This window comes from Homalodisca vitripennis, chromosome 8 (assembly GCF_021130785.1).
Source record: "Homalodisca vitripennis isolate AUS2020 chromosome 8, UT_GWSS_2.1, whole genome shotgun sequence".
In the NCBI taxonomy this organism is placed as follows: domain Eukaryota; kingdom Metazoa; phylum Arthropoda; class Insecta; order Hemiptera; family Cicadellidae; genus Homalodisca; species Homalodisca vitripennis.
Window position 1 is genome coordinate 32,843,299 of NC_060214.1, and position 59,048 is coordinate 32,902,346.

The window sequence follows — 59,048 nt, forward strand, 5'->3', positions numbered from 1 at the left end:
ACCTCCGCGCTCAGCCATATCCCTCACTTCCTCCAGCTTTCCACCCTCAAAATAACAAAGCGGTATCGTCCGCATAAAGAAATATCTGTCCTTTAAAACAAAGTCAATCTTCCTAGATTGTTAATAAAAATTAAGAAAAGCAAGGGTCCAAGAGTACTGCCTTGCAAAACCCCATACTCAATTTTTTGAGGAACGCTTGTATGGCCAAAAACGGAAACAACTTGATACCGATCGGACAAATAACTTTTGAACCATCTCCAAGAGTTCCCTTGTATTCCAATATATTTTAATTTTTGTAGTAATAGTTGTCTATCAACTGTATCAAAAGCTTTTAGCTAAATCTATAAATAATCAATAATGGTTTTTTATTACGGCTAATCGTGTCATGAACACTTTTAGTTAGCAAATATAAATCGTCATTCAAATTCTTATCTTTTCTGAAACCGAATTGATTTTGTACAAGAATATTATTGATGTTTAAATATTTTTCGAGTTGAATTCTGACACATTTTTCCAATAATTTAGATAAAACACTAGTTAAAGTTATTGGTCTGAAGCTAACACATCGATTTTTTTGGGCTCATTCCCTTATAGATTGGGATTACTTTACCCATTTTAAAAGATGCTGGGAAAATTCCCTGTGATATACTATTGTTTATAATATGTAGAAGTGGAAGCTTTAAGAAATTAAAAAACATTTTGATAAGAGTAGCCGGGATTCCATCTTCTCCCGGAGCAGACCCGCCTCTAAGGTTTTGTACAACACGAGCAAGGACCATCCTCGGATATCGGCTCCAGCTGGAAGTAAGAATTCGCCCCGTAATCCTCGTCATTCATAACGACTTCAGTCACGGGAGCACAGCACTGGCTAAGTTGGCACCCACCCTAACATAGTATTCATTTAATGTGTTAGCTACATTATTTATATCATTTGTCTCAATATTAAGTTTGCCGTCCAGAAAATGTTCAATGGGAAAGGAATCTTTTTTTTTATTCAATGTCCATAATTTCAGCAATATTTTTCCACAAGAGCTTATTATTATTTTTTGATTCATTAATTTTATTTCTAAAATACATTTCTTTAGCCAATTTTAATAGTTTTATTTAAGAGATTTCTATATTGCTTGAAATGAGTTTTTTAACATTGTATTAAAGGGCTGGCCTTTGAGCTGCATTACTCATTTTATCTCTAACTCGAATTGATTTAATTAGTCCAACGGTAACCACGGCTTTAGCTTGACGTGCTTAGAAGAAATTTGGGTACTTATTAATTGAGGATTGTAATAGAATATCTTGCAAATATTCAACAAACTTAGATGCAGACAGATTAACATCCTCGATCTCTAAAATCGGTGTCCAATTTCTTTCAGAGACAAGACGGCAACAATATCAAAGTCAATATATGTGTTTTTTAACTAAAGATGATTGTTTTCTTTTACTTTTAATTAAACTCTGTTGAACTTTGCGAGACAGTAAAATAGTGATCCGTAATTTCGCTTTGATGACCGCCGACTTAACACCGTCCGTAGTTTTAATATCCGTAAAATATATGATCAATACAACTTTTGGAAAATCCAGTAACTCTGGTTGGCACATTAATGCTAACTAATGAAAACCAGCTCCATACATTACATCAAGATATCGTTGTGACAGTGGATCGTTGGTTTCAGGTAAAATACAACAATTTATATCACCAATCAGCCAGTGAACCCCGATCCCTGTGCTGGTCTCAAGATATACCTCGAGATCACTAATGAAAGAGTCAAGGTCACCGGACGGACTCCGGTAAATGGCGAGCAACGACATCCGCTCCCTGCCAAACGTTATATCTAGTTTCAAACATGTGGCCCCGCTCAGATTCACTTCCGCATGACATACTGAAAAACATTTATTAACGAAAACAATCACGCCATCATCTGATTCATACTTTCCTTATTTACGAATCTATCATACCCATCCATACTCACATTTACACTGCACTCATCCATCCAAGTCTCTGTTAAAATAATTATGTCAAATTTAAAAACTTATAGTTGTCAAAATGATAATTAGCTCATCAAAAATTCTTTTTACAGCTACGAATATTCAAGCTAAGGATTGTCACTCGATTTTTATTTACGTCTTCATTTTCTGAGAAAAAATCAAAAACTATCAACATAATCATAAACACATGCATTCACAGCTCTAGAATTGACAATTTCATCCATAATCTCGCCCATTGCGCAAAACTGTTCATTGTACACCATGCTCAGCCCACCCGCTCTCTATATATCTATACAGATATCACTACACTTGATAAAAACTACAACATCATCAAAATAAACTAAAACCAAATGTATAGCTACCTGTAAAAAAACAATATTAATATAACAAAAAACTTATATGTAGTTGAAACCAAATACCAATATCACATGATATAGTAATAAAATAAATATTTTTGTTTAATTTAATACATATGAAATAAAATAAACTATATTTATTACTATGCAAGATATTTAGATTGTACAATTTTTAAATTTAAATATTTCTTTAATCTCTTTGGGCATAGAATGGTAAAATATTACAACCACAAATCATAACTTGTGCCATGCATAGATTGCCAAATATCAGTTTGAAACTTTTCTACAGTTCTTAACTGCTCTACTTCAAGATAGGTGAGTGGTCTGAGGCACTAGCCTCCTGGACACGGAGCATGGAGACTGGTGGGCTGTTGTATCAAGGACAAACATGAAGGTGTGGTGCTAACTGTTAGAAGAATATATAAAAACTTAAGTCAGACCCGTCATCTTGGTTCCCAGTGTTAGAAAGTATGAAGGTTCAGGAATCATTTCCCCTGATTTCTACATGATATTTTAATACACTACATGTTGGTATATTCGAAAATTTAAAAACATTTTTTAATTTTAAAAGTTCAGTATATTCTGTAAATAGCTCCATTAAGTGCAAATAATTTCAAATAAGTGAGGAAATTCTCAATTTTTATTTACTTTTGTTTCAATTTTTATTTATTGCTCAGAATAATGTTACCAATAAAAAAATTGTAGGTAAAGAATTAAATAAACTTCCTAATTCTGACTACTTAATACTTATCATGCTTAGTTTTGACAAAATCTTGTATTATGATGCCTTTATAATCAGGATGGGCTTGCTATTTTATTATTGTGTGGTTCACTATTTTGATACGATCTTGAAAACAAATGTAATTTCAGAATCAAGTATATTGCAATTTTTACAATCAGGCATTTTTTGTTTCTTCAAACTCAAAGGCAAATCTTTTTAATAAATGAGACATGACCTTTTTTGTATTTTATAAATATATTATGTATTTTAACACAAAATAAACACAAGAATTGGAAATAATAGAACGCTCCATAAGACTATCACTAAGCTGACCAAGTTTCAGAAGTGACATCCGAAACTAAATACTCGGTTTTTAGTGTAAATATTATGAATGTAAATAAATAAACAAATGTACAAGATGGTATCAACTGTATATGTTCTACAAATCCTAAACTGCCCACAAAATTATCACTTTCAATTAACAAATTTTGAATGTTAGTAGAATGATGGTTTCTGAAATAAATAACGTAAACAATAATATTGTTATATTTACGAGACCACTATTTATGCTTATGTTGACAAGTAGTTTATTTAATTTTTAAAACCACAATGGTGGATAAAGGTATATCAAGTTTGCAAATCTTGAAGATAAAAACAGAAGAACATTAACTATTAAATTTGTTGGAATAAAATCAATTGTGTATAAATGTGAAAACATTCTTGTACTGTTTCTTTAAATATGATGAATCAAAATGAATATGAATGCTAATACAGACTTGTTATAATCTACACTAACTGTTACAATTTGCAGATTTTAAATTAAAAAAGAAAAAAAAATTCTTGCAGTACTTGACTTGTCTTTTAAAATAGAGGAAGATCAAAGTTACTAGTGCGTCAGATTGTTGAACTTTTGTACTATTTTCTGATTCCACTAAATAATTCTGTTTCTTTCTTATAAGGTTTTTCAATTGTGTCAGGTAATTTTTTATAACACTTGCGGGAGATTCATGCTAAGGGAAATTGTCTATTCTATACAATATAAAGTTCTGGAATGTTTAAAACATTAAGTTTACAAAAGAGGGGCTTATCACAAATTCCGAGGTCACTGCACGGTAGCTGCAGCAATGTTAGGAAGAACAGGCTCGACACAGTGTAGGTACAGGTTGGCGCAGGGAGTGTGGAACGTGTGTGCGCCGAATGTGACGGGAGAAGGTCCGGTGTCGCTACGGCACACCCCACAGACAGCGCCCACCGTCTCTGGTAACTGAGAACACAATAAGGGTTCAAATCTCCAATACTAATTTACTGTTAAGTATTATGTGTTGTGTGCGTGTGTGTGTGATACGTTCTAAGAGCTAAAATATTGTTGAACAATATTTGAGTTATAAACAGTATTAACCCTTCAAGTGTCAAAGTCTGGGTACCAGATGTGTTAAAAAAAGTATAAAATGCCAACAATCCCGGATGTTTCAAAAAAGAAACTAAAAATATAAAACTTTTATAACTTTACACGCATTTTATATTAATTCACATAAAAAATTAATGTTCTTTCTCAGTCCTGTTATACAGTATATGTCACAACAGACCTGACAATCAACAATTGGTCCTCAAATTTGTTGTAACAACAAATGCCATAGTATTTTTTATTTTTGGGATTTTTGGATAAAAATACATTAATATGTTGAAAATAACTTTTTTAATATTTATTTGAGTGTTGACTCTGAAAATTTCTAAACAAAATATTAAGATAAGATTTTATTTTTGATGTGTTTTATTTATCTACATTTAAACCTTTAACAGCTTTATCTGATTTAATTCATTGCCGACTTACGACAAAGAAGGTCTGCTGATGAGCATCCATCGTGCAACAATGACTCTTTATTTTGATCTGTGACAGTGGTTGATTCGACTAAAGGAAAGATAACAAAATAAATAGCTGAAGTTTATTGTTTTGCTGCTAGATGGTGTGGGCATGCTGGTTAGCTTACATTGAGACTGTTATGCAATATTAAACACTCAAATTATTCCTAGTTGTCTTCTTTGTAAACATGTGCGCGGCTCCTTGTTTCACGATTTTCCATGCCAATAAAACTAAAAAAAGAGTGTGTGTAAATAAGGTATATATTGAGTGAAAAAAGTGTTATACCTCAACTTTAATTCATGTAAAAACATATGTAAAATTTTAAATAAATAATCAAAAAAGGTGAGTATTTATGAAATTTCAAATTTTGCAAATTTAAAAAAGTGTTTTAAAATTCTTTTTTAAATAGAATTAAAGTAATACAAATATAATTAAAAATACATTGATTTTGTTCATTTTTTCACTTGTATAAACCGTTTAGAGATTAAAATATTGTTGAGTATATAAAATGTTTCTTGCACATTTTTGCACAAAAACAAAAAATTATAAAAATCCAATAAATAACAAAGTTATAACAATTTTTAATAACTATACATAAATAACAACTCTAAAAATACCCTAGCCACATTTGACTAATAGTCCACAAAAAGATGTAGACTGATAGAGTTAACAAAAGGTATGTCATACTGATTCAAAATCTTCTACAACACAGAAATAGCCATACAAAAAAGGTTCATGTGCAGACCTTTTTTTGGTTGGTAGAGTAAATATGATGAGTTTCTCTCCCTCCACCCTAACAATTGTACATGAATATCCTATTCCATTTTATACGAGTATAACAAAAATAAGAGCTAAATGTAACAAATAACAAAGTAAAATTTTCCAATACCACTTTTTGACAAGTCTTTTTTAAAATTAAATTAATTTGGAATAAATTGATAGTTTTAGGTCTGAGATAAATATTTTGTAGCAGGCAGTGATGGCAATAATCGTATCCTTCAGAAAAAAGAAAATGCATTGGTTCACTATCACTTGCACTCTTAATGTAATACTACTGGAAGGGTGACATACATGTATGTGTTCCGTGTGGGTGAAGAATGGAGCTAAATTGTCCCAGACGTTACGTAGTTCTGTAACTGTAGTTACGCAGCAATCAGAGTCCAAGTGACTGATGATACGTTCACTCACCTTGTGTACCTCTAATAGGCCTGTAACACAACATTGGACACACCCGCTATTAAAATTGCATGGTAACATATACAATAATGTGAAGTTAGCTTCACAGTTTTAAAGATTTATCTATAATTTACATTAATTTTAAAAAAATCAGATTCTATCAGGGTTTATCAGATGCCAATGAATTATATATCTTCTTTAGTTCTTGACATACATAGTGTTCATTTTGAAACTACAAACAGTGTTTGCAAAAATATTGTATTGTTATTAAGGATAAAAAAAGAACTAAAAATATAGTTTTAGAATCCAAAAACTCTCACTTCTAACTATCAAAACGTATTAGATTACAACCGATTCCTTGTTATAATCTATGTATATAACCTTATTTTCAAGCTCATACAAGATTTGAAAAGACCAGGCTCTGTTCAAAATATAAAAGTTGTTGCTGTCAAATATTTTCTTAACCATCTCATGAGCTGCACCAAAAGAGATTTTGATTGATAAGGTCAAAGTCAACTGAAAAATGGAACAAAATCTCATAATGAATTTTTAACACTCATTAGATACTACGTTTACCATATTTATTTGTTTTGATAATATCTTTTTCATATTCATGCAACATACAAATTTGTCAATTTTGAATATACAGAAAGTAGGTTTCACTTGTATGGGTTAAATATTTACCCCATTTTTTTATACCACGAAGAATTGTTTTATTTTACGTGATGTATTATTTTTAGTTTGTTGTTTATTTCTTATTGTTGTTTTTCAACAAGTGAAGCTTTTAGTTTATTTTCATCAGTTGTTGTCGTTATTTCATTAGGAGTTTAGTGGAGGTTAGGGAACCTCTCTGTTTGAGTTAGTGCAGGTAGCCGGAGCTCTGATGTGACCATTGCAGATGACTGACGAAAACATGTTTCTGTACATGACCGACTGGCAGTCTATTTATACAGTCGACCAAACATGAGACACACGGAGTTTGCTTTAGGGTTTCATCCCACACAATACCTGAAGAGATTATTACGCTGAGAAGTCTTCGAGAAGTGCACTGTCAGTCCGAGAGAAGTACACTGTTGGTAAAAGCGTGCATTGGTGAGTCACTTATGATTTATAACTATCAATAGAATTTGATGGGATTCTGACGAAGTTTTTAAAGTTAAATATCGAAATTCTTATTGGTTAATTTATTTTGAAATTTTCAGAACTTGCTAAATTTAGATAACATCACGTTTTGGGTATCATAGGTTGTATGCCTAAATTTTCACACTAACCAAATAATTTTGAATTAGAATTTCAGGTTCTGCACTACCTTATATTAAATCAAGATTTAAACCAATCTAGAAATACTTTTGTTTTGCATGGTGTGTACATCTGCTTTCTCTTGCTTAAATGCTCTAATATAAGTTTGTTATCTTATACCTAAAATTAATTATTCGGTATGTAAGATAGGTTAGGAGTGGTAAACATGTTATCTTGGTTAGTGACAGTGGCATATCTATACTAGATATCGGTTACACAACCTTTTACTACCTTTCCTAGTTTGCAAATGTATATTTTGCATCCTATAAGCCGTATAAGTTTTCTAGTCTAAACTTAAGTCTTGTTTGATGCATGGAATAGGTTAGGAACACAAATAGGCTATCGGGGGTAGTAATAGTGACATATCTATTAGAGATAGATTCTACAAACCTCTCATTATTCACTCTAGTTTGTAAACATACATTGCATGCCCTACAGGCTGTATAAGCTTTCTTTCCTATCCTCAAAACTGTACTTTGAAGTGAATATTGTGTTATAAGCTACAAGCTTTACATTCTTGGTGAGATCAATAGATATAATACAATGAGCCTGTGAAGAATGCAGCAGATATAGAATACTTGCAATACAGTAGAAATAGAATACTTGTATTGAATAACCTAAAGTTGATTTATAAGAACCTAGCTGTTTCGGGAAAAAAAAAACACAACTCAAGACTCACCCTAGACAATTTTCTTTCATTTAATTCAGTAACGTTAGTAATATTAGTAAAAAGGTTTGGTTTAATATATTTAATATTTCAATTCTGTATTTATTAAAGTCAAAACTTCAGATTATCACAACACAATAATATACACTAGAGAAACTCACAAACGATAGATGGACAAGTTAGTGTCAACGGCTTCAGAACAGAGGATATCACAGGCCACCGATATCGTTTGTTTTTCTATCACGACCAAATAATTGCTGTGCGATCGTTGTTATTATTTTATTTAGTTTTAAACATTAAATTTCGGAACGAGAATTTTTCGGTTTTAATTTAAAATTATTTACGTAGAAACACAAAATACAAAACAGAAAATGGTGATGACATTGTTCTATTGAAGAGAATAATTAATTGAGTTCACTCAAGAATAACAGTCTTGAGTTTTCTGTTAATTTTCGTATAACATTACATATAACTTCATTTTCCTATAGCGTATAGTGACGGCATTGGTGGATACCAGCAAATATTCCGGTGCCCCATGAAGAGGTTTAAGCGTTCGATTTTATATTACTTGCCCATTTATGCAACAACGTTTATACCTCTTCGTGGGACATTTCGTACAAGGCTATATTAAAAAAACCTAGAATAAAACACACAATTGCAACACTATCAGGGCAAATGAAATATTATTTCAAAAAAACCTTACACACTGACATACTAAATTATTCCCAAACTTTTCTTATCCCATTTTAAATTCTTTTAAAAATTAGCATGAGACGGACTTTTTATCACTCTACTGAATTGTACTAATTGTATAGCTTACAGTCTAAATAGTTGTTCGCTCTAGGGTCACCGAGGATTTCCGATACAACATCTTGTGACGAAGCTTGTGACAGCTTGGCTAGTCCTGCTTTCAGTAGATTTAGACAAGCTTCCAGGCAACGAATCTAGGAAAGGAAGAAAAACAGGTTAAATACAAATCTAGGAAAGGAAGAAACATAGGTTAAAATATAAATGTATGAAATGAAGAAAATAACAGAAAATACGTATAGGTTATAATTTTCTTCATATTTGATCCTTACTTCAATTTGGAATCTAATCTGCAAAACTGATTTCGACTGAAAACTTCAGAAAATGTATGAGCTCTGCGAAAAATTTAGGGTAAAGAGTAGTTCAAGAACTATGAAAAAAGACAGACTTAAGGAGATTTACAATTCCCACAAGATTATTAGTAAAAAGTGCCTGCAAGAAGCAAATATCTAACAGTAAAAAAAATGATTGCTGATAGAGCGCTACCAACATTTGTCAAAAGATGAGTTGAGATCAACAGACATATTTGCGTAAAACTACAATTGTGTATGATATAACAAAATAAAGCAATGCAAAAAGCAAAATAAACAACGTGTATGATATTAAAACCAACACAAGATACTGTCCTCCATTTGTGACCTGAATCCATGGTGAATGTACATTATTGTATAACAGGTAAAGCCATGCTGGAAACCATAGGGTTTTGTTTTGAAGTGTGTTTGAATGTGACAATCTGTTTATGAAATAAAGTAATGGTAGTTTCAAAAAATTGATGTCAGAAAAATTTTGTTTCGTACCAAGAACGGTTTCCAAATATTAAATTGTTTAAGACAAAATTTTGATACTGTTCAACAGTGAAAATAACTCATGAGGTCTTTATATTCGTATAAATTTCCCTGCACCATTTTGCACATATATCCCACTAGTATTATAAATGCGAAAGTTTGAATGTTTGGAGGTTTGTCCTCGAATCACGCTAAAACTGCTATACGGATTGTGCTCAATTTGGAACAGGTATAGCTTTTGGTCTGAATTAACATTTAGATTGCTTTTTACCACCCTTAACACATTCATTTCACCAAATAAAGTCGAATTCAAGTTGAAAAATTAGTTTGTTTACATTAGAATGTTATGATAAGAACGAAACGTATTTTGACAGCTGTTGACAGCTATAGTTCGACAAATTTTCTGAAACATCTGTTTACATTTGAATTTTATCAATAATAAGTAAACAGTGCTTGATTGGTAGTGTAATGCAGATAGTAAATAAAACATTAATATATAAATTTTACTCTAGATTGCGCCAGTGACGAATTAAAATCATCTAATGCATTAAATACTGTTATAAAACTAACCTTAATGAACAAAGTTATGAATGTTTTCACATAAGTTATTTTAAACTGGTGAGCTTCCTTGACATTATGATATTACATTTTAACAATGGCTTACGGAAAAACAGAGAAATGAATACTAACATACCTTAACGATTCATTCTTTCCCTGGCTATAGTCCAAAAAACAAGTATAACGCAAAACTTTAAGAACGATTATTTTGATCACGAACTTAATTAATATCTACCTGATGTATGCCTACTTACGTTTTAAAATGTTTGTAGGACTCCAATCATATTACATCATAATTGCTTTTTAAAAGGACTTTGGTTTTAAAAATTGTGTGCGAAGCGTTACATAATCCTTTAACCTATTAGAATACAAACTTTCAAGTCAATAATCTAAGATGCAAATTAATGAAAAATATATATGTTTAAAAAGTGTGCATGCACGTATATGATAGAGAAATTGATATTAAAAGAATCACAATTACTATACAAGGACTGATATATTTTAGCTACACAGAAATCATAAAATATAAGATTTAGGCTCCAGAAGATAAAAATTAACAAGCTTTCAAATGGAAGAATCACCACTTTTATATTCAAATCAAATCACTTTATTCCACATACTTAGTATATACAAGAAAACAAAGCTTATTCGTATGGAAAATTCCCAGCAAGACTACAGGGCCAAACTATTGAACTATTAGAAACTATTGAAGTGAGGGCAGTCCAGGACTGGAGACCTGGCATGGAGGGTTAAAATATTTGTATGTAGCCACAACTCTCCTTCACCACTGTAACCCCAAGGACTAGATCCTTTGCCCCTCAAATAAAATAAACCACCACTGAAACCTTATATGTGTGCCCCAGAATCTGGTTTAATTCTTCCATAGCAATTCAAATTCATTCAGGAAGAATTTATGAAATTTGCTGAAAGTATTTCTCTTTATAGTATATATTCTTTAAGAATGATCATATATACGTAATGGACATACCTCAGTTAATATATTATACATAAGTTATCATATATATCATTCATTAAACTCAGTTAATGGACCGTTATAATGATTGCCTCAAACTTCCTTTATTCAACAAATATTCTTCCTGTACTACACAATGCTTTTTACTTAAGTATTCGTAAATTAATTTGTTCCATGTATCTCTTCCTAAGATATTAATTTGTATGCACCACAGAAGCTAGAAAAATATTACTAAGCATTAATATGTTAAAAGTGCAAACAACTATACGATTACGAAAGTTACTTACTTGTATAGAAGGTTGTTCTGTGTCCTTTCGAGGCTGGTTCTCAGAATTGGGTAATTCTGCTCCAAAAAACTCGCCAAACTCATCGCCTTCAACTGTTTCTGTCTCAAGAAGTCTCAGGGCTTTGTATTTGTCTTCTGTAGGATCCGCAGCGAAAGATGGTTCTGGTTTAATATCTTTCTCTACAGTTTTTTCAGAAATGGCCAGAGAAGAAAACAAACTGTCAATATTAGAGTTATTACTTTCAGCCAGGACAGTTGCGTCTTGGAAATCACCAAATTTGACGTCATTAGATTGTGTCTCTGTAGGATTGTTGAACAAGTTAAATTCACTACTCTCTTGATGATGGTTATTTACATCATTAAAGACATCCATATCAGCTTGGAATGACTGGAAAGTCTTGTCAACTGGAACATCCATCTTAGTTGTTTGCCCCGAGTCAGAGTCTAAGGCATTATCTTCAAATACAATGGTACGGAATACATCATACTTGTCTACTTTTGCCTGAGGAGTTGGGTCTGGGAAATTCACTGGAAAATTTTGAAAGTTCGTAAATTCATCACTGTCTTTTGAACTATCATTTATCGAGTTGGTATCAGAATTAGGTTTCAGTTGCTCGAAATTTGTTGTTTGATAATCAACCTTAAAAAAGTCTAAAGATGCATCTGGATCTTCAAACAGTGAATGTGAAAACATTGACTTGGGCTCGGCCTGATTACTTTCACTGACAACACTCTGCCTGTCCTCGTCTTCTGGCAGAGGATTATGGAATATACTATACTTATCGTCTTCTACTTCCTGGAAAGCTAAATACTTGTCTTCAAAGTTATCTTTTTTGTTTTGAACAGGATCATTTCTAGTCGAATGTGCTAAATCATTTGTCGTGATTGGCTCTGGTAAATTGCTATTAATCGGTCCTCTTTTATTTACTTCTGTCCTGTTAAAACCCTTGAGTTCTGAAGACACAGAAGGACTGTCTGTCACCCAGAGCGTTTGTGCTGAGGGAATGTTCTTCCCTCCAACGACCAACACTGACAGATCATCGTTGTCATATTTGGGCGAGGCTTTCTGGAAATTTGTGAACTCGTCTTCGTCATCAATGGAAGAGTTCAAGTTATTTTCGACCCGCCCAGAAGTAGTAGCTGAAGTAAAATCGGCACTCTGGAAGTCTGTAAACTCGTCATCAAAAGGATCTGGCTCCCCACTTGCAACATGGCTCGGGGATTCATTTAAACTGGGGAAAGAAAAAGAGTAGGTATTACCAGAGTGTTTCATACTTGTATTACTTGTTAAGTCAAAGCCTAAACTACTAGAAGTGACACTTTTATTTCCAGCGATATTATTCTGAGAATTTAAATCGGCTACATTCACTGTGGGAGCTTTGGTGATTTGATCTGTAACCAAGGTGGGACTAACCATGGGCCCGCTGCTCACATAAGAGATACCGATTTTCTCTGAACCATCCGGATAGAGCTTATCGGCTGATGTCCAGTTGAAAGTGGGTATTGGGTCTGGTAGACTTGTGACGTTGAGGGGATTTGGGTAAACGTGAGGGACTGCCATGCGTGTTGGCAACAGTGTGAGATCCAGCGTTGGTACAGGAGCTTGTGGCAGTTGATGAAGGGCTGCTAGATTGTTGACAACATACCCATTCTGCAAATAATAATAATGTGTAAGAATTCATAACCAGGAGAACAGTGTAGAAATAAATTTATCTAAACTTTAAAGCACTACGGATAAGTCGTACCATAGGAATTGACGTGAACGTGGTATACAGGAATATCTGTATCGCCTTAGTTTGGTTTATTTTGTAAATTGTAATTCACAAGAATGCTGCGAATTTGTAAGAATGTGCAAATGTTTTGATTTATGATCTTAAAAAATCTAACAACGCATGATACACCATTTGGATAACAGTGGCCACCAGCACCGGTAGAACTTTTGTAAAAAAAGTGTTGTATGTTATTTCTTCTTTCAAGAAACAGAAAAAAATTAACTATGAGAAAAACAATTTTTTTATCTCTAAAATGTACACTAATTTAACAGAGGCAAAATTTTCTTCAGCGCATGTTTTGATCAAGATAAGAAATGTATGATTCAATTGTGTAGATCATAAATTTATATTATTACCCATGAACAACAACAAACTTCCATGCATGTGAAGAGAGAACTCTCTTCTTTTTATTCCATAAACCTAAGTGTTTATTGTAATTTACCAAATTTTCAAAAATAAAGTTAATTTCTATGAAATTTTCTGCTCCACAATACATTTGATCACCTCCACCGTTTCTGTATTTTGATTTAATTTATCTGCATAACTATACAAGTTCCACGAACAAAAATGTCTCGGACAACTACTGTGAGAACTTCATATGAAGGTTCTACAAAAAGAAGAAGTTGATGTATGAGGTGTGTTCAGAAAGTAAGTACCGCTTCATTATACTGCCGCCATAGCACTGCAATCGATGTTCCGCGCATGCGCACTAGTTGTCCTTGTTCCTGGCTATCGACTCACACCATTTTAGTTGTTCTAAGTTGTGTTTTCAGTTTTCTCTGAACATTTAAAATATTTAGGACAATTAGTGATTGTGCTGATTGTGTGATTCATTCATTCTGTAAAAAGATTTTTGAACGCATGAGATGTTTATGGGGAAGACATAATGAGTGAAGGTATGGTGAGAAAGTGGGTTAGAATGTTCAATGGCGGTCGAACAAATGTGCATGATGAGAATCGAAGCAGTTTGGCTTTCTCTCGTTACTGATGATTTGGTGAGGGCAGTTGATGAAAGAAACCAAGAGAACAGACGTTTCACTATGACAACGCTATCTGACAATTCCAACAAATTTCACACACTCTTTTGAACGAAAGTGTTACAGACCGCTTAGGTTATCGCAAGCTGCATTCCCGATGGGTTCCAAAAATGCTTACTGATGTGCACAAAACTAAGAGATTCGAAAATGCTTTGACTTTTTTCACATAGTATAGTGATGATGGTGAGGATTTTTTAAACAAAATTGTGACAGGTGATGAAACTTGGGTCCATCATGTCACACCAGAATCCAAACAGTCAATGGAGTGTCAACACACGCAATCCCCGAAGAAACAAAAATTTAAGATGATAATGTCTGCACAAAAAATAATGTGCACTGTGTTTTGGGATCGGAAAGATGTTTTGCTGATTGATTTTCTCCCAAGAGATAAAACGATTAATGCGGCAAGGTATTGCGAAACCTTAAGAAAACTAAGGCGGGCAATTCAAAACAAACAGAGAGGAATACTCAGTAACGGAATTTTGTTATTCCATGACAATGCTCGGCCCCATACCGCTGGTGACACTCAAACATTGGTTCGACAATATCTTTGGGAGCAGTTCGATCACCCGCCCTACAGCACGGACTTGGCACTGTATGACTACCACTTGTTCCTGCACATGAAGCGCGAGCTAAGTAGCCAATGCTTTGAAACTAACTATGAAGTGAAAAATGTTGACTCGTGGCTACATTCATTGGCGGGAACCTTCTACGAAGAAGGTATAGATAAATTGATCACCCACTACAATAAGTGTTTGAACATCAATGGAAACTATGTCGAAAAATAATTTAAAGTTTGGGCTTTCATGTAGAAATAAAATTGTGTTAAAACAAATTGTTTTACTTGTTTTTTTTTTAAAGGTACTTACTTTCTGAACATGTCTCGTATTTTCCGATAAAACAGTAACCAAATGAAAAGAGACACGACTTTAAATAGCAATGTTTGGCTTTGAGATGAAATAGCTGTTTAAGTACAGTTTATACTGACAATTTTGTGTCTATAAAAGAAGTGAGCATTCCTTACCTTGTACACCACATTACAACTGTCTGCTTAACCAAAGTATTCCACAATAAGTAGAGAGGAAGTTTATGTACTTTGTAAGTTGTAATTATAATTGTAACTTAAAAAAGATGAAATGTTAATGTTCTTATTGTAACAACAAACAACTCCAACTGTTAATATGACCATATGACTAGGTGGTGGTTAACCCTTTGGAGACCAACAGAGTAGGTGAAATATAAGAGATATACAACTTATGCTAGCAAAGTTTATCTATATAACCCTAAATATTCTGTGATGAAAAATTAAAGAACACAATCTTTTTGTGAAAACAAAATTTGATAGCATAATAATGAGGGGAAATTAAGAAAAAAAATATTAATTTGGCACAGTTTATAATATTTACAAATTGAAAAAGTATTGTTTGAGTAAAATCCTGTTAAAATTCAAATATTGAACTTAAATTTGGAAATAATATAGCTAAATAGTGGTAGAAAAGATATAAAAACCACAAATGATGTTCACTATGAATTAAAAAAAAAATACTTTCATATTTGTTTAGAAATACTTTTTTATACATTTTTATTTTATTTTCTACAACAACATGAAACTTTCAAAATTTTATAAATATTTTGTAATTATATGTCATGAAAGAGGACGTCATAAGAAATAAACTAACAAGAAAATTATCATTCTAGCTATAAGCATTACAAAGTTACAATCATATTATCAAAATGCCTTTAATAAGCCCAGTCTATTTGGCTAGTAAGTCTAATTTCTGGACGGTCTCGAAAGAGTTGAACTCCATCCTACCAAACAATGAAATGTACCTGTGCCAGGCCCACCAGAGCGAGCACCAAGTACAACTCCGACTGAGTGAGAGCCCCTGGTACGGTACGGTTGGCTAGCGACCAGATATAGCCCAACGTGTCCGTTGACAAACCACTCGACATGAGAAGAGTTGAGAGCAGAGGAGTATCTGCGAGACCTCCAGATGCCTGAACTCCCACCCATACTCTCTCGTAGAGTGGTGGAACGGATCCTGTCAGCCAGCTGGGGACGTCCTATAACACAACATTAAGGCCAGACGTGAATACAATGTTAGGTTCAAACCTTTTTTTAAATTTTTTCACTGTATCATTTTATTCCCTCTATATAAAAAGGTGGTTACTCCTCAAACTAGTCAAGTCAGGGTCTGAAAAGGATCAACTGGGAACATCTTGGAGTTAACATTTTGTTTTTTATTTCCTATAACAGTTTATCTACCTTATTTAAAATGTATTGTTTTTTTTTAATACAAGGATATATAATACTCCTGAGTACCAACAAATAATGTACTTTAAATAGTTTAAAATGTATTGCTTTGTTTTCGTTTTTTGTTTAATACAAAAAAGGATTTACTTTATCCATTACATTGTTCTATGGTGAGCCCACACATTTGTAACAATAAATTTAAACTTTAGTCAATAGTCAATAGTCAAATATTCTTTATTCAAAAACATATAGTACATTTCTTACATTAGAATAGTGTCAAGTTTCAATAATATAAAATAAAGACTACATCCAAAACTAAATCTAAAAATCAATTGTTATTATTAAAAAATACCCTTTTCAAATTCCTCTATAGAGTACAAAGCTAAACCTGTCAAAAATGCTTTTAACTTTTTCTTAAATATATTACAATTGTCCTCTTTTTTAATTTCTTCTGGTAACTTTTTCAAGAATTTATTTCCTGCAAATGTTGTTTTTTTTTTGTAGAACTCCAGACGGTAACTTGGAAAATTAGACTCATTTTTGTGTCGTGTATTGTACGAGTGAATAAAATAATGTTGATCCCTTAGTGGGTTGTATCTTAGGAACATTATGCACTCATAAATAAATAGCCCATAAACGGTCAATATTTTTAATTCTTTGAACTTTTCTTTGACAGAATCATTAAAATTCAGATGTAACATGACTCTGACTGCTCTTTTTTGGACTTTCAATATTTCCGTGAGGTTTTCCATTTTTGTTGTTCCATATACACAAATGCCATAGGCTATGTGAGACTGGATATGAGAATAATAAATCAATTTTAAAGTTTCCAAACTACACAAATTTAACATCTTTCGAATTGCAAATAGGCCTGAATTTATTTTGTTTAAAACCAATTTAGTATGTTTTAATATTGAAACAATTTACCTGTTTTTGTTGAGCTTCAGGAATGCGTTTCTGGAATGTCTCCTTCTTTGAGAGCAAATCTTCAATCATACTCTCAGCACTTAAGGTCTAGAAAAGACAGAGTTATAAAATGTACAATAAAAGATATAGTATTTTATCATTATTTTCCATTTTAAGAGTATTGGGCCAGGCCTACAGCAGGTGGTATAGTACTATCAAACAGCTAATTTAGAGGGAAAATATTATTCAGACTTCAAATTAGGTATAGACAACTTTGTGGTGGCTAAGAACAATCCCAACCTGTCAATCAGGATATTTTTTGAGAATTATAGAATGAATGAAAAATAATGTAAGAATTTGTTTTATTTATAGTTTTTTTCAGAAGGTACAGTCAAAAAGTGAGGAAGATAAACATTTCAGTTAGCTGACCCATATTAAACAGATTAATTTTTTCAATAAAATAAAATATTCTAGGAAATCTAGCAATCAGTGTTAGAAAATACTCATTAAATGTAGTATATTCTTGTAAATTAGCTAACATAATAAGGGTTACCAATCATTCTTTGAACGTTTCTGAATCTGGAAATACTCAACTCATATTATTAAAAATATTTATAAAAAGATGTACTGCGACTCAGTGCACACTGGGTGCATTAATGCGTTGTTGGTCAGCATTTTTAATAAAAAATCGAATGCTTAGTAGTTCCATTACACTTTACAAAGTTGGCTATTCTGTCAATTTACTCAGATTCCAGGCTTTTACAGATCCAGAATTGCTGGAAAAATGCTTGAACGGCAAATCCCAAAACCCCAACGAATACTTAAATAATGTAATATAGAATCACATGTACCTATATGAACATATTTTGTAACGCTTAACACATTAAGACTAAGAGTATATAGGGCTGTGCTACCATTTAATGATGGTTAATACTTATAAGTTAAAATGAGCAACATTAAGATCTGCTGAGATAAATCTAGAAAAGCCATGGAACGGCTCCAAAAAGAGTGTATCTGCAATACTACAAAATCTGCATTAAAACTAGAAAAGGCAAACCAGAAAATTTACCAAAAGGAAGATAGAAAACCGTTTTTAAGAACAGGAAAACATAAAATACCCGTCCTATAGTGCAGGGTTCTGTTGAAATAAAAGTTTGGCTGTTTTATATTACTCTTTCGCATTAATTTTTACCTACTTTAACACTTTTCATGCTTTAAAAGAAACATATGTTAGTATTAAACTTTTAACCTGTTTACGACGACGTGTACCCCATCGGATACACACGATCTTTCACAGCTGCTTTTGTTTACCCGATCGGGTAGACACCGGACTTTCATGAGGGCCATACCCCCGAGGAAGTAGCGAGTCACTGGATGTGTGTTAAATTAGTTTTTTGATGTCCAGTAATTCTGTACATATATATTTAACCGTCCTGGGACGTGTTGGAGACCTTATATAAGCACAGAAGAGGCCATTAAATCATTAAAAGTCTATGTGTTGTTAACATCCAAACACCATGGCCCCATTTTTAAGAGATGCCACAACCCCATTTTTCAGTTTTTGGATTTTCACAAATATGTAAGCATGGGCAGATTCAAACTACTTGTTACTTAACTTCATAATAATTAATTAAAATATATTTCTCTTTTCTTTGACTAAACTTGTTGTAAAGAGTTTAAGATCAATTTTAGACTGGTAGCCTATAAAACATTCAGAAATCTTACTTATGAACTGTATATTTAGACATTTTCATTTCAATTAATAATGAATACTTTATTGTTACCAACACATTACAGGTTATCAACAATTACATATAAATTATAATTCAATCATACACTTTATAAGTTTATTGTACAAAACTAGATTAAGTGTATATTGTAAAAGAAAAGTAATTTTGTTGGATAATATAGAAACTCATCAATAGAATAAAATGGATTAGAGGCAAGCCTTTATGAGATGTTTAAAAATATATCAGGGTCACTTATTGAGACAGCTTATTGTAACTCACAGGTGGTTGATCGGTGAGTGCAGACCTATTGTGACCTGCATTCTGTAGTTCAGTTTTAATAATTAGTGTTGTGTTTTGTTTTTATTAAGTTTGTGTTTTAGTGTTAGTGTGCATGGTTGACACACAGCACGATTGTTGTGAATCCTGACAAAAGTGTCACAACTCTTATATGATTTGTTTATTTTAACCAAGATTGTAGTTGTGTCAGGTTAGTTAGAGGTTAGAGGAAGAGATCAGATCGCTGAGCTTGAAACATATTGTTACTGTTGTTTGTATAATTGAGCAATGGCAAATGTCCATAAAAATCCTGTTTCCTTCACAATCCTTTTATCATCAAAGACAAACTTCAAACATAGGTAAGATAATTTGAAAACCATTAAAATGTTTCCACCATAAACATACACTGATCCTAGGTATCAGTGAAACAGTCAGAGTTTCCAATCATAATTTCAAAGTATTCTACTCATGCTCCTGTATAAAATTATATAGGGTTTTAGAGGGTAGAATTCACAAATAGTGGTGTTTTCTAGCTATTAAAATGGCCAGAGGCATTTGTGATCATTCCCTCTAGAATGTGATCTTTAAGTGATAGGTACTACGTCGGGGCATGTTTTTCATATGATGTAATCATTGTAGCCCGCACTGATAGCCGGAGGCACTTGTGTCAGGGGCATATGAACTTTTATTCTTAACCCTTTGAATGCCGCTGACATTTTCCCAAGTCATATCTATAAAGTGCCAGGCTTTTTTTCATATTTGCCAGTTTTTGGAAAAGAAGTTGTTGTAAAATAACTATCCTATAGATTTTGACAATTTTGTTGTTATTTTAGTCTAATTAAATGCAAAATATTAAACATATCATTACAAACAAAATTTGCTTTATAAAAATATAAAAACTTTAGCTTTTACAAAAAATGTATTTACTAATTTGAATGTATAAAATATTTTTTAAGATTTTTTCTATACACCATGTGAAAGGCCATGAAAATCTGAACAAATTTCATATATTATAGCATTTTTTTACTGAAAAAAATAACATTTAGGGTGACTGACTCAACATCAAATTACAAGCATTTAAGAAAAACACGATTGCAAAAAAGCTATTCATTTGATTTGGAAGATTTTAAAAATAAATTGTAAGAAATAAAATTAAGAATTGCGTACAATTACTTTCATGGAATTTTAGAATACAAAATTACAACATTTATTTATAAAAAAAATCCCCTACTTTTTATAAAACAAATTGTCTGAAGTAGGCCTAAATTTTTTTGTATACTTTTGTTATTTTGTACAGTTATTGCATGAGAAAGGCCATGAAATTCTAAATACAGTTAATGCTAAATATATTATCCTACAATAAAAACTAGCATAGCTTTATATTTATAAACCTAATGCTGCTTTATTGTCATTTTATTAATTGTTCTTCATTTGTCAAGAGTTTAGAAATTACATAGTAATAGTGTATCACAATACATCAAATAAAGCATCAAGTAACACAAAAAAATATGATTAGAGACAAATAACTTAATTAAATTTTCTTTTGTATAGTGTCAGCAACTTTGTAAAAACCAAAATAACCCTATAATATTTACACTGAAAACTCACGTTTTTCACTTGGACACAACTCAAATCACTATATTACTTTTATAACACCAAATCGGTAAAACACTATATAAGTAACTATTTTAGTTGCTTTACTTAATTGCTTGGTTACTAGGGGTAGACTTTAATCAGCGGTCTACGCTCGTTATTCGGTTGTTTTCATGGATTGGTTCAGTGGTTTTTATCCGAAGGAATAATTCAATATTACAATGTATTTATCTTGGCATATGGTTTCAAATTATTAGTTATAGTAATTTTATTCTAAACAATAAACAGCAAGAAGTAAGTAATATTTTGAGACTTTGAAAATGGCGATGAATATGAGGAAAATATGTGAGATATTTCTCACAAGCGACTGTTTAAGTGGCTTCAACATGTGGATTTGGCTCTTGGTAGCCCATGGGGAGAATTCTTTCCTCCATTTCACAAAAGCAGTTACTCATTGATATCAAGCTGGGCAAGTTATAAATATTGTAAGGTTTCTTTGATATCTAATTATACGCCATACTTGGTTTTGTTGTTTTGTAATGTTATTGTTAAATGTATGTTTTTAAAATTGTAATATACAAGATTCTTCTTGTTACGGTAATTTATTATAACTCTTATTGTGCATAATTTTTATATATCAAAGTTGGATAATATATCGAATTGTTTGATAACTGCAATCGAATAACGAGTGTAGGCCTCTTATTAAAGTATCCCTGTTACTAGCACAAAAACAACAAGAATGGTCGTTGCGCAACACAATACTCGTCCGCTATGACTGGAAGAAATAAATCATAGTAAACAACATGTTTCACAGATCAAAGAATAAGGAAAGCAACTTAAAATTTGTATTTATCGATAGTTTGGAACCTATCGAGTACAGTTATCTGGTTATTTAGCAAAAATAACCTTGTACTATATAAAATATTATCAAAATAAGAAACGTCAAAATTAGAGATGACGGCACTGTACGCACTTGTTGTAGTATTAAAATTTGCAATGCTGCTGCTCTCAAAGGGTTAAATAGTCTAAATTAAGACGTCTTTTATTTGGGTCAAATTTCCCTGATTTCAGCCTTATTGTTATTTTACATATTCAAAGATGTACATATCAGCAGCAACCAATACAAGATTGACTCACGATCATAACAAGACTACATAACGCTTGTAGAACAATGAAATATCACTCCACGTGAGAAAAGTAGTTTCACTTATTGGAAATTATTAGATTAAAGGTCGAGGTGGCAAATCACGAATTTGACGTTATCAACGTATTCTGCTCATCCTCCTGAACAAAAAATATATATTGTTTTAGGGGGTGCAAATGACAAATAACATGATTTTAGAGGGTATATACATAAATAGTTAAGTTCTTAATGTTTTAATGTTCTGTTTGTGTGCTGTGTCTGGATATCTGTAAATATTATCTGCGGGTGGGACTGACAGCGTATCTGTTATCTGAGCGCTCTGGGGCAGAAGTCAGAGATAACGTGTACTGTAGGTTGGATCGAGTGAGTGCGTGACAACCATGGATCAACCATCCACTAGTTCGACCGATCGTAGTAAACTGGTGTGTCGGAGTGTTTTGTCGGGCATGTTAAGAGTTTATGTTTCGACCAAAACGAGATTATTTAGTTTCTGTACATTCTGTGGAACACACTAATGGTAAGTGTTCTCTATTAATGTCCATTTATATACGTATCCATATTAGGAGTATTCATGATTTATTAAGTTTTTAACGCGGTACATAATTGCTTTCCCATTACAATTCAATTTATATTTCTGATCAGCCCTTTTAGAATTTGACATTTTACTGATACGTACTATCTTGAGGGATGTTTTTCTTTCGTTGGCGTTCGTTCTTCGCAGAAGCCCGCGCTGATGGCTGGAGGCACTTGTTTCAACTCGATAACAACTAATTAATTTGTAGCTCGAAATTTAAGAAAAACATTGTTCATTTGGATTAGAATTCTGCTCATTTCAGTATTATTTTTCATTTACGTTTGGAAAGATGGTGCCGCATCCGATGATGTCATCACGAGGTTGAATCATGGTCACAAAAGGTCACGTGATGCCCGATGTGGATGTAGAACATGGAAATATTGCTCCGCGCTTGAACAGTTGTTCCATTTTTGATTTTCTAGAACATCATTATTTCTCATTTCCACCCCATCAAACCTTATATTTTTGGTAGCTATAAGATAAAAGGCTGGAGCGGCAAATCACGAATTTGACGTTATCAACGTATTCTGTTCACCCTCCTGAACAAAAAAATATATAGCTATAGTACTAGGGGGTGCAAATGACAAATAACATGATTTTAGGGGGTATATTCATAAGTGGTTAAGTTTCTAATGTTTTAATGTTCAGTTTGTGTGCTGTGTCTGGATAATCTGTTTACTTGAATATTATCTGCGGCCGGGACTGATAGCAGCCTGACAACGTATCTGTTATCTGAGTTCTCCGGGGCAGAGTCAGTGCTTCACAAGATATCTTGTTCAGTAGATTGGATTGAGTGAGTGCGTTACAATCATGAATCAACCATCCACTAGTTCGACCAACCCTAGTGAATTGTGTGTGTCGGAGTGTTTAGTAGGGCACGTAAAGAGTTTACGTTTTAACCGAAACGAAATTATTTCCCTTTTAATTGAACATGGAATTTTTAATAATGAGTGTATTTGTTCGGCGTGCGGTCGCGTGTTGTTTTTAAACTGGGAGACTTTGTTGTTTCGTTGCGATAGGAAAATTAGAAAAATTAGTAAGAAAAGAAGTTTTAAATGTTGCAATTTTTTAAAATCCACTTTTTTTTTGCTGCTGCTCAGCTATATCCGCCAACACACTAATGGTAAGTGTTCTCTGTTAATATCCATCTATATATTTATATTTGAGTTTTTCATGATTTATTAAGTTTTTTAACTTTGCATAATTGCCTTTGCATTACATTTCAATTTATATTTCTGATCAGCCCCTCTAGAATTTGATATTTTACTGATAGGTACTATCTCGAGGGATGTTTTTCTTTAATTGACATCAGCGCGCGGGGCAGCTGCCGAAGCCCGTGCTGATGGCCGGAGGCACTCGTCTCATTTTGATAACAAGTAATTAATTTGTTGCTCGAAATTAAGAAAAACATTGTTCATTTTGATCAAAATTCTGCTCATTTCAGTATTATTTTTCATTTACGTTTGCAAAGATGGCGACCCATCCGATGACGTCATCACGAGGTTGAATCATGGTCACAAAAGGTCACGTGACGCTCAACGTCGATGTACAACATAGAAATATTAATGAAATGAAATATGTTTATTGTCCTTAATCAACAGTAGTTGCAATAGACATAGTCAAATGTACACAGCCTTAGTGTAATCTTAGATATTAAAGGTTACATGTCAAATTATATAGGTCAAATAGAATAGATTTGTAGTCAACAAAAGTGAATAAGATATGGTAAATCTACATTTAAAATGTATAACAATACGTGTAATAAGTTAAAAACATATAAATGAATAAAACCTATAAATAAATTAAACACACAAATAAATACAAAGATTCAAGTAAAAAACACATATTTACATAATATCTTGGATTACAATTTTATGGAATAGAAATTCCCATTTTCAAATTCAGCTGCACTATAAAATACTTGACTAATCAGCCAATTTTTCGGGTCAAATAAAATACATCTATAGTCAACAAAAGTGAATAAGATAAGGTAAATCTGCATTTAAAATGTATAACAATAAGTGTAATAAGTTAAAAATATATAAATGAATAAAACCTATAAATAAATTAAACACACAAATAAATACAAAGATTCAAGTAAAAAACACATATTTACATAATATCTTGGATTAAAATTTTATAGAATAGAAATTCCCATTTTCAAATTCAGCTACACTATAAAATGCTTGACTAATCAGCCAATTTTTAATTTTTGTTTTAAAAGCGTTAATTGGAAGATTTCTAATGTTCAAGGGCAATTTATTAAAAAGTTTTATACAAATAAAGCTAAAAGACTTTTGGGTTTTACTCAGTCTAGCATATCTTACATCCAATAGATCTTGACCTCTGGTATTGTAATAGTGGATTGAACCTCTTGAAACAAAACTATTTAAGTTTTCCTTGACATGGGTGAGACTGTAGAAGATAAATAGACTAGGTAATGTGAGTATTTTAAGCTCAGGAAATATAGTTCGACATGAATCTCTATCCCCCAGACCTTTTATACACCTGACCACTTTTTTTTGCCACATGAAAACTTCTTGAGCTCCACTGGAATTACCCCAAAGAGTAATACCATAAAGTAAACGTGAATGAAAAAATGCATAATAAGCTTGGGTCACTAAATCTAAATGAGTACACATTTTTAATTTACGGATCAGAAATAAAAACTCTAGAAAGGCAAGTACATAAATGCTTTGTATGAATGTCCCACATCAATTTAGAATCCAAATTAATTCCAAGAAGTTTAACTGTCTTATGATGAGTAGATTTACTTAAACTAAAGATGATTTCTTCAGTTTTATCATTATTTAAGATAAGCTTATTGGATGAAAACCAAAGATCACAACGCTCCTTCAAGTAATCAATGACCAATTCATTACGTTCTCGATCAGGACTAGATGTATAAAGTGTGGTGTCATCAGCATAAAGAAGGCACTTTTCTGGAAGAAAATTAGGTAAGTCATTTACAAAAATTATGAAAAGAAAGGGACCAAGGACAGAGCCCTGTGGAACCCCCCTCGTCACCATCCTCAGGTCCGATCTTTGGTCTCCAAGTTTTACAAATTGTGACCTGTATACCAAATAAGATTTCATAAAAGATAATTCAACATTCTCCAAGCCATAGAAATTAAGCTTTTCTAGAAGTTCTTTATGTGGAAACAAGGTCAAAAGCTTTACTAAGGTCTAAAAGTAATGTTCTAGTTTCTTCGTTGTGTTCAAAAACCCTCCATAACATTGAAAACCAGATTTTCTACCGCCTTAATGGTAGATAATCCTCTTCTAAATCCAAACTGAGCAGAAGTAAGAAAATGGTTTGTTTCAAAGTAGGTTTCTAACTGATCCTTAACAATGGATCATTACTCCGCGCGTGTGAACAGTTGTTCCATTTTTTATGTTCTAGAACTTCGTTATTTCTCATTTCCACCCCATGAAACCTTATATTTTTTTTGTTCTATAGGACGATTCCAATAAGTTAATAACGCGAAACTCGTATTTTGCCGCTCCAGCCGTTTATATGATAATTACCATATTTTTTTGCTCTGTAGGACGATTCCAATAAGTTAACCCTCTCCCGCTCCCATTGTTTCCAGGCGCTCACGGTGCTTCTAACCTCAATTAATTCGCTCTGCCGGTCGGGCTCGGTCAAAATATGCAGCGTCTCAACTTACATACGTTCTGTCATTGTAATTAACTATAATTATATATATTAATTATTTTACTATATATTGGTTCAATGAAGTTGATTGTACGAGACCAGGGAGGGGGCACACGGACAGCTGGGCGCCGGGTTGTTTGATGCGCAGTTACTTGGTGAAGGTCATTGTCTGACTCGCCGTCACTGCCGCTGCCACTGTGATCACTCCGAACTACATCCTCAATGCCACCAACCACTTCACAAAGTTCTGGTACATCACTACACTCACTTGAATCGTCGCAATCACTACTAATAACGAGATCGATTTCACTGTCACAAAGTGTACGACTACAACCTGCCATTGTTTCCGCACAACTAATATAAATAGCAAAATAATGGAATAAATTTACTGTAAAAGTAAAGTAAATGGTCTCCTGATAGCAAACAACCCGTAGTAATACAAACTATTGCTACTCGAGAGCAGCACTTATCGGCTCTAGTAGATAAAGCAGTGCGTGCCGATCTGTGCCGTTTAGGCTGCAGTGGCTATGTTGTAGCCGTGCCGATTCATGCCTTGCGAGCGGGAGAGGGTTAATAACGCGAAACTCGTATTTTGCTGCTCCGGCCGTTAATGTGGCAATTACCCACTTATTTTCTATAACTTCGTTATTTGTGATTTGCATCCCTTGAAATCTTATATTGTTTTGTTCAGAAGGACAATAGCAATAGGTCAATAATGCGAAACTCGTATTTTGCCACTAAGGCCGTTAAGTTTACAATTATCTAATTAATTTGGAACAATACTGTTACTCAATGCAATAACACGATCTGACAACAATTAATCGTAAATAACTATAATTGGAAGTTTTGGTATTGAATAGTTTAAGTATTTCTAATCAATACTTTGGTACACTGCTTCGGTTGTGGTGTTGTCCTATACTGCAGCCGCTATCATAATGCCCACAAACCCATATATGTTGAAAGAAAGTAAAATAAGACTCTCACCTTGAAACTTGAACCATTTCTAACATTGCCAAACTCTCGAAGTTGCTGTTGTTGTTTTACAAATTCTAGTTGCTTGGACACGTCTTTACTAGTATTCTGGGTGTTCATTTTAATTCAAGATAAATTCTTCACCACAAATGATTTATTTGAGTATAAGTAGGCTAGCTTTGTAACAAAGCAGTCAGATAATCCAAGGCAAATATCTACACAGATAAATGTTTTACGAAGTTTTTATACGACAATTTCAGAAATGTTAACCAACAAACTTCATTCTTACAATAATTTAGTCATAATGATCAATTATTACTGAGTAATTATTTATATAAATTGAAAGACAATCTGTTTACACTCATCGAACTCGTTAGCAACCACAAATCCTAAATAATACTAAATACACGGAATAGGAATTGGAATCTGTCACTCGTCTTCAGTTTGTCGTCTGTCAACTCGTCATACTAATACAGTAATGCACAGCTGACCAGCATCTGCCATCTAAATGTACAATTCACTCTTCAAAAAGTTTGACTGGAATACTTTGGTTCAAGAGTACTATGTCTTGTATATAACAATTGGGCTGAATTCGCACAAATTACAAACATAATGATATAATTAACAGTTATGTTATAGTGTTATCACATATATCTATATTCAATCATGAAAAAGGTAAAAATCCAAGTAAGTCGGCAGCGCAAGTTTCTAGTTGTTTGTTGATTAAAATATTAATTGTTTGTTATTTACCAACCCAAACATGTCAACTCAACATGTATGAATTCTGTGTTTGGGGTATCATGCGGCAAGATACTATAATCTGAACTGTATACGGTAAAATATTGTATAAAGGCTCTTTTTTGTAGGCATATTGATACAATAAAATTAAAGTTTGAATAAAATATGTGCGATTTATTATATAGATATAGACCAATAGTATAATAAAAATCAATTTATTATTATTAAGTTATAATCTAAAAAACATATTACATAAAGCAACATAACTGTATTTCAATTAACTGCAAAAAATTTATAACGTCACGATCTATGTTAGTTTTTGAGTATCCAGATAAGTAGAAGTAATTCTGGCTGCTGATTGATCGTAAACATATTGAAAACAAATACTGGTCCACAGCAAATGCACACCCGCAAATTACAATCACATTTTTGCACCTCTAATAATATTATACTCTGTGCTGCTTTGTAATGAAAGACATAATATTACCTACTGTAATTTTTAAATCACTGGGATGAGTACAAATGGTAACCAGAGCCAGGGCCGGACTTAGGCGTGAGCCACATGGACCCGGGCCCAGGATGGCAATTTTTTAGAACGACTACATCTTAGAGAACATAGATTTAATCTAAACAAAAAAATCAACTTTATTATTGTTTTTAGAGTTATTGTAATACCAATACAAAATATGTGTAGGAGTATTCCGAGAAACAACCAATAAATAATAATTATTAACTGTAACATATGTTACATAACGGGCAGCAGTTGGTGGTGCCGTCCTGACTGCTGCGTTACAGCTTTGTGATTCATCGGCTTTAGTCTGGAAGTGACACCCAGCGTCAAGCAGAAGCACACGGACATGACCAATAAAACATCAGTTTATACTGTTTACCTCTATCTCACTGCAATTTACATCCAATCTATAGTCAGTTATCTGTAGTGTTGTTTCGCTACTACTATTATTCTATTTATAGAAATTGTTTGATCGCGTTTCGTGAACATTTTTTGAACTGTAACATTTATATAGAAAGTGATTTCGTGTATAATTTTATTATTGTATAAAAATCTTATTATGTATCACAGCTCTTTCGAGTTGAGCCAAAAATATGACGGACGGTCTTAAGAGGCTACACAGTGCAGAGAACGGAAAAAGCGGAAGAAAATAGTTTATGTAATAGGTAAAACTGCAATACTTTATACGTTTTTTTAAAATCAGTCCACCTTCAGGAGAAACTTCTATCCATTCAAATACTAACTCTGTGATAGAGGGAGAAATTTCAGATGTTGGTGAAGAAATAGTTAATAGAGTGGTGCGGGTAGTAAGCAAGGAAAATGAAGTTATGCCTTCATACGAAATAGAAATAAATGAACAAGTATCTCAAAATGTCACTCAAACCTACTACATCTATCTCCAACGAAACAGACAATGTAAAGCCAAGTAATAATCCAATATTTTGGATAGTAGACAGTCCTACCACACTATTTTGTTAAAAATAGGTTCAGTCGTATCCCGAAAAGTAACAGATTTTTGAACAAATCCTTATTTGATCGGAAACTTGTTCATGAGGACGTGGTGAATAGAGACTATTTCATATATACACCTAACTGTGGATCTTTGCTCTGTGGACCGTGTAAAAGTGTTTTGCAAAAATTCAAGCCAATATACATATATATATATATATATATACGGATTTTCTAAAAGGAAACATGGTTCCCAGCGAGTTAGCGAACATGAAAACTCATCTGCACACCTTGACAGTATGATAACGTCCACGCAGAAGACCGCTGAATTGTGCCACTAAAGAAAAAATGTGCAATTCAAGTTGGAGAAGTGGTAAAATATTGGAGGGATGTGCTTCACAAAGTGGCTGTCGATATCAAGAAATTAGCATCGTGGAGCCTTACCTTGAGAGAACATGGTGAAAAGTTTATCTCCATTAGAAATGAAAACTTTGTGACTTGTCTAGACTTATAGATGAGTTTGACCCATTTAAAAAAATCTCATATTGATAAGTACGAAAACCTTGGTTTAGATAAGCCGTCCTTCCTTTAATCCTCCATTTTTGAAGAGTTAGTTGAACTTATGGATCAAATTTTTCTACAAACAATTGTAAAAGAAGCGAAAGAATCCAAATACTTTTAATTCATTATGGAATCCACACCTGATGTGACTCACAGTGACCAATTCTCATTCATTTTAGGATATGTTAATGAAAGTTGATATACTGTAGTACGGTTTGTTGGTTTAACAAAATCAAGGTCACAAAGAAATAGAACTAGCCAACTTAATTATATAATTTGTAAATGCTTATTGCTTGAATATTCAAATTTGCAGTGGGAAATCATTGGACAATGCATTAAACGGTATATTCCGTTTTACAAACTAAGCTTAAAGAAGTCAATCAATTATTATTTTACGTACTTTGCTCTGCCCATTCCATGAATTTGATAGGATATACTGCTGCAGAATGTTGTGCATAATCTAGACACTTTTTTAATTATTAGTCACTCAACAATTTCTTTTCTGACTGTACCCATCGATGGAATATTCTAGAATAGTTTTTCATATCTGATGATAAAAACCTAAATCACTGAGCATTACAAGATGGTCGCCAAGAGCAGAAGCTTGTTGCAGAAGTTTGAAAAAAGATTTTGAACCAATGACGAAGGTCCTTAAGAGTATTATCGAATGTGAAGAGGAAAATAAAATTACAAAAAAAAGAAAGCTAAAGGACTGTTGACTCAACTGTTACCTGAAGAAGCGACATTTATGGGAGTTTTTGTGGGAAAGGTTCTAAAAAAGTTTAATTATGTAATTGAAAAGGTTCAGCCTGACCAAATGAACCTGTATACAGTTGTAAACCTTTTCAATTCCCTCACTAAAGTTGTACATGAACTAAGAGTTGCCTTAAATTTAATTAAGGTAACTAGATAAAATTACAGATTATCCTAAATACTTAGTGATAGTGAGAATAGCATGATAGTGACACTGTCATTGAATATATTGGAGACAAACAGAACCCTAAACGATCAAGAAAAAGGAAGAAACTCTTTGACGATTCAGACTCATCTAAATTAGAGGAAGATGAAGAAAAAAAGAAACAATGAAGAAAGTTCAGATCATCGGTTTAAAAGCTATTATGCAGTTTATTGACACACTTCATTCTGAGTCAATTAAGGGGTAAAGACCTATAATGAGTTTCTCAACAGGTTCTCATTCTTATCAAACCTATGCAACTTAAATGCCGATGAAATCACTACAGCAGCGAACTCTTACACGAAATGTATGCAACTGATATGGAAATGTCTTCATGTTTTGTTGAGTTGCTTCACTTAAAAGGACTTTAACATAAAGAAAAGTCACAGGGTGCGGAAGAAATATCAACATTACAACTTACGGGGTCCTCTTGTCAATGACCTTCAGGATTGTACCCAATAATCAAAAGTGATAAAAGGTTTTTTATTACTTATTACAGAAGGGTGTTCATGGAAATTAATGTAAGTAACATAAAAACAACCAAATTGATCACTTTAAGATCTGAAGATGACGTCCTTTAAAATGATGTTCTTCTTTGGCCATGCACTCTCCCAGTCTTGAACTGAAGCTGTCGAACACCTTCTCTAATATTTCAGGGATGTTGTTGCGAGTTCTTGGCTTATGGACACTTTTAACTCATCCAGAGTGTGGGTTTTGTTTTTAAACCCTTCCTCCAAGGAATCATCAAAAAACAAATCACAAACGCTGAGGTCTGGAGAGCGAGCTGGAGCATTGAAGCTACTCATCCTGAGCACAATGGTGTTATGAGTAGGGACTCGGCTTCTTGGAACTGCCTCTGAACACCAACGCAGGAATCGCCACTTACAAAACAGCTCAATAACAAACGCGAGATGCTCAGCTGATCACTGTTCGATGGCTACTAAAATTTCCGCGTGTGGGCATTAGAACACGCCTATCCCCCCACCCATCATCGCCTACTCGCCACACATTATACGGTTTCAAGAAACGTCAGATAATTATGCCGCTCTCTGTTTAAGTATTTTGCCTGAAGTTGTTTTTATGTACACCAGCAACCAATTGTGTAGCTAAAAGATAGTTTTCTATACTGTCCAGAATATAATTTACTAAAGATCTATTGATTAGTTTTGACTATTGAAAGATCCTGACTGTTAAACTTAATTTTAATACCGTTGTTGATGACATTATTTAAAATGAACACAAGCAGTTTTGTTGAAGCTTAATATAATAATTTTTTCTTTGCACTCTTTGATTTGTAAAACTGGTTTCTTTATACAATGATTAACTACCAAATAGGTATTTTGTTGCCTGCTGCCTATGACGTTATTCTTGTGGTTGGAGTGAGGGGATGGCGACACCAATAGAGCCCATGGAAGTAAAACGTTTCAATCCAGCCCTAAGTACACTAATAATATGACATATATTTTAAAAGTTATAGCTGTTATTATATTTTATATAAGCCATTTTAATTTTTAAACCCAAAATTCCTATAACTTATTTGAAAAACAAAAAGTTGCTTTCTAATGACATGAAAATTTACCTTAGGTGAAGTGTGATCAGGACTGTATGACGTTAAAGCAATCCTTGCATGAGATCGGACACTAACGTAGGCTAAATTACATGGTTATTAACAAAATAATTGTAGCATGGTCTTTTTTCATAGAGGGAAGACTAAGATATACTGTTATTAACAATTAGGGAATTCCTTGCTGGTTAGATTTATGGATATCAGGGCGTGACAATTTCAGAGGATTTATCCATAAAATTGACACTTGAAGTAGAGCTAAAAGGATATTGGGGCTTGTGATTCGTTCTCTGAAGGGGATTAATAGTCCAGTGTTACTTAAGTTTACCTACTGCGCTTTGGTAAGACAGATGCTCGAATTTGTATCTGTAGTCTGGTCACCTTATCAGAGAAGCTTCGTTTATGATCTGAAAAGGATTCAAGACAGATTTATGAGAGTGGTGGGGATTCAGCTGGGTATGCCCTGTCGCGGCTTACGGGTAAGTGAGCAGGTCGAAACTTTGGGCCTTGAGGCGCCCGAGATAAGTCACAATGTCCACGGTATGCTTTGGCTCTATAAACTCTTGAACAAACTGAAGGATTACCCTGCACTTCTCCAACTCTCATCAGAATATCGAGAAACACTAGGTCACAGGAACTCTTTAGAAGTGGGCATCATTCTATTTCTTATCAGACAAACTCTACGACAAGTAGAGTCCAGGATTTAGTAATTTGGTCAGAAGAAATATAGAATTCTTCTCTGACTACCAGGAAGCCATTCAAAGAATCACCGCCAACTTTTTCTGCCGACCAACATGTTGACATTAAATTCTTGCTCCTTAAAAAACATACGTACGTACGCGCACACACGCATTTATATATGAGATACATATTGAGCCATCAATGATTCTGTGCTTCTTTAGTGGTCATTTTTGTTATTACTATTATTTTGTTTGTTTATTTATCTATTGATCCGTTGGAAATAAATAACAAAAATAATAATAATATTTTTTAGATATAATAACTCAATATCTTATCTGTAAATACATGAAAATAATATATTATTAATTAATAATAATATAATCTTAAATATATTATTGTTTAGTATAGTCTGTGAAAATTAGGTAGTTTATTAAATCCTTCGCATCGCTTTCGATTACGTTTAACGCCATTCTCCATTTTTGAACAAATTTTAAAGATTATTGGACGTTCTTTGTTGTAACTTGAATATCGCGATGAGTAGATTAAAGAAGAGTATCGTTGGTAAATACAGTAGTTTTTAAATTACTTGACGAAGGGCGATTAGAAGTGTAGATATATTATGTTGAATAGAAGTTGAGATAAAATTACATTTTTTAGTACCGGTACTGTATTCTAGTTCCGTACTGGCCTGGTTGGAGATAAAACACCATTAATTTACTGTCTTGAAGAAATATCCTTTTCATCTTAAATAAATAATACTGAGTTCTTTCGATTTAATGAAGAAAACAATCCTGTTAACATTATTCTATTTATGTCTGATTCTAGGATTCTATTCTGTTTCACACGGTTACGGATTGTGAAATGCACACTTCTATAAATAACAAAACACAATGAAGATCTACAGACACAAGCACTTAATACAGAGTAAATTTCAAGAGTGTACGCCTTCATAAACTAAGTATTTATTTAAGTCAATATTCTTTACATTTGTAAAAACAATGATCTCGAGCAACTGCTTAGTTGTAGATATAGCACAGCATGGTTTAAGATAGCTAGGGAAAATCTAAACATTTCTCTTTATTTTTCAATAAATATATACACTTGGCCTAATGTTGTTTTTACGATGTCTAAGGTATAAAAGCTGGACTGTACCTTATACATTGTTTAAAGTCGTACCAATCTAGTAGCTTATTACTTCTAAATTAGTTACTTGAGTAGAACGCAAAAATATAATAATTTCAATGTTATTATTGTAATAGTAATTTGGCTTATCAATGTAAATAATACAACTTATATAAATTCAGTATTTTATCTTCTGTAGCTTTTAGCTACTCTATGTTTTGACTATAGTATAATATTACTCTAAAACTTGTACTTGCTCGTACTCTATGTAGTATGCAACGGATCTGTCGTCTGATGCTTGTTTACATGCAATAAACGAGAGAAGTGTCATTGTCAATTTAAGTGACTGGTGTGTTGAATGTGGGCTACATTGTTATAACACGACTCAGCTAAATTGGTAATGATCCATTGAAATTTACGTCGAAACATAGGTGCCACTATTTTCATAACAAACCCAAAGATAATCTTTAGCTTTATAAATAACATTTTTGAATGTAGCATGTGGTAAATGGTTATATAGACAGTTAAAACGTTTAAATTATGTAATTATACTTTCTCTTAAACAATTATTTGTTGTAGGATAGCATGTTATTATAACAGAATTATTATTAATTACTATGAATTATAACAATTACAAGAATTACTTGTAGTTGTATTAAAGATTACCTATATTCTAAAATTTGGCCTTTCAGATAATGGTAACTTGTGAATTTGTAAAATAGATTTTGATATGATTGTAAGAAAAAATTCAGACATTATTTTTATTGATGTAACCTCCGAAAATGTTGATTACATAAATTACAAACAAACTTTTTATTTCAATGTGAGCTAAGATGGGAATTTAGGTTTTTGTGGACCTGGCCTGTTTCCGTTGTGTTGGACAAATAGATATATAACAACGAATAATTTAAATTAAATAGTTAGTTTGATCTTAGGGTAGAATACAATAAGCGAGGGACCCTGTTTTTATATTGAAATTATCAATTATATTTAATTACTGTATTATACCCATCGATATAATCAGCCAATAATTATTTATTTTGAACAATAATTAATTTAACTGAACACACACTTTCACATCCTAAACATAAATTGTTCTATACATAACTTCTTTTAAATAAATAAAGATACTTAACTTTAGAAAACTAAACAAAATAACACTAAAAGTACACCATAATTTTAATTGTTACTATACAATGGTTTCATCTAATTGAGTGATGAGTCAAAGAGGCGTAATTAGATCTTGTAATTAAAGATATTCTTTATTTCTTCCGTTTTCTGAATCCCCATCTGAGATTAAGCAAGATGAAACAATTATTTTTCATGTCACAGTAGTGATGTGTGATTGTAAGTGTAATAACTTCAAGTTCTCCAGGATTGTTTTTATTGCTTGATTAGACATTTTAAAATCAAAATTCTCTATATTTGCATGCTGCTTTTGCAGATTTGCCTCCCTTAATGCTTTAAGTGCAAACACCTCAAGAAGCAATTGAAAATGTATTCTGTAAATCTTTACAATAGATTAAATGATTTTGTTTTTTTTCTTTATATTTTATTCTGTTGTGGTGCAAGGTGTTACATTGATATCAATGTTATTAATATACTTTTATTGACATCACCTTTTTATTACATTGCGTAACCAATCATTACTCCAAAAAACTTTTTAACTTTGAGTTTTAGACAGTTTGATAATTATTAGGCTAAAATTTAAAATATAAATATGTGTATAACCTTGGACATTAACAAATAAATCATAATTTTTAATATTTTCAAATTTCACTTAGGTAGTTTTTTGTGTGTTCCATACATTTTGATCGGTCTAGTCTACTTCATATGTTTTAGATAGATATAGGCTACAGATTAATGGATATAAAATTTTTATTACATTTCTACTTTCTTTATTGTTTTAAAAGGATTGGCCAAATTACAGAAGTACTTCATCAGCTGCTGGGATATTGTGTAGTTCGGTTACAAGCGCCTTTTTACTGCCTAGTCATTTGTTTTTTTTTTTTTTTTCTAATTGAGAACGAGGTCGTTTTTCATTGTATATTCTTGAGCCATGTTGAAAGCTTTGTATGTGTTACTTTCAAGTTGTTCAGTATTTCTATTTGCTGCAAGCAAAACTTGGACAGTATGAAAGCCATTGAAATATCATAACCAGAAAGATATCCGATATATAGAACATCAGACTTATTTGCTAAATGACATCCAATATACCGGATGGAATAAAATAGAATCATCTATGGGATATCTTTTTTTATCATCAAATCGGATATTTTTGGGAGTATGGCCGATGGCCGAGCGGTCTAAGACGTCTGACTTTGAGTCAGAGTTAGAGATAGCGCAGGTTCGAATCCTGTCTGTGACCCTTGCACTTTTTATCAGTACCTTTGACCTTGTACTGTATCGACTCTCCCCCTTATTCTGTTTAATAAGATCCTCGCACAGGCCAGTGGCTCATGAGGACGGGCAGAATAAGGCTTAAAAGGGGATCGGCTTCTCTCATAGTCATGATAAGTCAAAACTAAATATAATGCATTATAAATAATCAGTTACAAAAATGTTCAGACATAATTAATACAGATTACATGTTTTTTTTTAGTAATTTCTTGCCATAAGCTCTTAAACTCTGTAAAAAGAAGTTTTTAATAACCAATCTTCATTTTAAAATGTTAGGCTCTCACTCAGATAACTACATTACTAGGTGGATGATAGATCCCAACTATATAGAGACATAAATTTGTATCAGTAATTTTAATTGCCGCTACTTGAAGCACTATTTCAACAATGAAGCCCTCCACCTCAACAGTATGTGTGTTTATTTCAGCCGTATAGGTCTTGAAAATTAATTTTTCCCATGTTCTGTTAACACAACAACGACTGGATGGGAAGTTTGAAGTAAATGGCTTATTGTCTCTAACTTATTTCTTAGCTTGTCCCCATTTAAATTTAATATAGTTTGTCTTTTTGTTCTATTATGGTGTGGTTGTTGATCAACCTCCCTGACAATTGCTTGAGGTGAGAATTAAAAATTTATCTGTCTTTCAAGGTGTGTTTCCCACTTGTCAAGATGCATTTGTTGATATTCTAAAAAATGTTTCTCTTTTCTGTATTCTTAGAAACCTGTAGAGAAATACTGAAACAGTTTTCGTCTTTTATAGAATAAAAGCTTTGATTGCTGTATCTTATTGGCGTGTCCTCTTGAGTTGATGATTGGTGTTCTTTTTCGTATTTGAAACTCTGCCCGAGGGAGGAGAGATGTGTATTCTTTTTGAAGATTTTGGTTTCAGACTGAGGAGGATTTTGCTTGTTGCCAACAAAACGCCAATCTTTTTGTGAACATTTAGTTGTGGTCTCTTGATGTTCTTTGTTCACTTTCATACAGAGTTAAATCGCATTGTTGAATATCATCCCAAGTTTCCCAGCACATTTTCGATTTAAGTGTAGTCTGTCACTAGCCAAATATAAATCATCTACACATTTTCTTTAAGTCCAGGAAAACAGCTCCAAGATTGTTACATAACCTCTGATATTTTGATTAGTACGGAATAATGTCATAAAATAAGATTCTCTCCTAAGCAGAATACTATTTACAAAAACACACAAATCTGAGAAAGCCCTTCTTGAATTCTGGATAACATTTTTTATTGCTCCCATTACATCTTCAGAACATCTAGTTTTGTCTTAATCATTTGTGTCAACATGCAGAAAAATAACTCTTGGTTTGCTCTTGATTGCTTCGACTGAAAGACTTTCTATCCTTTGAAGTAATTGACTAACAGTGGCTCCTCTGTAGGAAATGACATGCCCATTCTGTATCGTTACATGTTTTGTTATTGAATCTCCAAAAACAAGGGCGTAGATGACTTGTAATTTCCAGACTTTAGAGTAGGGTTTTCCCAAAAATATTTATTTTGTAAGTAGTAGATATACAATGTTTAGTAGATATGCGGATGTCATGCTTTCAATTTTCAAAAAACATTAATGATATCTAATATAATGAAGCTTGGTACTAAAAGGGTTAAACACAATATATAGCTTTGTTGGAAATAGTAAAATATTTTATTGGAAATAGGTATTTAGCTATGAGATTCACTAAGTAATTGGTACTGGTACAGTATTTTTTGCTACATAACAATACAGTAACAGTTTTTTTTGTAAAAAAAAAAAAAAATACAATTTTTGATTTGCTAACATTTTTAAAACAGATACCTATGGGGTGCTATTTTGAAGTTTTTTTATCATAATTTATATTATAAACAATACGTCCTTAACAGATAAGATGTTCAGAACTTATCTTGGTTACTTGACCTATGGCAAGGTTAGTGACGTTTCATGATATAAAAGTGAAATACAGTCGTACTTAATCAGTCAAAACTTGTAAGGAATGATCATAATTTCAATGATCAGAACTCAAAATGTTTATTCAGTGAGTGAGGTGTGAGGTGTTAAAACTTGACCTTAGAGAGACTTGTGTTAAAGACTTCAAAGGCTACAGTGGTATGGAATGTTTAGAATATTTAAGTATTGCAATAATTGTTGCTTATTATAGGTGTAAATGTTCCCATACATAAATTTTAGTATTGAAGTTTGGTAAAATGAATTTAATTGGTGTTGTGATTTCTTGACTGCTGAATGTTTTATCTGCTGCGTATTATAAATGATTTAGTGTTTAAGGAAGCTGAGGACTTGTAAAAACTGTCATCAAAGCATGCTATGATTAACTGTAGTACAATTAACATGAAAAGGAAATAAACAGTAAATAAGTGAACATTGGAATAATTCTAAATTTAATAACTAACATCAAATTGAGCAAATTTTTGTTTTTCTGCAAAAGGGCATGATGGTGCTTTTGTTGCTTAGGCCAGTTTTAATCATTCTTGTATTTTTAATTGTTGGAAATACATGTCCCAAACCTCTTTACAACATTGCTCTGTTTTAGCATCCATATTTAGTTCTTCTTGAGTGTAATCTTTCTACATAGAAAAGTGCTTGTTGCATAAGTTTGGTTAACTGCATCAAAACTTGTGAAGAGTTCTGCATAGTCATGATATATCATGAGGAAATATAGGAACAATTTTTTATATTGAGAAATCTGTTAGTTCGTATTTTGGTGTGATCCAGTTGAATAAAATGTACAACATTGCGATCAGTTTTAAAAATTTAGATTTTTTTTAACAACTTCGAGATTAAGACTTAAGATTTTATGATATGCGAAAGTTACATTTGAACATTGATCGTGTGAAATATTCTCGCATAACCTTTTTTTAGTAAAGTCATTTTTTTAAGTGTTGTTTGCCTAGACCTCTGGGTTATTCTGGAAACCTATTATCAATATCAGAGCATATCCAAGGGGAAAATGAGGAACCAATTTCCCTCCTCATTTAAATTTTGATGTTTTACCAGATTAATGTGTTTAATGAGTTTTGTTATAGATTTAAATTCATAACGGTTGCCAGTATATGGTTTATCAATGTAATAATAATAAATTACAATATATACTATGTACAGTAGTAATTGTATAGGCCTGTATTGTCTCTCCCTTCTCTGTCCCCCCCTGAAATGAGAATCTAGCTACACTCCTGATCAACATCAATAAGAATATTAACGTTTGCTGTGTGACATTAATAAAACATTAGTAAAATTTCCAGAGTAAATTTTATGACTAATCAATTACTCTAGAGTAGAGGATGTAGATTTCAATATGGAAAATATATTACAAGACCTACTTTGAATAGTAGGAAATTTCCTCCTGAAACCTAAATTTACAAAGGTTTGAATGTCCATTCTGCAATAGGTTCAAGTTAAAGCATGGGAGAGAGGAATATAAAAAGATTAATTTGTTGAGGAGTTTAATACGGTTAGAATTACCAAAGTACAACTGCCCTTTTTCAGATTCTGGTTAGTCTGAACCCTGGCATCTGGTTAGCTCACATGTTTTCTTTGTTATTCTTATTTCTTGTACCCGGAAGAATTAGGAATCCAGTGTTTAGATTTTATGATAAAATATTCCGCTTCTAATCTTAGTCGTTATAAAACTCAAGGTGAAGGCTCTCCTCATGGCTGTCTAGTCGTTGAACTTTGGCATTAATCTCATCTGACCAAGGTCAATCTGTTTACATCATTCATTGGGTCAACAATTGGAGTATATCTGTTAGCTAGTGTGACGTAACCAACCATTTTTTATTTTACTTCAGCAGCTATGGAGACAGTTACATCAAGTGGAATATTTCCTTATCAAATGTAATGACTTTAAACCAATATAGATTTATTTTTAGTTGATTAATGAACTGTATTACTTAAGTAAAAACTTATGATTATTTAGTAGCTTTTAAATGTAATTCTGCAATTGTAATTTGTAAAGTGATTTATGAAATAGGTTTTGATCCTAGAACTGGTAAAGTGGTAATTTACGACATATTTTTGTTTCTCGCCGTGAGTACGGACATTACATTATATTTGTACATGCAACATTAGTACATTGTACATTACAATTTTGGTGTTATTGTGGTATAAATGGTTTTTCTCTTAAAAGCTATCATTATTGTCATGATTTATTTTATTTTCAACGTTTTATCATTTTAAGCGATAAGTATAAATCCTTCGCAGAGCTTAAAGTAAACATAAATCAATTAGTTTTTTCATTTTTAAAATTTTTATTTTAATAGTAACCACTGACCAATGACTCATAAGTGGACCACTGACCCTTGACCTTCACTGCTGTGTATGGGAAAGGGTGCGGCTCTCTAACTGAGAGGTTATAAAATCGATTTCCGGGGAGGTCTATAAATATTTGTAAGTGGGTTTGGACTGTTTTCACTTAAAAACATTTAGTCTCCTCAATTAAAAATGCCATTGGCGTAGAAATAACCCCGTTGGAAAAAAATGTGTACATCAGACCACAAAAATCTGTAAGGTCAGGTCCAGGATTTGAACAAGTGACTTCAAGGCTAACTTCCACGCCTTAGAATAGCGCCTTAGTCCACACAGTCATCCTGACTAAATGTCTTGATTGTGCAGATAATTTACTTAGTATACCCACTATTGCTGTTTGAGGCAATTTGATTGCATGCCAGATCTAGGGTTAAGAATGGAAGAAATTTCAATATTTGAGCAATTCTAATTCTAGAGCTTCTAGAACCTTTTTCATGTACTTTATAAATATAATAAGCGTTTCCCAATTGACTTGTTGAACATGTATTAAATGTTGAATTCTCAACAGTATCTATCACAAAATATCCAAGACATTCTATGATATATTATATCATAGTTATAAGATAGCTCTAAAATATGGAGTTTGAACATTGTTATGATTATAACACATGCTGAAGTCAAATGATAACACTGACCCAATGCAATGTTGCTTTCCATTGCTTAGTGGACCAGTGAGCACTGTAACTTTCTTAGTCCGGTTACCAACTTGTACATGCAAGTTAAAAGTTTCAATAATCTTTTAAAAAATGTTTTGAAACCAGTAATCTCATAAATGAGCAAATTATAAACAAAATCAGTTTTGTTTTGAAACTAACATATAATTAACTATGTTTTATATTAATTGTTCTACCAAATTTCATGTAACTTAATCTTATATCATGTTTTTAAATGTTCACAACTATTTATGTTATAGTTTATTTTAATAAAACATTAGAATTAGTGAAATAAATCCAATGGTTTAAAAAACTTTTACACTTTTTGCATATTAAAGACAGTAGTGTATATAGTACACGTAAGCTTTATTTTGATCAAATTTCTGGTTAGTAGGACCAAGAGGTGCTCTCATCTCAAGAGCATAAAATATGAAAAATGTGCAAGTTAATAAAATTTAAATAATTAATTTCCTACAGATGCATTATGAAAGCAATCAAAAACAGTGTTAAAGAATCTGTTCAAACATAATACGATTAAAGGAAAACACATATCAGTTTATTTTATTGAAAGCTCACACTACTATAATCAATTGAAAATTTTAATAACAATTGAAATGTGTGTTATATATTGGCTTTTTTTGTACATTGAAAAGTAATAAATAATTCAGAAAGTAGAGTGTAACACATTTTAAAAGAAACCTATGAAAAATTGTTTAGTCAGATCATTTAATTTAATGTTCGGTTATTTTTTATACAACAATGAATTATTCTGTTGTATCGGTTATGTATCACATACTATAAACTTTGACTGGTACGCCTGAGCAGAGCACGTGAACATCCACATATATGTTCAATGTAGCTATTCATTCAGAAACATTAATATTGTAACCAATTGATCAGTGCACGCCACCTGCCAGGGTTATCAGGGATTAGCAGTTAAAGTAATCTCTAATGCCAAATGTTATCAGAGATAAGAGATGAGATGAGCAGCTGACGCTGATAACAAGTGATGTGACGCGAGGCAATTACTGGCGAGATATCTGTCGTTGACTGATTGACCTTAATTACGCGGCTTCTGGTCAGAACCAATTTAAATGAGTGTAGTCAAGCATTGCCCGCACATCTTGTCACGAAGTGACCAACTCTTCCGGCAGCTCTGTTCAACAAACGGTATTTCTATGCGGACCCTGCCAGTTTTACCGTGAGTTCATGTTTTATCATTTGATTGGACTAGATTTTCTTCATTTGCACTAATTAACTGTTATAGTTCGTTATGATTAATTTGTAGAAAGCTCTGTGTGGCATTACATCATTAATCATTTGTAATAAGCGTCTTGGCGTTATGTAACTTAATGAGTTTCTCAGCCTCTAGACTTTATTAGTGATTTTTCTAAAAGAGATTTGAACAAATTATGCATTGTTTGTTGGATATTTTAATAAACCTATCCATAATTTTCTTTTATTTCCTTCTCAATCATAAATTTAATTATTATTCAAGTAAATCATAATCTCTTTATGAAAAATACAACTGCAAAATGTAATAGACCAGATACAAAATTTGAAAAATTTAAAAGTCATGTCATAATATTTAAAATTTAGGTGAAATATACAGTAAAAAACTAACAAAAATGTATGTTAGCTCTAAATTAATTGACAACACAGAGCCCAGTGTTGAAATTGTCAATCTTTTAAAATCCCTTTTTTGACATTTGCTGGTAAGAGGTTATAAAACTTAGCTTTGAATGATATCATAATAAGACTTTTATAGGGGCTCTTTTGTGATCATGAGGTATAGCTGGTAATACTGTAATCCTTGTGGGCATGGTAATTGACATGTCTGGAGAGGGTTTCTGTGGAAGCATGAAGAACTATTTTGAGTACGTATACTGCAATCTCAATGAGAATTCTTAGATTCTAAAAGATTTTATCTGCAATTTACATGGGAATGCAGGCTCTCCATTATTCCCAAGGCACGCTTCTGCAAAACTGGAACTTTGTTAAGATTGCTACTAGAGAATTCTGCCAAAAGTACTATTCTGTACATGAAATGAGTTTCAAAGAGAGAATGGTATGCTGTTTTTGTAGCTGTAGTAGAGCATGTGATCTTAATTTTCTTCAGTACATTAATCTATTTTTAACCATATATTTATTTAAGTACTTGAAGTTTAATTTGAAACAGGATTCGTAAATTGTATAATTATCTGTGCATTTTTTAATGCTACTGTTTGCTTTTGTAAAGAAATTATTCATAGGTGACTAAAAGAAAAGTATTACATTTCATTTTTATAAAATGGGGAACAAAATGTTCAAAGCTATTTACTGCAGATTTTGATTGTTATTGTATCCCTTTGCATGTCAGGTAGAAATTTACTGTTTCTGAGAAGTAGCTAGTCTATGGAATACCCACATCATCACCATAGAAGGGTAACTCAGAAAAGTAATTTTTGGACAAATTTATAAAAACATCCTGCTGCCCAATTTAGTAAAATAAATTGCAAAAACTGTTTCATTACTTGTCAATATATTGCAATTACTAAAATTTGTACATGAAAATTACCAATCTCGATTGTCAATGAAAAGATTATAATCTGATCATCTCTATATCTCTATGTATTTGTTGTAGGGCCATGGATGAAGTCATCAACATTTGGAAAGAAGCAGATGCAGTTTGCTTTGATGTTGATTCGACGGTAATCCAGGAAGAGGGCATTGATGAGTTGGCTAAGTTCTGTGGTAAAGGCACAGAAGTACAAGCCATGTAAGTTGGTGTTATCTGTTTTCTTCATATTGTATGTTTCATCTTTTGTCTAGATATCAAGGTGGACGGGCTTATTATAAACCTTGGAATTGAAAGACAGACCATTTCTAATTCACAAAATTAGCTTCCCATAAACCTCTTAAGAAAATTAATTCACTGAATTTAGTGAAGTTTCACTTAATTGGCATATTGTCTTTTCTTTGTAAATCATATGATGACAATTCACATGATATGTCTCTCTGTTTGTCTGTATGACAGTATATTATTATGATAATATGCATGTTCCACAATGATGGCCTAATGCTTACAGGAAATATTGCCAACATTTTGTGTATAAATTTTCCTGTTCTGTAGATTGATATACTGATCTAAAAGTTGTATGGTCTGTCTATCTCCCATATTCTATTGGTCTGTCTGTGTGTATGTCTTATGTTTTGACTAAATCCACAATTTTTAGCATGTTTCCTTATGAATAAGTTAGCTGATGTATGTATGCCTGTTTGAAAGCGAGATTATATTTTGCACCAATGGAGAGCAAAGGAACAGTATCGTTTGTCATGACTGTTTCTATTTTTCTAGTAAAACCAGTTTTTTTGTTTAGTGATAACATTATGAATTTAATGAGAAGAAACTTATTTATATCAAGTTTTGGATGAATTTGGCATAACTATTACAGAAACTTTGCGGATGTTGCAAGAAACTTTTGAAAATGAATATCTGTACCGAATTCGATGCTATGAGTGGTCTAAAGATTCAAAATTTCATACCATCAAAAGACCTCTCTCTTTGACTGAGCTTCATCCATTACGCTAATCATCACTTGACGACGATCATGTTACCGGAATGAAATCTCTCTTGCAATCAAATTGCCAAACTAACTGTGAAATGGCAGTAAAACTTTTAATTTGGCTCACGCCAATAAATTTTAACTAAAAAACTGCAGATATAAGCAAGTAGGCCCAAAAGTTTTTGTCATATATGCTGACTGGAATTTAAAAACCACCAGGTTCAGCTTAATCAGGAATGTCTTGAATTGGCAAAATATGATGGAAATATTTTATTACTAGGGACAAAACTGGGTTTATGGCCACCATGTGGAAACAAAGAGCAAATCATCATATTAGAAAGTGGAAAATTCTCTAAGATCCAAAAGATACTGTCAAATCCAATCCAATAACAAGGTCATCATGAAATTCTTTTTACTGGAATGGTATTGTGGTTAATTAAACCTACAACGTGAGTATTTTTGTGAGCCTGCTTACTGCCGGCTGCAAAAGTTTTAGCCTACTACCAATCAACCAATAAGCCACTAAATTATTTGGTCATCAGCATTTGTAATTTTTACTAGTTTACTTTTTGAAAAATGTAAAAAATAGTTGAAATGTCTTATTTAGGAATACTTATCTATACTATTCACATTATACAAAATAATTCAAAAATTTCCACAGTTTAGGCTAGGCCTACTAACACATCCATGTACTATGACACTTTGCACTTATTTTACGTACAGTAAAATAATATTTTAAAACTGTGATATTTAACAAATAAAATGTAACTAAAATATGAAATACAATGTAGATATAGGCCTGATCAGTATAAGAAACATAAGCAGTTATCACGTTGGTTGCTAGATTATATAGGCATACAATCTGAATCATAACTCTCATGAACCGTTGCAGCACTGCCGGTTCATCAACCATGACTATCATGTGAAACCGCCTTGAAAATAACTGTTTTTGCTCACTTGAAACCTTGAGACGTTTTCACAAGATTGTGATATGGATGAGACCTAAGCTGTGGAAAAATATGGAATGGTTGCTTCATTATTATGACAATATTGTTAAAAAAAACTATAAATTTCATTTTCCAGCACCAGTACCTACTAATTCTGCATATCTTTTGCCATGTCCGAAACTAAAGAGATCCTTGAAAGCGTAAAGATAAGACTCATTTGGCAAAATTACAAAAAAATATCACTATAAAAACTGAACACCATTACAGAAGATGAGCTCTGTGAGTATGTCTAGCAGTAAAACGGAGATGGGATGATGTACAAATTTCCAAGGGGAGTACTCTGAAGGGGAAAATGTTTATATAGACTTATTTACTTTGTTATAAATCAAAGTATATAAGTGGAAGTATAAGAGTGGAACTATTAGGTCACACTTGAACATGTATATAAAGCTTAAGAGTAAAACAAGCAAGTGAGTTAGCTGTTTAGAGAATTATTGCTTCTAAGGAAAAACCCTTGTTCAGATTGTTTTAAAGCAATCTCTATGCAGAACTGGGCAAATAGACAACAGATGTTTAATAGTTTCCTGTTGATAGAATTCAGTCAGTACTGCTGAGTGTGTTTTCTGTAGAAATACAGTATCCTTTAAAAGATTTTTTGTTGAATAAGTGGTATCGTGTGATTAAGCTCAATACCCAAGAATATAGTAATCTACAAACGGGAGATCATGTGATATCTAAAAATGTGCAAGACGTTTAAAAAAAATTTTAACAAGATTTTGTTAGTTTGTACATTATGTAACACATAAATACAGTGTTCTACTACCACAACAACAACCTCAAGCCCTGTGATTAGATAAAGTGTTTGTGTATTGGTTACATTTCAGTTCTTCATGTAGGTAAAAAGCTGCCATCTATGTATACTTTAAAATACGAGGGCTGTCCAGAAAGTAAAGGACGTTTTGACATGGTGTGGCAGTGGGCAGGACTAGTGCCGCTGTATTGGCATCAGCATTGGTCATCGTACTTTGTAGACAGAAGAGTTTTGAAATGAACGCTGCAATTGAAAATCCCGCCAGTTGTGAAGTGTGATCTGTAGGAACACTTTTGACGCCAAGATGATGGTGCTAGTCCCGCCCATTGTCGCGCCATATCAAAACGTCCTTTACTTCTGGACAGCCCTTGTACAATACAAATATAACATATTGCTCAAAATTAAGTTTCAATTTCAGTACAAAAAATTAATTTGCAAAACGGAACTTTGCAATTTTCACACACAAATGGACACATATACTTATAGAAATATGTGTAAAATACCTTGTAATTAGAATATTTTAAAGTTTTTTATTTGAAACTTCTGTAAGACGGTCAATTATAAGGTGTCATTATACCATGTGTGAGGCAGTTTACTAAAAAAATTTAAATTAAAATACTCTTTGGTTTATAAAAGATGACAATTTCAGGACAAGGAACGCAATGGGAGGTTCCATGGGTTTCCGGGAGGCGTTGACAGCAAGGTTAAATATTATACGACCGACGATGACACAAGTGAGAGACTTCATCCGTACCAGGCCTCCGAGGTTGACACCGGGTATCAAGTGAGTATTGGTCATCATTCCTAAATTATCTTAATGCTAATCATGAATCTTTATTATACGACCGACAATGACACAAGTGAGAGGCTTCATTCGTACCAGGCCTCCGAGGTTGACACCGGGTATTAAGTGATTATTGGTTATCATTCCTAAACTATCTTAATGCTAATCATTTTGTCTTTTGTTTCGTCAAAACTTGATTGATTAGAAGCCCTTGTTATGAAAAGTAACCAATTTCATAAGGAAAAAAAAACTATTTCTTCCCTTCATTCAAGCATGTTTTTGAAATACACCTTGTTATAAAACAACATTAAATTTTAAATAATAATATTTAATTACTATTTTGCAGGAAACATTGACAAATTCATGCATACATAAAAAACAGAGTTAGAAGAATGTTAAAACACACTCCAATGTAAAAAGTAATGTTTTACCAAACATAAGATTAAAAAAAGTAAATATAAAGTACGAAAACAAACACTCTCAACATTTATATTTTGAATAGTAAAAAATTATGAAAGATCATAAAATGGACTTTTCAGCAATTTTGTCATACAGTTTAATTGTAAAAAGTTTTGTTGGATACTTCTGAATTACATATTGTAATTTGTTGTACATTTTTTTAGAAGTTAGCACATGTCTGTATTGTGTTTTGCTAAATTGCAATATTAAAAATAAACAAAATTTAAACGTAAAAAAAAACATTTTAATAACATTGCAGATGTTTGTAAGTGGTATAAAAAAGTACTATTACAGTGATTTTAATTATAAAAGTTTTGAAAGGCTTATACTTTATATCACGTTTAAAAATTATGCTAATCCCATGTTCGTTTTAACTCAACTATGAATGAAAAACTCATCTATTTGATCTACACGACAAGACTTAAACTACGCAGATTATCGAAGGCATTCTAAATATCCTATTAGTATGTAAATAGTGCTTACTAAGTGTTCTAGTTAGGTAATTATTGTAGGTTTAGTTGTTTCATTTGCATAACAGCAATAAATATGATAAAATTACTGTTTTTAAGGTAAACAAACATATGTACATGTCAAAAAATGAATTTCTATGCTCATGAGCAGGAAAACTACCTCAGCATGTAGTAGTACAGTTTAAAGAAACTGCCATGCTAAGTGAAGTGTTAATAAAGTAATATTTTATTAGAAGCTAAGTTATTTAATTCAGTTAATTATTTACTTATATCATGACTGTGGGCACCCTGGGTGAAGTACTGTATATGTTTATAAGTTGGTTTCTTCTTAGTTCACAAAGGATTTAGAACAAACATTTGTTGTTTTAACATATGTTTTTTTATTCTTAATTGCAAACTTTTATTTTTTTAATGTATATTATTGGTTTTTTGGTTGTTTGTCAGTTCAAATTGTAAATTTAACGGTAATATCAAAGATGAATTACACTACATTTTACTACTAATACACTAAAGATTTTATTGCATAATAAATTTTAAATTTTTCCAAAAGATTAGTTTTAATATGTGAATACAATTTTATGTAGTATTAAGAACATCTTAAAATATTTTATACCTATATGTAGGCTGTCAATTAAGTGCTAAAAGTTTGAGTAAAATAAATTCAATACACAAAATTCTCAGAAAGTGTGAGCATATTAAGATAACATTTTTAGCTACCAATTAGGGGCTAAATTTTCTCCGAATTTGCCACTTTTGGAGTAGTTACACTGCAATGGAAATGTGTCGACATTTCATCTGCGAACATATATCTATTGTAAAATGACAGCCTCAATTTTAAATGTTCACAACTTTTTTAGTGAGTTTGAATAAAAGCTCAGGTCATATATTTGTGCAAAATGAGATTTTTAATGTAAATTATTTTTAAACTAAGGAACTTATTTTTATAAAAAGAGTCAATACGAAACAGGTAATATTATGGCAGTCTGTGTGGCAGACTACATAAGATATGTCAGTATTTAAGCGTGTAAATATGAAAATGTACAGTAATTATGGTATTTGCTTATGGAGCACTGCTGACTGTAAGTTTTCAGTGACATATTACTTTTATCTACATCAATTATTATTATTATCTTTGTCACAGTGATATGGAGTCAAATATTGAATTGTTGTAAGACTTATTATTATAATTATATCTCCGGAAATAGATTGAGCTTGTAACATTTTTGTGCTGTTATTGTGTTGTGCCTTTAAATCAGTTGGAAACAACGAGTTAGTACATGAGTCCAAAGTGAAGGTAGGGTTCAGTAGTTCAATGGTTAGCCAACAGTGAAAATTACCAAGATTAACACCTTTATCATACAAGCTTGTTAGCTAAGTATGTTAAATTTGTACCAAGGTGGCTGTAATCAGCACTGATTCTTTTAGACCAACTTACTTGCTGAGAAAACAATATAATACATACAAAAATTTGTACTTATTTGTGATTTTTTTTAATGATTTGGAGCTCTAGTCTGGAATCGCTTAACACATTCTTCAGGTTAAGGTTATGGAAAGCCTTTTGGTAGGGCCAGAGCTAGGCTATGGCATCATACGGTAAAGCTTTATCTCTGTAAAGGTTGCACTGGATTCCTAGATTTAAGCAAGGAGGATATGCAACTAGTACTAGGAATTCTAACAGGACATGGCCCTCTTCGAGAACATCTGGTGAAGGTGGGTTTAAGCCAGACTCTGCAGAGAGGCAGAAGAGTCAGCAGAGCACATACGGCTGAACTGTCCTGCTGTTTATCTCGTGAGTCCAAAGGAAATTAAAGAACAGGAGCCTCCAAATATAATTGGCTTTTGCAGAAGACTTGAATTTGACAATTAAATACAAGTATTGCCAAGGGAGGCATAAAGGTCCTTCATGGCTATGTGCAGGATCCTAGATTCTTCCCTCTTAAATATAAAATCATCTCAGCTACCCGAAACTACAAACATTTGAGATGAGTTGAGTTCCATTAAAAACCACAATATGACCACCTAGTGGTAAACAACACAATGCTAAACTTCAACATTCTGAGAAAATATTTTGGTGAGTGTGCTCACTCCAAAACTATACAACTTCGGTTTTTTTTTTTTTTTTTTACATGAACATTAAGAACAGTAATTTGTCAAGTTACAATAAGTAGAATTAAGGAGATGTGTTCATTAATTCCAGGAACTCTTCTATCTTGTACACAGGATTCTTCAACAGGAATTCTTTAAGCAACATGTCCGTTGAAATGTAAAAAAAAAAAAAAAATAAAAAAAAAAAAAAAAAAAACAATAGAGAGATAGATTGACAGACAGACATAAATTAAATTTGTTCAGCCCCTTGAGTGATAGACTTTAATAATGCTCAATTAATTACAATAGTAGAGGGGATGAGGAAATACTCTTAAGCGTAGAGTACTGTTTCTCATTGAACATAAACTGAATTTATGTTTATTTGTTTCAGAAAACTAGTGGAGTGTTTGCACCAGAGAAGTATACCTGTCTATTTGGTGTCGGGAGGATTCCGTGGTTTGATAGGGCCCATAGCAATAGAACTCAATATTCCACTACAGAACATTCATGCCAATAAATTGAAATTTTATTTTAACGGTGAGTTTTGTAATATGTTTTTAATTGATTCAATTATAACTCAATATTTTCTAGGACTAGTTATTGTGTGGTGATGTAAAACTAATACAATTTTATCTCTCACCTTTAGGAGAATATGCAGGGTTTGACGAAAACGAGCCAACTTCCCGGAATGGGGGGAAAGGAGAAGTGATAGGCTTACTGAAGAAGGAGCATGGCTACAGTAAAATTGTTCTAATTGGAGATGGAGCAACGGATTTGGAGGCCTGTCCACCAGCAGATGCTTTTATTGGTGAGCTTAAAAATAGAGCTTTATAACAGATATAAGGTATATAAAATACTGAATGCAAGTTGTTCAAATAAGACTTTCAGTATATATTGTCTGATAATTTCATTAATTAATTATATTGTGGCATTATGGAAATAATGTAACATTGTTAATCTCATGCAAAACGTCTAATACGGTTTGAAATTTCAGTAAATATTACTGATCCACAGATTTGTAAAGCAAGAAACAATAAGATAACTTTGGTATTTTTTGATGCCATTTACATTTCTTGACGTAATTTTAAATACAGTATTTTGATTGATTGATGTGTTTGGAAGATAGATAGATACCTATCTCTATGTGTATATGAGTCACTTTTCTTTCCACTATGTTCAATTATTATTGAGTTTGTTATCATCATAAATTTGTTTTAGAACATTTGAGTTACAGAAAGATTCTGTGTTGTAAAAATATGCATTTAATAATATGATTAATCAGATATATTTTTCCATCCAGAAAATAAATTATCCTTGAACTACACAATCAGTGAAATTATTAATTGTATAAAACACGTTAATTGCTTGAATTTTACTGTGTGACAAAGACTAACTTAATGCTAGAAGTGAAAAAAATTGGTTTAAAAATGGTAGCCTTTATAAAGTGTCATAAATTTTATTACTTTTTCCAAACTTTGGGTAGTAAATAGACGAGTTTAAATTGTTTTATTAGTAGCTTCATTAGTATGGAATGAGAAATCCAGAATTCCCAGTCTCTACAGTTCAGCTGTGACTGTAACACCTGTTGTTGTGACATTCTTACTTTAATGATGCCCTAATTGGTCTTGCTTCAGAAAACGTTTCCACTCATGTTTAATTTGTAGTTCCATTCATAGCAAGCAAATGCCTGCTATATTCTAACCCTTTTGTCCAAGTGAACTGTTTAATTTTCCAAATGCCACTTATAAAATATTTAAAACTGTTCTGTAAGATGTTTTTTACTTTTTGTTCCTCTATGTAATTCATATCTTCCTAGCCGTTGCAAAATTTTTGTAATGTGTTTGGATACAACTTTGTCTTTGAAACATAAACATTTGAAATGTCAATAATGTTTTAAGTTTGTTGTCAAGAGAAACAACTTGATTTGTTCACATTTTATCCCGTATTATGTAAATGAGGTGTATTTAATTGAATTGCTTGAGATGGCTGATATAGCTAGTAAATTATGAGGATGACGGACCAACTACTCAACATTTTTGTTGCTGGATTCTATTTTACACGTTTACTGCAGTAAACGTCTTACGGTGTAGTGGCTAAATGAGGGTCCTCTGAATCTCGTAGTATAGCTTAGTAGTGAAGATTTTAAATCATAAATCTCAATATTGTGCCAAATATGAACATGCTTAGGTGTGAAACGAATGTTAACAAAACCATAAAAATGTATCATGTTATATCACTAGATTGGATACTAAATTCCATTATAAAATAATAGGTATTGTGCCAATATAAGTTATCAGTTTTTTTTTTTTTGTAATAATAACTGTTTTAATAGGTTGAATAATAAATTTGAAGAAATAATGTAATAAGTTACACTTTCAGGCTCCAAGTTGGTGTCTGCATTGTTGAGAATTGTCGAATTCCATGTTGGCTGTGAAAAATATTGTAGGTTGTGATTTATTTCATGAAGAAAGGTCTTAAATGTTCATTGTCTCGTCTGTTGTACCTAAGATATTAATTTTGAAAATCTTGGGTCGATTCCCAATAAATTCCATCAAAGGTCACCAATTATCAAGTTGGTGTTACATTCAAAGTAAAGTAATCACACATGTTATAAACAATCATCTGTAAACAACAAAGTTGCATACATACACACATACAGAGTTTCATACAAACTTTTTAATTTCATGATCCCAAAACAGTATATTTGTGTAAAACTAAAACGGTTTCTATGATCATCAAAATACTTTCTTTATAGCTATATATGGAAAAGAAAGTCAAAAGTTCCTAAAACATTTATATTTGTTTTTCAGACTGCAAGACCTTTAACGTCTACATAAGAATGTGTAGTCTGGCTAGATGTATTGCCCTTATATAAATGTTTCAGACTATGGTAGGAATGTCCTTCGAGAAGTCAAGAGCAAGAGCAAGTGAAATGTTACGAATTTCCAGGAACTGATTGACATTTTATTGTAAATGTTTCAGGCTATGGTGGGAATGTCATTCGAGAAGAAGTCAAGAACAGGAGCAAGTGGTACGTTACAGATTTCCAGGAACTGATTGACATTTTATTGTAAATGTTTCAGGCTATGGTGGGAATTTTATTCGAGAAGAAGTCAAGAACAGGAGCAAGTGGTACGTTACAGATTTCCAGGAACTGATTGACATTTTATTGTAAATGTTTCAGACTATGGTGGGAATGTCCTTCGAGAAGTCAAGAGCAAGAGCAAGTGAAATGTTACGAATTTCCAGGAACTGATTGACATTTTATTGTAAATGTTTCAGGCTATGGTGGGAATGTCATTCGAGAAGAAGTCAAGAACAGGAGCAAGTGGTACGTTACAGATTTCCAGGAACTGATTGACATTTTATTGTAAATGTTTCAGGCTATGGTGGGAATGTCATTCGAAAAAGAAGTCAAGAACAGGAGCAAGTGGTACGTTACAGATTTCCAGGAACTGATTGACATTTTATTGTAAATGTTTCAGGCTATGGTGGGAATGTCATTCGAGAAGAAGTCAAGAACAGGAGCAAGTGGTACGTTACAGATTTCCAGGAACTGATTGACATTTTATTGTAAATGTTTCAGGCTATGGTGGAAATGTCATTCGAGAAGAAGTCAAGAACAGGAGCAAGTGGTACGTTACAGATTTCCAGGAACTGATTGACATTTTATTGTAAATGTTTCAGGCTATGGTGGGAATGTCATTTGAGAAGAAGTCAAGAACAGGAGCAAATGGTACGTTATAGATTTCCAGGAATTGATTGACATTTTATTGTAAATGTTTCAGGCTATGGTGGGAATGTCATTCGAGAAGAAGTCAAGAACAGGAGCAAGTGGTACGTTACAGATTTCCAGGAACTGATTGACATTTTATTGTAAATGTTTCAGGCTATGGTGGGAATGTCATTCGAGAAGAAGTCAAGAACTGGAGCAAGTGGTACGTTACAGATTTCCAGGAACTGATTGACATTTTATTGTAAATGTTTCAGGCTATGGTGAATGTCATTTGTCATGTACAGGGGGGACGAATGTCATTCGAGAAGAAGTCAAGAACAGGAGCAAATGGTACGTTACAGATTTCCAGGAACTGATTGACGTTTTATGACCCCAGCCTAAAACTTAGGTTTTTTGTCTTCCGGTTGTTATTCTGTTACGTTTTAATTCTTTCTGTCTCATAGGATCTTATTATATTTACAAAAAGCATCTGTACATTTCTCTGTTGTATGTAATGTGTTGTCACTGTCACGATGTTAAAATTGTCGTAGCACGTATCTTTTTTGAAAATAATGTATTTTTTGTCAGTGGTTAACAAAATTATACCATGAAATAAGAACATGATTGGGATTACTAATTTTATTTTTGATTGTGAACATTTGTATTTACATTCCTGTATTCTTCAAAGATACAAGTTTGTCTTAGTGTTGACTTGACATGTTAAAATTTCTGACACTCTGTTAACGTAAAAGTTATTAGAATGTTTATTTTTATGTATCCATGTATAAGTGAGGTTTTATCAAGGTACATATTAACAATTTTGTTTTTAATAATGTAGCTGTATTGATTTAGTTCTAAACAATCAAATGTAAGCTTGACTGTTTATAAATCAGTGATATCAGGAAAGCTGTGAATGTTATATTTTTGTACAAACGTCCTCTACTTAAAATGTTGTTATTTATTAATGTGTACATTTTGTATTATTTTCGTAACATCATCAATAATGGAAATACAATCAAATTTTTACAAGATGATTTGCATTTTTTATTGCAAGTGTGTACTTATTCCCTTATAATTAGTACTCAAAATTAAATACTGGTTATAATATTCTATTTACTTTATTTTTTAATTAAAGTAAAAATATAGGATTATGATAAGGTTTTAACTATGTAAATACTCTTGTAAGCTTAATTTTTTACTAAAAACCTATCATCAAATTTAGTAGCACAACTACCGTTAAAAAGTGAATACAGAATTAAATAGTGTGTTATTTTTTAAGTTCTCCTATTTAAAAGGCTGCATGTGAAAATTTATGCAATGCTTGCACAAATCCATATAGTGGTTTTATTTATAATCCTACATGATTGGGAGTTTATCACATTATTTTCAGTTTTAGTTTAAGGGGAATGAAAGCCCTACATGTTTTTATTTTAAATCAAACTGCAATGGAGATATAAGTCCGTAACTCTCTGGACAAAGGTATATCACGTTATTGATCAGGTCAAGACAAACATATTTCACCAGATGAATATGGACTTCTGATGCTTACTTTCCCATCTGTTAGTTGTAAGTTTTTTTTTTATAAAAAAGTTAATATCTTAAAAACTAAAAATTAAATCATACCCAATTTGGCTTAAATGTTTATGACAAGGCCAGTTACTGAAAAAATTATCATGAAATTATGTTTGGTATTTTCAAAATGGCGGTTCATACAACGGTTGAGGTTCTCAGTGAATAGCCAACAATACAAACACTGAATAAACAGCAGCTGTCAATGTGGACAGTTACTTGTCACAGTAAATCTGCTCAAAATAAGCTATTTATTATTCAATTTAAATAATTTTTGTGTCATTAGAATTTTGATAAAATCCTCTAAAAGCTGTTTTCTTGCAATTCTTGAGAAAGATTTCAGGTTTTTAAGATATTGAAACCGTACATCGCCGCTCGCACACCCACAGCAAACCATCAGGGAAGCGCGCGCCCATGGTGGCGAACGGGATGCCGGATCAAAACTAAACTAGGTAAAAAAAGGAACACCGTGGTCAGCATACTCAGGTTCATTTACTAAGACACAATATAGATATATAAGTATATATACTATAAATAAAAAAAAATAAAAAAAAAAAAAATAAAAAGTGCCTGCAGTAGTATATACCTCAAACAATCCTTATCAGGTGCACCTGCATACAAAAATTAGAAACGCCATAATTTGAAACAAGAAATGCCAATTCCACCCGGTATCCTTCGGCTAAGGGCGGGTTCCTAATGAAATCCAAGAAATAACTAAATAATATCTAAAACTAACTTAAAATTAAATAACAAAATATAAACTATATAAATGGCAACAATAACAATAACAAATAAATAAAGAATATGAGCAGGGTATCACAGATGTTGACTAGTAGAAATGTCCATCATGGTGGCCGTCCTTCAGCAGAGCGCAAAATCGAAGGTTCTCTGCGACCACGCATGATGGAGAGATGACAGCAGAAAATCAATTCATCTCCTGGACCTCATCAGTGAGGGGCCGTAAACTTAGCCGCACATGTTAGAAGGAGAACAGCTCAGCAAAACTAAATAAAACACTTAGTTAAACAAAAATTTTAACTTGGAGCTACTCCTAACTTGTACACCACGGCTCGGAGTCTTTGCCACTCTACCGGAAAGGCCAAATGCCTTCAAATGGTCAGTGGCCTCTGCAGCCAATAAACCACACACACATACACTATATAAAACACACATGAGCCGGGGAGATATAGGTATTGAACCGGCTCAATATTCAAAGTGTAAAAGTTTTAATGGCCGCCATTTTGCTAGTACTAAAGAGAATTTCATATGTTTTAGTAAAGATATTTCAACTAAAAATTAACATATCTATAAATACAGGTTTATTGTTCTATCCTTGGCACTTGGAAATAAAAAACTGTAGCTAGTCATGGTGATATGGAAGGTGAAGAGACTGATTTACAAGCTGGATACAGACTGCTGGTGGAGTAGCAGATGTAGAACTAACATTCTTTATTACTTTAATGGACGCAACACGCAGTTGATATTTTGAATGGAGATCAAAGTCTACCTAGTTGTTATCACAACTCCTAGTTACATAGGGAATTAATGTAGCTACTTTCTTTAACCCTCTTTTAACTTAAGTATTTAAGTAAGTTTGTAAACTCCACTATTATTTAATAGAGTTCCTCAAATCTGTTATAAAGTTTATTTTTTAGTAAAAGCTGTAGCTACCTTGTTTATTCAAGCAGCCCTTGATGATCATATTTTCATTGGTTCATTGACCTTGAGAAATAAAAACTAAATACAAAACAATTATTAATTTCAGTGTACAGAACAGAGATGATGTCAAATTCATCAAGTATAAACAAATGAAACATTAATTTGTTGTTTGTCAATCAATTCATTCATCTGTTGCTCCTTTATTCTTTTGTATAATCTATTCGATATTCAAAATCATCTAAGCCTTGGATGAATTATAAATCTACATGGATTAGTTAAATATATCTTAGATACATAAGCTGTATTTAAATCTTAACAAATTTTATATTTCTACTTGTCCAATAATACAATAATGTTACTAAATAGTATGTGATTATTTATTATAATTTCAATCAATTGATAGATAGTATGGAATGTATAGATTAATATGTCTCAAAAAAAAAAAAATGATAACTGATGTTTTTACTGCCTTTGATTCACACCAGGAGATACCTACTTGCATTGGAGAGAACACAGCCTGTTTTGTAACTAGAACCATTAAATAATAAACACTATTTCATTGTAATTTAAGTTTACAGAATTAAATAATCTTCAGAAAAATCAGTAATGAATAATTAAAAGTACTAATAATGATTTACTGGTTAGACTTTAACCACGATAAACCCTCGTTGTAGAACCTACTAGATACAAGTAGACTCTTACTAATTTAAAAGTTTCTAGGACAATCGTATCAGTTACCCATATAATATGATTTGATTTAAAAAAGGAGGTTTCATCAGTCTATAAAACTCTTTATTGTTAATAATTTTGCTTAAAGATAGCAAGGTGATAATAATCATTTAAGTGAAAACAATAAAAAATGCCAACCACCTTCTGAATTATTTATACAAAAAAGAAATTAAGTATTGTCAGATTGAATGAAATTCTTCTTGTTAAAAGTAACACAAAGTGGGCAGACGAAACCTCCAAAATTTAAAAGCCTTTTCAAACTATATAAATAGGAATTTGTATATCAAGAAACAATTTTTTACTTAATCGCCTAAGAGAGACGTTTAACCTGATACATTTTCTTCAGGATTACAAGAATTTTTCCTTGCCTAATATAGAATTTCTTTATACTTAAAACACAAGTAAATTAACTGTGAAAGAGGAAATAGGATATTCAGAAC

At 32.4% G+C, this 59,048-nt stretch overlaps 2 protein-coding genes across 8 annotated transcripts; one reads left to right on the forward strand and one right to left on the reverse strand.

The window, feature by feature from the left end:
- Positions 1-3,592: 3,592 nt before the first annotated feature.
- On the reverse strand, positions 3,593-27,865 carry LOC124367516 (synergin gamma-like). Its single transcript, XM_046824391.1, has 7 exons — positions 27,401-27,865; positions 17,463-17,549; positions 16,112-16,345; positions 11,474-13,123; positions 8,884-9,007; positions 5,993-6,129; positions 3,593-4,324 (listed from the first exon to the last, which is right to left on the reverse strand). Exons 1-7 carry the CDS (start codon positions 27,506-27,508, stop codon positions 4,163-4,165), a joined length of 2,502 nt encoding a protein of 833 aa, XP_046680347.1. The 5' UTR covers positions 27,509-27,865; the 3' UTR covers positions 3,593-4,162.
- A 6,866-nt stretch (positions 27,866-34,731) lies between these two features.
- LOC124367517 (phosphoserine phosphatase) lies at positions 34,732-55,685 on the forward strand. 7 transcript variants are annotated; one of them, XM_046824394.1, is made up of 7 exons: positions 42,820-43,036; positions 44,459-44,593; positions 47,788-47,922; positions 51,328-51,473; positions 51,583-51,744; positions 53,919-53,998; positions 55,034-55,685. In XM_046824394.1, exons 1-7 carry the CDS (start codon positions 42,930-42,932, stop codon positions 55,040-55,042), a joined length of 774 nt encoding a protein of 257 aa, XP_046680350.1. In that variant the 5' UTR covers positions 42,820-42,929; the 3' UTR covers positions 55,043-55,685. The 7 variants fall into 7 exon arrangements, with proteins under 7 accessions (XP_046680354.1, XP_046680355.1, XP_046680352.1 ...); XM_046824398.1 differs by lacking the exons at positions 42,820-43,036; positions 55,034-55,685 and adding an exon at positions 34,732-34,865 and having other exon boundaries at positions 53,919-54,010; XM_046824399.1 differs by lacking the exons at positions 42,820-43,036; positions 55,034-55,685 and adding an exon at positions 34,881-34,899 and having other exon boundaries at positions 53,919-54,010.
- Positions 55,686-59,048: the final 3,363 nt, after the last annotated feature.

What these genes read in the sequence shown, in the direction of transcription:
- LOC124367516 (XM_046824391.1), bottom strand. Translation starts at nt 27,508, where the DNA reads ATGAACACCCAGAATACTAGTAAAGACGTGTCCAAGCAACTAGAATTT. An exon ending in CTGAAGCTCAACAAAAACAG is followed by an intron (nt 16,346 to 17,462) that starts GTAAATTGTTTC and finishes GTTGTGTTATAG; the next exon opens with GACGTCCCCAGCTGGCTGAC. An exon ending in CTCTGGTGGGCCTGGCACAG is followed by an intron (nt 13,124 to 16,111) that starts GTACATTTCATT and finishes TATTATTTGCAG; the next exon opens with AATGGGTATGTTGTCAACAA.
- LOC124367517 (XM_046824393.1), top strand. Translation starts at nt 42,930, where the DNA reads ATGAGTGTAGTCAAGCATTGCCCGCACATCTTGTCACGAAGTGACCAA. An exon ending in CGGACCCTGCCAGTTTTACC is followed by an intron (nt 43,037 to 44,458) that starts GTGAGTTCATGT and finishes TATTTGTTGTAG; the next exon opens with GGCCATGGATGAAGTCATCA. An exon ending in AGGTTGACACCGGGTATCAA is followed by an intron (nt 47,923 to 51,327) that starts GTGAGTATTGGT and finishes TATTTGTTTCAG; the next exon opens with AAAACTAGTGGAGTGTTTGC.